This window comes from Phocoena phocoena, chromosome 16 (assembly GCF_963924675.1).
Source record: "Phocoena phocoena chromosome 16, mPhoPho1.1, whole genome shotgun sequence".
In the NCBI taxonomy this organism is placed as follows: Eukaryota; Metazoa; Chordata; class Mammalia; order Artiodactyla; family Phocoenidae; genus Phocoena; species Phocoena phocoena.
This window is the reverse complement of record NC_089234.1, coordinates 61,189,208-61,259,156: the sequence shown is the minus strand read 5'-3', so window position 1 is coordinate 61,259,156 and position 69,949 is coordinate 61,189,208. Positions and strand designations below refer to the sequence as shown.

The window sequence follows — 69,949 nt, the reverse complement described above, 5'->3', positions numbered from 1 at the left end:
GTGTGTGTGAATCAGGGAGAGAGAGACTGAATAGGGAACACTTTGCTGCTAATGATTTTATCTTAGACTAAATTCTTACAAGGCCTCAGCTTCCACAGTTCTACAGGGTCAGATGAGGTTTGAGCTGTGGTCCCATGTTTCTTTCTAAAATCTTAAGCAGATGCTGAATCAGTAAAGCCAAGGAGCCCTGAGATCTGGCTTGGGGTGGGGTCCTGCCTCCCTCTCACAGCCCCAGGCAGGTGCTCCAAGTCTCATCTGGGCTCCCAGGAATCCAGATGAAGAGGCCCTGGGATGGAAAGTGTGGGCGGGCCAGCCCAGCAGTGAGCCAGGGAGAATTTCCAGTACTGTGGTCTGGTGGCTTCTGGAAAGGGGCCATGGCCCAGAAGCGGGACCCTAACAGAGAGAGAGAAGTCAGGGATGAGAATCCCCCATGGACACATCTCTCTCCCGCATCCCAGGGTGGGGCCAGCCAGGACACGCCCACCCAGCAGCCTCTAGACCAGGTGGGCTGGAGCAGGTGGGTGTTCTCTTAATGCCCGGGATCTGCCCTTTCCCAGGCTTGGTTACTTCTGTAAAACAGAAGGGGTGGATAAGAGGGCCTCTCTAGCTGCAGAAGCCTGAACTTCTGGGGTCAGTGTGGCTTTGAGGAGCATGTTAGCAGCCATCCCTGCGGGTGGCATGGGAGGCTGGGAGGTGGCTGCTTGGCTGTGCTTTACACACTGGCCCGTGGTGGAGGAGGCAGGGTGGAGGGCTATTTTCCCAGCTCTGATCTCCACAGGCACCCCCTGTCACCCTCCCTCCACAGTCTGACAGAGTCTGAAGGAAGCTTTGACAGGCAGCATTGCCAGGGTAGAGGGCCTGGCACCCGCTCTCCAGCCTGTTCCAGGATGTTCCAAGGGGCCATCAGGGTCCCTTTTTGGCCATCTGGTGATGGCTGGAACCAGAATCTTGAGCTGGCACAGAGGCCACATCAAAGGCTTCTCCTCCTTGGCACCCAAGCCAAAGCAAGTACCACCTCTGGGCATTGACCCCAGGGCTTGCCCCAGCCGGTCCGTGAGCATCCTGGCCTTTAAAAGTCTGGTCTCCTGGGAGGAAGGCAGGTTTGGGGGTTGTAGTCCCAACCAATGTCCCCAGCCTGGCTTTCCTGCCATGCACCAGGGGGCTTATGGAGATAGTGGGATTCTCACCACCCACCAGCCCCCCTGGGCAATGGGTTGGCTGTGGGCAGTCAAGGGCCTGCTGGGTTTGAGAGAGGGTTCCTTTTTATCAGGGCTGCTGAAGGGGCCAAGCCTGCATCGGGCTTGGGCCCCTGAGGCTGAGACCATGGCTCTTCATTACCCCAGTGCCTGTGTGAACGTTGCCTCAGACAAAGGCAGTGAGCCTTCCCTGCCAAAGGTGCCTGTCCACTACAGGCTCAGCATCCCGGCTCGCTCCTAGTCTGAGCTGTGTGGGCCTGTGTGGTAGCTTGAGGGCAGCCTGGAGTCAGCGTTCAAGCTCCAGCTTTGCCATTAAACCTCTGTGTGACTTAAGGCATATGACTGCCTTCTTGGGGCCTCTGTTCCTTTTTCTACCAAGGCCCCACAGCTGCTGTCTGAGGACTTTGGGGCTCTGATACGTCATTCTAGTCTCCTGATGGGAACGCTAGTGGGTAGAAGTTGACGGTGGTCTGCCATGTCCCTCCTCCGTGCCCCACCCTCAGAAGCGTGCTGCTTCCTCAGTGCCCAGGACGGGAGCTCTTGGTGGATGAGGCCAGGCCAGCCCCCCAGGTGCCATTTCTAATCGGATTCCCAGAAATTGTGTACCAGGGCCTGGAGCACAGAACCAACTGGCTGAAGCCTCCTGGGAGGGTTCAAACTGTCCAGCTTTATAAGAAAAGCCTGGAAAGGATTTGCTGGCTCCAACAATCTGCCACGGCTGCTGTGACTACGTCTGCAGACTGCCCGCCTCAGGGTGCGATGGACGTTCCTCCGCTTATTCAAGCCTGAGAGGCAGCCCCACACAGCCGAGTACCTTGAGAACCGCAGATTAAGTGCCACTGCAGGAATGCAGGGCCCTCGCGCGCTGTTGACGTCTCTCTCATCTCTGTGGTGTGTTTGCGCGTGTGCGCGTGTGTGTGTGGGGGGGGACTTTTGTCCGCGGGCACATTAGCATGCCTCTCCGGGAACGTGACCCCACCTGTGTGTGCATGTGTGCCCTCCTCGCGTCCAGGCTGGGCCATCTGGAGGTTGGTGTGCCTGGTTTTGCCCTCTCTGAGTCCACAGGGTCAGTCGGTGTATCTTCTATGTGCCTCTCCCTCGGCCTTCCCTCGCAGTGCCCTGGGCTCCAGAGGGACCCTCCCCACTCCTGGAAGATCCAGGACCCTCTGGTCCCTTTTCCCCAGCAACCAGGCAGCTGAGCCAGGTCCCTTAGCAGGCCCTCTGAGGAGAGGTGACCAAGAGCCTGGGTGCAGGGAGCAGCTCTCCTGTGGGCCAGGGGCTGGACCACTTGCCTGGGCCATGGACATGGTTCTATGCTCGGGGCTGCAGGGATGGCCCCAATCCCACCTCTGTTTATTCTGTAAACTACAACCTGTAAATAACATTTAGCATTCCTATTGTAACAAAATTAATTTTTATGAAATAAATTATATTTCCTAGTCTAATAAAAAATTCAGGTTGTATTCTGTCTTTTTTCTTTTTTCTTAGATTTTTTTGGTATGGATGGACTTCTTTTTTTTTAATGTCTTTATTGAAGTATAATTGCTTTACAATGTTGTGTTAGTTGATGCTGTATAACAAAGAGAATCAGCTATATGTATATATACATCCCCATTTCTCCTCCCTCTTGTGTCTTCCTCCCTCCCACCCTCCCTATCCCACCCCCTAGGTGGACACAAAGCACCAAGCTGATCTCCCTGTGCTATGTGGCTGCTTCCCACTAGCTATTTTACATTCGGTAGTGTATATATGTCCATGCCACTCTCTCACTTTGTTCCAGCTTACACTTCCCCCTCCCTGTGTCCTCAAGTCCATTCTCTACATCTACGTCTTTATTCCTGTCCTGCCCATAGGTTCTTCATAACCTTTTTATTTTTAACATTCCATATATATGTGTTAGCATACGGTATTTGTCTTTCTCTTTCTGACTTACTTCACTCTGTATGACAGTCTCTAGGTCCATCCACCTCACTACAAATAGCTCGATTTCGTTTCTTTTTATGGCTGAGTAATATTCCATTGTATATATGTGCCACATCTTTATCCATTCATCTGTTGATGGACACTTAGGTTGCTTCCATGTCCTGGCTATTTTATTTTATTTATTTTTTTTTCAGGCTATTTTAAATAGAGCTGCAATGAACATTGTGGTACATTACTCTTTTTTTTTTTAATAAATTTATTTATTTACTTATTTATTTATTTATTTTTGGCTGTGTTGGGTCTTCATTGCTGTGCACGGGCCCCCTCTGGTTGCGGCGAGCGGGGGCCACTCTTTGCTGCGGTGAGCGGGCTTTTCACTGCGGTGGCCTCTCCTGTTGCGGAGCGTGGGCTCTAGGCACACGGGCCTCAGCAGTTGCAGCACGTGGGATCAGTAGTTGCAGCTCATGGGCTCCAGAGCACAGGATCAGGAGCTTTGGCGCACGGGCCTAGTTGCTCTGCAGCACGTAGGATCCTCCTGGACCAGGGCTCAGACCCGTGTCCCCTGCATTGGGAGGTGGATTCTTAACCACTGCACCACCAGGGAAGTCCCACATGAATCTTTTTGAATTATGGTTTTCTAAGGCTATAAGCCCAGTAGTGGGATTGCTGGGTCTATGGTAGTTCTATTTTTAGTTTTTTAAGGAAACTCCATACTGTTCTCCCTAGTGGCTGTATCAATTTAACTTCCCACCAACAGGGCAAGAGGGTTCCCTTTTCTCTACACACTCTCCAGCATTTATTGTTTGTAGATTTTTTGATGATGGCCATTCTGTCCCATGTGAGGTGATACCTCATTGTAGTTTTGATTTGCATTTCTCTAATGATTAGTGATGTTGAACATCCTTTCATGTGTTTGCTGGAAATCTGTATATCTTCTTTGGAGAAATGTCTATTTAGGTCTTCTGCCTATTTCTGGATTGGGTTGTTTGTTTTCTTGATATTAAGCTGCATGAGCTGCTTGTACATTTTGGAGATTAATCCTTTGTCAGTTGCTTCATTTGCAAATATTTTCTCTCATTCTGAGGGTTGTCTTTTCATCTTGTTTATGGTTTCCTTTGCTGTACAAAAGCTTTTAAGTTTCATTAGGTCCCATTTGTTTATTTTTGTTTTTATTTCCATTTCTCTAGGAGGTGGGTCAAAAAGGATCTTGCTGTGATGTATGTCATAAAGTGTTCTGCCTGTGTTTTCCTGTAGGAGTCTTACAGTTTCTGGCCTTACATTTCGGTCTTTAATCCATTTTGAGTTTATTTTTGTGTATGGTGTTAGGGAGTGTTCTAATTTCATTCTTTTACATGTAGCTGTCCAGTTTTCCCAGCGCCACTTATTGAAGAGGCTGTCTTTTCTCCATTGTATATTCTTGCCTCCTTTATCAAAGGTAAGGTGACCATACGTGCATGGGTTTATCTCTGGGCTTTCTGTCCTGTTCCATTAATCTATATTTCTGTTTTTGTGCCAGTACCATACTGTCTTGATTACTGTAGCTTTGTGGTATAGTCTGAATTCAGGGAGCCTGATTCCTCCAGCTCCATTTTTCTTTCTCAAGATTGCTTTAGCTATTCAGGGTCTTTTGTGTTTCCATACAAATTGTGAAATTTTTTGTTCTAGTTCTGTGAAAAATGCCATTGGTAGTTTGATAGGGATTGCATTGAATCTGTAGATTGCTTTGGGTGTATAGTCATTTTCACAATGTTGATTCTTCCAATCCAAGAACATGGTATATCTCTCCATCTGTTTGTATCATCTTTAATTTCTTTCAGCAGTGTTTAATAGTTTTCTGCATACAGGTCTTTTTCTCCTTAGGTAGGTTTATTCCTAGGTATTTTATTCTTTTTGTTGCTGTGGTAAACGGGAGTGTTTCCTTAATTTCTCTTTCAGATTTTTCATCATTAGTGTATAGGAATGCAAGAGATTTCTGTGCTTTAATTTTGTATCCTGCAACCTTACCAACTTCATTGCTTAGTTCTAGTAGTTTCCTGGTAGCATCTTTAGGATTCTCTATGTATTGTATCATGTCATCTGCAAACAGTGACAGTTTTACTTCTTTTCTGATTTGGATTCCTTTTATTTCTTTTTCTCTCTGATTGCTGTGGCTAAAACTTCCAAAACTATGTTGAATAATAGTGGTAAGAGTGGGCAACCTTGTTTTGTTCCTGATCTTAGAGGAAATGGTTACAGTTTTTCACCAGTGAGAATGATGTTGGCTGTGGGTTTGTCATATATGGCTTTATTATGTTGAGGCGAGTTCCCTATATGCCTACTTTCTGGAGGCTTTTTATCATAAATCGGTGTTGAATTTTGTTGAAAGCTTTTTCTGCATCATATGGTTTTTATCCTTCAATTTGTTAATATGGTTTATCACATGGATTGATTTGCATAATTGAAGAATCCTTGCATTCCTGGGATAAACCCCACTTGACCATGGTGTATGATCCTTTTAATGTGCTGTTGGATTCTGTTTGCTAGTATTTTGTTGAGGATTTTTGCATCTATGTTCATCAGTGACATTGGCCTGTAGTTTTATTTTTTTGTGACATCTTTGGCTTTAGTATCAGGGTGATGGTGGCCTCATAGAATGAATTTGGGAGTGTTCCTCCCTCTGCTATATTTGGAAGAGTTTGAGGAGGATAGGTGTTAGCTCTTCTCTAAATGTTTGATAGAATTCACCTGTGAAGCCATCTGGTCCTGGCCTTTTGTTTGTTGGAAGATTTTTAATCACATTTTCAATTTCAGTGCTTGTGATTTGTCTGTTTATATTTTCTACTTCTTCCTGGTTCAGTCTTGGAAGGGTGTGCTTTTCTAAGAATTTGTCTGTTTCTTCCAGGTTGTCCATTTTATTGGCATATAGTTGTTTGTAGTAATCTCTCATGATCCTTTGTATTTCTGCAGTGTCAGTTGTTACTTCTCCTTTTTCATTTCTAATTCTGTTGATTTTGAGTCTTCTCCCTCTTTTTCTTGATGAGTCTGGCTAATGGTTTATCAATTTTATCTTCTCAAAGAACCAGCTGTTAGTTTCATTGATCTTTGCTGTTGTTTCCATCATTTCTTTTTCATTTATTTCTGATCTGATCTTTATGATTTCTTTCCTTCTGCTAACTTTGGGTTTTTCTTGTTCTTCTTTCTCTAATTGCTTTAGGTGTAAGGTTAAGTTGTTTATTTGAGATACTTCTTGTTTCTTGAAGTAGGACTGTATAGCTATAAACTTCCCTCTTAGAACTGCTTTTGCTGCATCCCATAGGTTTTGGGTTGTCGTGTTTTCATTGTCATTTGTTTCTAGGTATTTTTGATTTCCTCTTTGATTTCTTCAGTGATCTCTTGGGTTATTTAGTAGTGTATTGTTTAGCCTCCCTGTGTTTGTATTTTTTACAGGTTTTTTCCTGTAATTGATATCTAGTCTCATAGCATGTGATCAGAAAAGATATTTGATATGATTTCAATTTTCTTAAATTTACCAAGACTTGGCTTGTGACCCAAGATGTGGTCTATCATAGAGAATGTTCCATGAGCACTTGAGAAGAAAGTGTATTCTGTTGTTTTTGAATGGAATGTCCTATAAATATCAATTAAGTCCATCTTGTTTAATGTATCATTTAAAGCTTGTGTTTCCTTATTTATTTTCATTTTGGATGATCTGTCCATTGGTGTAAGTGGGGTGTTAAAGTCCCCTACTATGATTGTGTTACTGTCGATTTCCCCTTTTATGGCTGTTAGCCTTTGCCTTATGTATTGAGGTGCTCCTATGTTGGATGCATAAATATTTACAATTGTTATATCTTCTTCTTGGATTGATCCCTTGATCATTATGTGGTGTCCTTCTTTGTCTCCTGTAATAGTCTTTACTTTAAAGTCTATTTTGTCTGATATGAGAATTGCAACTCCAGCTTTCTTTTGATTTCCATTTGCATGGAATATCTTTTCCCATCCCCTTACTTTCAGTCTATATGTGTCCCTAGGTCTGAAGTGGGTCTCTTGTAGACAACATATATATGAGTCTTGTTTTTGTATCCATTCAGCCAGTCTATGTCTTTTGGTGGGAGCATTTAATCCATTTACATTTAAGGTAATTATTGATGTGTATGTTCCTATTACCATTTTCTTAATTGTTTTGGGTTTGTTTTTGTAGGTCTTTTCCTTCTCTTGTTTCTTGCCTAGAGAAATTCCTTTAGCATTTGTTGTAAAGTTGGTTTTGGTGTTGCTGAATTCTCTTAACTTTTGCTTGTCTGTAAGGTTTTAATTTCTCTGTCGAATCTGAATGAGATCCTTGCTGGGTAGAGTAATCTTCGTTGTAGGTTTTTCCCTTTCATCACTTTAAATATGTCCTGCCACTCCCTTCTGGCTTGCAGAGTTTCTGCTGAAAGATCAGCTGTTAACCTTATGGGAATTTCTTTGTATGTTATTTGTTGCTTTTCCCTTGCTGCTTTTAATATTTTTTCTTTGTATTTAATTTTTTTTTTTTTTTTTTGCAGCACGCAGGCCTCTCACTGTTGTGGCCTCTCCCATTGCGGAGCACAGGCTCCGGACACGCAGGCTCAGTGGCCATGGCTCACGGGCCCAGCCGCTCCGCGGCATGTGGGATCTTCCCGGACCAGGGCATGAACCCGTGTCCCCTGCATCGGCAGGCAGACTCTCAACCACTGCACTACCAGGGAAGCCCTGTATTTAATTTTTGATAGTTTGATTAATATGTGTTTTGGAGTGTTTCTCTTTGGGTTTATCCTGTATGGGACTCTCTGCGCTTCCTAGACTTGATTGACTATTTCCTTTCCCATTGTGGTTTTGATTTGCATTTCTCTAATGATTAGTGATGTTGAGCATCCTCTCATGTGTTTGTTGGCAATCTGTATATCTTTGGAGAAATGTCTATTTAGTGGTTTGGAAAATTTTTAAAGTCTTTATTGAATTTGTTGCAATATTGCTTCTGTTTTATGTTTTGGTTTTTTGGGCTTGAGGCATGTGGGCTCTTAGCTCCCTGACCAGGAATTTAACCCGCACCCACTGCATTGGTAGGCGAAGTCTTACCCACTGGACTGCCAGGGAACTCCCATCAGCTGTCTTCTTGAATGTTTTTCTGTCAGCAATTGGGAATGACCTTCCTGCTTTTCTCAAAATTCCACAAGTTAGGGGCCAGGAGGTCATTGCCAGAGCTCTCTGAGCTCCTGGAAATGATCAAGTTCAACTGCCTAATTTTACAGAAGGGAAAACTGGCCCAGAGATGGATAAGAACTTCCCCATGGTCACACAGCAAGTCAGAGCCCATGCTACCTCTGGATCCCAGTCCCTGCTCCTCAGCCAGTGCTCTCAGTGTATAAGCATTCATGGGACATATTCAGGAGTCAGTCATTTGAGCCTGTCATGGGCTAGGTGATGGGTGGGAGGAACAACAGATGTGAAGCCCTCAGCGTCCCTGTCTGCCTCTGAGTTCAGAAGGGTGTTTCCCAGCTGGGGCTGAGGCTGAGGTCAGTTGAGAGCACTCACCTGAGACATAAGAAAATCATGCCAGCAGAAAGGGAATGATGGGAGGGCTGGGATTGTGTGACTTTAGACCCAAGGCTGTCTTGCATGGTTGGGCTTAATCACTGGACAAGAATGCCATATCTAAGGGGGAGGGTGGTGCTATTCTACACAGATTGTACATTTATGTATTTACTGTGAGATATTTCCAGCAGATGGCAGTAAAAGGTCTTGTTCTAATAACATCAACACACTGGTTTTAATTTTCCTATAGATGGAAATGTCTTTATTTATTATTTATTTTTGGCTGCATTGGGTCTTCACTGCTGCCCATGGGCTTTCTCTAGTTGCAGCGAGCGGGGGCTACTCTTTGTTGTGGTGTGCGGGCTTCTCCTTGTGGTGGATTATCTTGTTGCAGAACACGGGCTCTAGGCATGCAGGCTTCAGTAGCTGTAGCACACAGGTTCAGTAGTTGTGGCTCATGAGCTCTAGAGCGCAGGCTCAGTAGTTGTGGCACTCGGGCTTAGTTGTTCTACAGCATGTGGGATCTTCCTAGACCAGGGCTCAAACCCATGTCCCTTGCATTGGCAGGCGGATTCTTAACCACTGAGCCACCAGGCAAGTCCTGGAAATGTTTTGAGGGGATTTTTTTTTTCTAATTTGCACAAAGGTGTCATACGGCTGGCAGTAGCCCTGGTCCCCTCTACCCTGTAGACCTCAGGTCTCCCTGTGTGAGTTGAGTCTGGTCCCAGCCTTGTCCAGCATTCATTGCCTGCTCTGTGAGTAAATTTTGTGATCTCTAAAGTTTGGGGTAAGAGCACCCTCTGGCTTCTTAGTAGAGAGTCACAGCACATTAAAGGCTCTGAGAAGGCCTGCGTGAAGAAGCTGGTCTCATAATCCAGGGCGTCCCACATGTATTTGGCCATGGGACCCTTTTTTATTTTTAAAATTTTTATTGGAGTATAGTTGATTTACAATGTTGTGTTAGTTTCAGGTGTACAGCAAAGTGAATCAGTTATACATATACATATATCCACTCTTTTTTAGATTCTTTACCATATAGGCCATTACAGATTATTGAGTAGAATTCCCTGAGCTATACAGTAGGTCCTTATTAGTTATCTATTATGGGATCCTTTTTTAAACTTTTCATGCCCTGAAGGGCCCTGCCAGCTCTGACTTCCAGGGACCTGTGGCTCTAGGGTGTATGCCAAGGATGGCCTGGCTGTCCCACTGTGGGTAGGGAGCACCTGTGGGCTGGGTCCTCTGCAAGTTTATGGCCTAGTGGGGGAGGCGGGGGAGGCAAGGCACATACACGTACATGCACACAGACCCACCACTAAGATTGTCATCATTCTCTGGGGACCCAGAGTACCTGAAGCCATCACATTTCATGAATGTGTGTGTGTGTCTGTATGTAGGAAAGGAAAGGGGTAATAGCCTGAGGTGGGGCAGCAGCCCAGGGAGGGGGTGGGCAAGGTCAGGTAGAGGGAAGTTATTTCGTACAGGTAGCCCCCATAGGCAGGTAGATTATCTAGGGTACCCCCAGGAGTCAAGGGTACCCATTTAAAGCTCCTCACCCTCTGCCCACCACCTAAGCAGGAGGGCCTTGTTTACCACCTGCTCCTTGGTGAGGCGCAAAAAGTTCCAGCCTGGGAAGCAGGAGACCTGGGCTCTAGTCCTGATGCTGTGGGGGTCACTATCCCTCGCCAAGCCTCAGTTTCCCCATCCATGAAATGGAGGCCTTCGACCTGCTGCTCTGTAAGTTTTCTCTGGCTGTTGTAGTGCTGTAATTTGAGGCTGGGGGTCCTCGTTCTAGGCAGGGGTGTGACAGCCCGACGCGTTGGACCCTCCTCTGTCCCTGTCCCAGGGTGGATGATGGAAAACCAGGAGCAGGCAGAAGATGGGCTAGTTCCACCCCTGTGACTGGGTAGCTGCCCAGTGAGATGTCCTAGAGCAGAGCAGTGAGGTGACAAGACTGCCACACGTGCCAGCCAGCCTGGCACAGCCTGCAATCATCAGGCCACCCGCTGTTGCCCCTGAAGGGTTGCTGGGTGTGGACGGGCCACGGGCTGCCCCTTCCTCCACTAGGGGCCAGAAGGAGAAAAACTCCATTCCAACCCCAGCCAATGCCTTGAGATCAGACTCAGGAAGACCTCATCCACTGCCGTTTAGCAAATTTTCGAAATTTTGCCCATTTTAATTCAAAATATGATAATGCTTATGGTTTAAAAAAGTACAAAAGAATAGGGGAAAAGTAGATCCTCTTCCTCCTGTCTCACCCCCTCCCCTCCCGCCCTCCCCAGTCCCCAGTCCTCCCCCATGGACGCAATTGCTACTTTGCTTATATATTGCCTCAGGAAGATCTATGCATATACAAGCGTACATTTGTTCATGTAAATATTTAAATAGAATGGGTTTGATTCAGGAGTCTCAAGCCCTTAAGGTATAAACATGAAATAGTTTTATTTTTCCAATAACTGCTCAGATACTCATTTTGTTGACACCATCTTTCCCCGCTGGATAGCAGCCTCCCTTAATGATGTCTCCATGGAGGTCCCTAACTTTTCTCTCCCTTGCTGTTGTTAAGACAGATTCATTTTTGTTGCTAAGGCTCCACCCATCCATCTTGGAACTCCAACCTCATCTTTAACGAAGGCCCTGCTAGCGCCCTCTACAGGCCACTGGGGGCTGTGCTGCCTGTTCTCCATGCCTCCCCCTTGACCTCCCCTTGCACCCCCATTCACTGCCTCAGCCAACAATTCCCTGCTTCCAACAGGGGGATGTCTTTCGCCCTCCCGACCTCCTCCCTCGTCACTTCGTCAGAAAAGCTGCCCTCAAGCAAGCTGTCGCCTCCTGCACCAGGTACAAGCATCTCACACCAAGGCCCTGGCCTTCTCTGAACTGGGCTCTTGGAGCGTTTAGGGACTGTTCTCAACAGGTTGCTGTTTCTAACCATAATCCCTGCCCTGGATCAACATTGCAGGGACAGGAGGCGCTTGAGATTAGGAACCGCCAGGCCCTGATATTTCAAAACAAACTGGCGGGGCAGGGAGCGGCCCCCGTGCTGCTGCCCATCTCACTCGGCACAGTGTCCGTCACTGCTGGGTGCCAGGTCCGAGCAGCACACACTGCTCTCGGAGCCACGGCCTCGGGGGAGACGGGGAAACCGATGGGCAAGGGGACCACGGAAGCTCAGAGAGGCTCCAACTAAGCCTGGGGTCCACAAAGACTTTCTGGAACTAAGATGTTTTAGAATGCTGGGGCTGGTTTCCCTCAGACAGTTTTGCAATTATGCGTTTTGTGGAAGATGCTTTTAGGCAAAAGCAGCAATTTTCTTTCATGAAACTTCTTACAAAGAGAAGATGCTGTTGTCCTTTCAGCAGCTGGTGGGCCAGATATGAAGGCTGCTGTCTGCCGGAGGTGCTGAAGTGGCCTCAGGGCCCTATTTGGGTGCGTGTATGAGTGTGAGGGGTGTGTGCTGGTGTCCTCTTAATGACCCTAACCTGGGAGATGGAGGGGTGGGTGCAGGGACGGGGGTGGCACCAGCAAGTCTGTGCTATTCCAGCAGCCCCCAAGGGGCTGGCCCAGCCCAGGCCTCACTGTGGGTGATTTGAATCTGCCCATTCCAGTTCCTCGGCCTAAGAAGCTTCCTCAAGGAGAGGGTCTGCATAACTGGAAATTCAGTCAGTATTTATTGATCTAATCCATAGACCTGCACAGCACAGGGAGTGCAGCGGGAAGCAAATCAGACCTGGACTCAGTCCTCAAGCCACTCGGCGGAATAAAAAGTGAATTCTCGTAGTGGGTACACCAGGACCGAGCAGCAGCCAGCCTGAGAGGGACACCAACGGAGCACGAGGGAGCTTGAGGAAGGGAGGGGTCCCCCCGCTGGCCCGCCTTGAAATGTGTGGAATCTAGGCAGGTGGAGATGGGGTGGAGTGCTGGATCCAAGGGACCACCAGGTGGCAGGAAAGGCGTGATGACGAGTACGGAGGTGAGAAAGCCCATAGTGGAGCAAAGGGCTCATGGAATCAGAGAAGGGGCAGGGTCAGTCTGGGAAGGACAGAGGGGCTGTGCTGACCCACCTGCCACAGGGGCATGGCTCCCCATAAGGCCACCCACTCGAGGTTCATCCACGGATCTGCTCCCTGAGGCCAGGGGTCAAAAAGAAACGTCTCCAGGATCCATGCTGCCCGGTCACGTGAACAAGAGAAGCGGCCTTATTAACACTTCACAAAGAGATGTGCCCTCTCGGCTGTTTCTTGAAACACAGGCTGTCTCAGCATACTGCCCACTTTCCACTGTTGTTAGCAGCACGGGTCTCAAGGAAACAGGAGGGTAAGTGTTCTGTTAAATGGCCTCTCTCATTTGGCCTCAGCGCAACAGGGAGGTAATGGGGGAAGTGGCGACTGTGGCTCCCCCAAGACCCCACAGCCCACCCGAAAGGGAGGCCCTCACTACTGGCTCAAACGGTGGCTGCCAGGCAGGAGTGAGTACCCAGGGCTGCTCCAAGCTCCTGCTCTTAGAAACCAGAAACCAGGATTAGGATTTGTATGGGAAATCATTCCATTTGTAATTCTGGGCTCAAATTTCTTTAAATACTGGGTAGGCCAAACAAGGCCCACCCAGTCTGTGACCTGCTAGGTAGTGGGAGCTGCGGAGGGGTTTTGAAGCGGAGGAGGGTCAGGCTCAGAACTGCTCTGGTTCAGGGCTCTGCTGCCTGGGACAGGGTCCCGAGCCCCCGGCCCTCTCTGCAGACTGCCGAGAGGCCCCTGTCTGGGCGTTGCTTTCCCCGAGCTGCATCACAAGGACAGTGGCACCTGCCCCAGCCCCCCTCCTGCGTCCCTCCATGGGATGGCAGCCTCGGCTGGTCCTTTTCCCAGGAGCCTCTCCTCTGCCTGATGAAACCCAGGGCAGGGCTAAGCTGCCAGCCCTCAGGTCCCAGCGATTCCCCTATGACCAGGAGCTCAGGGACAGATGCCCTGCACTCACACCGGTAAATGCTGTGGTAACCCAAGGGGGTTACACTGGGCAGGGCAGCCCCTGAGAACTGCAGGGGCTCATTGGGATCCATTTCACAGACTTCTAGGATGGCAGAGGTGGGGGTCCTTGGCCATCATCTAATCCACCCTCACCTGATGCCAGAATTCCCTTCACAACGGCCCACACATGGGCTTGACCAATCTCTGCTTGAATACTTGCAGAGTTAGGGAAATCATCACTTATTAACAGTAATAATAACAGCTGACATTTGAGTGCTTACTTGTTTTCACTGTAGGGGCTGATTTTAGGAACCAACAGGAGTAAGTCTAAGACTTCTAGTCCCTGAAAGCTTATCAAATATTTGAAAACAGCTCTCATGGTCCACCCTGGAGCCATTTCTCCCCCATCCACTACTGCAAAGGTCACAGGTTCCAGCTCGTGTCACTAGTAATGTCCCATTTCTTAATCCGGGTGCTGGTGGCATGGATGCATCCATTGTGTAATCATTCATAAACGCTACACTTATGATTTGTACGCTAGGCGATATGTAGGTTACACTTCCATCAGAAGACATCGAACAAGAAAAACAAAAGAAACAGTGGAAAGAATGCATTAAGGAGTGTGAGGTTGAAGCTGTAAGAAAGAGAAGGATCGATGGATCCTGAAAGGCTCCTGAGCTGGTGGGAGGGGAGGGGTTGGGATCTGGAGCCGGAGGGGGAGCAGACCCAGGACAGAGAGGGCAACTTTCCTGTTGTAACTGGAAAGACAGACAGAAAAGCAGGAGCAGATGGGAGCATATTTGGTGCTGAGAAATGAGGAAGGTCCTCCCTGGTGGCTTCTGTTTTCTCTGCCAAGTAGGAGGCAGGAGGCAAGGCCATCTCAGGATGGGGTGTGTCCAGGTGTTTGAGGTGAGTGGAGAAGGAAGGTTGCAGCCCTCCTGCGGAGAGCAGGAACAAAGACGTGTCATGGGACTGCCGGTATCCTGGAGGCCCATCCCAGGTTGGTGACATGAATTTAGAGTGGAGCCACTGACCTGCTGGGGACTTTCTCCAGCAAGGCTCTTCCGCTCAGATGTAGGTGTGTTCACCTGGGGTTTGACCGGCAGTGCCACTGGGAGACGAGGGGCCTGGGAGTTGAGGGTATTGCCAAGATGTTACCGAAATGATGGACCATGGGATCTAAGCTGGCTCTGGCTGGAAGGAAAATGCCCAATGCAGGGAGGGGAGACAGATGGGGTTGGGGGCTGGAGCCTCCAGGAGGTCCAGAACATTCCCCAGAGGGAGCAGTTGAGCAAAGCAGAGGAGAGGTGGTTTGAGCCAGAGAGGTGGTAAGGACTTGAACCAGTGATGTGGGAGCAGAGAGTTACGGGTCTGCAGTTACGGACGATCCCTTATCTCTCAGGAGCCACGTGCCCTGCTTGGGGGCCCAGGAAATCCTAGAAAGCAGGAAATGCACGGAGCCAGCCCAGCCTGGGAGCATGGCAGTGACGGGGAAAGGCCACGAGATGACAGCACCAGCCTGATGAAGCCTCAGCCTCCCCCTGGTGGCCTTCCTGCTGCGCAGGCTCCTCTTATTGCTTAATCGCCTACAGGTTTTAAGGCTTTGGGTGAAATGAGGAGTTTCTGTGAGCCTCCCCCCGTCCCCACTCCCAACCTCCTTTCATGGAACCCCTGACTGAGTTCTGGAGGCAGAAAGGCGTTGATTTGAATCTTGGCTCTGTCGCTTATCAGCTGCGTGACTCTGAACAAGGTACGAACCTCTCAGTTCCCCGGGTTCTTCATACGGAAAATGAGGCTAACGAGAGTACCGACCTCACGGGGTTGTGTGTTAGGCTCAAGGAGATGGTCGCTAGGGGGAGGGGGAGGGCAGCCAGAGCTTTTTGAGAGCAGTTGTTACTACTTGCAGGGCCCCCCTCTGGGCCTCATAGAAGGCTGTTAGGTTGGGATGATCAGAGGAGGGAACCCAGACTTGTCTTCCTAGGGATGCCTAAACGGCATCCAAGCCCAGGGCCATCTGGCTCCAGTTCTGTCCACCACACCAGGTGGCCTCCCCAGCCAGTCCATAGCATCGCATCCCAGCTCCCTGGGGCCAGGAGCAAGTCCCTTTGTAATAGTGAGATGGCTTCTGTCCAGCACTTGGAACTTTCAGGGTATTTCCAAGCCTAGGAGTGACAGGATGCTTTCTCATAGCGACGAGTTGTAAAGTATCAACCCAGTGGAGAGCACCTTGGATGTTTTGAGTTTTCCTTCCTTCCTTCTCCTTTCTTCCTCCCTCCCTTCTCTTCCCCGGCCCTCCTTCTTCTCCCTCACCTCCTCCTTTCTCTCCCCGCTTCTTTTTCTTCTTCACGTGCATTTCAGAACAATGAGGATGCCCAGTGGCTGTGCAGCAGTGTACCGTTTCCAAATATTTCCCTGACATGCTCTGGCAATGCCTGCAAGCAGGCATCAACTCCGCCCACTTGCAATGCCTCTATGCCTCATCCCCACCCCAGACACAGAGGAGACGGCCCTCCAGGCAGGAAAGTGTTGCTACTCCATTCCTAGGCCTTATCAGAAGAGGCCTCCACAGCCAGCCCACAACAACACGGGCCAAGGGAGCGGATCCCACCAATCACTGGGGCCTACCCACTTGCCCAGCCGTTCCCATCCCCTCCCTGGTCCTGGAATTGGTCTGCTCTATGAGTTGGCTGCAGCCTCAGGGTTTCCTGTATCCTCTGCCCCTGGCAGCCTGTCCCCCAGGGAGAGCACAAGTTCCTCCAAAGCAAGGCCCGAGCCCTTGGCACCTTTGGGTCTTTGCACTGTTTTTACTCTCAACACTTCCGACAACAAATGTGGTGGGTTTCTTTTTTCTGATATACATACCAACAACAAATTCTCCAACTCTCTGGAAACCAGCTAGGTGTCCTACAATTCAATTCAATTCTGACACCAACTCCATGGAGCCTCAGACCCCACAGGTTGAGGGCTCAGTCCCACAAGGTTGCCCCCACTTCAGACTCCAGTCACAAGTATGGGGTACCCAGCGTGCCCAATCTGCTGTCCAACTTGGTGACAAAATCGAGGGTTCCCACACATCCCCTTCACTTCCAATAATTTGCTAGAACAGCCTATGGCACTCAGGGAAAGAGCTAACTTACTATCACTGGTTTATTATAAAGGATACAAATGAACAGGGTACCAGGTCCAGAGCTTCTGTCCCCATGCAGTTGGGGTGTGCCACCTTCCCTGCAGGCGGATGTGTTTGCCAACCCAGCAGCTCTCTGAACCCCCATCATTTAGGGGTTTTTCTGGAGGTTCATCACGTAGGAATGATTAATTAACTCATTGGTCATGGGTGATTATGTCATCTCCAGCCCCACTCCCCTCCCTGGAGGGGGGGTGTGGAGCTGAAAGTTCCAAGCCTCTAATCCCTGGGTGGGTTCCTCTGGTGCCACCAGCCCTCATCCAGAAGCTATCTGGAGCCCACCAAGCCCACCTCATTAGCATAAATTCAGGTAAGGTTGAAAGGGGCTCCTTATGAACAACAAAAGACTCTCCCATCACCCCCATCACTCAGCAAATTCTATGGGTTTTAGACAGTCGAGTCCAGAACAAGGGAACAGACCAAATATATATTCCTGATTCTAACACAATATCATGGGACCCCATTGCAGGGCAGGGCACAGAGTAGGTCTGCTTAATGAAGGAAGTACAGTGTTCTGTGAGCCTCACCATGAAACAAGGCTGCCACCTCCCCCGGCCCCGAGAGCAGCCAGCACTGAGCTCACCCCTGTGGGGTCAGGGGCATCTCCGCAGGGGTTTTAGACCCAGACAGAGCTGGTGTTACATCCCAGCTCCATCTGGGCTTCCCACAAGCCCAGATTTCTCAGGTCCCTCCGTAATAGGGGCACAAGGCAACGCCGGACCCTCAGGGCATGTGACAATAATGAGACAGTGGATGTCAGGGCCACAGCAGAGAGAGGGTAGGATAAAGGTGGCTGCCTTGGCCTGTAATTTAGACAGGAAGGTCTGGCGGCTGGTGGGAGGGCCTCGTGGGGCCGGGATGGTCCTGAGGACTGCGTGCTGCCGGCCCAACTACGCCCCTGCCTCAGCCAGACAACGAGCCTCTGGAAGGTGTTGGCACACAGGAGGGTCCGTCAGGCGGCGCGGGGGTGGGGTGCGGGGAACAGCAGGGGATCAGGGAAGAGCGGGTGAGACTCTGCAGGAGTCTGGGGGCAGGTGGAGAGCTTTTCCGGGTTCTGGGGAGCAGGGCTCTGGGAAATGATGGGGTCGGGTTCCACGGTGGAGAAGCAGCTGCGGCAGCTGCGGCAGCACCGAGAGCCGGCTCACGGAGCGCTCGCACGCCCGCCTGCGCAGGGAACCTGGCGGCCCGGCGCCTCCCTCTCTCCACCTGTGAAACGGGGTAGCAACGCAGGGAGTGCCGGAAGCAGAACGGTTTGCAAACCGGGAAGCGCCGGCGGTGGTGGGCGGGGCGGCGCCTGGAGGCGGAGCCCGGCCTGCGGCCCCGCAGAGCCCCGAGTCGTCGTAGTGGCCGAGGTAAGCGGAGAGGCGGCGGCGGCGGCGACGCGGCGGCGACAGTAAGTGCGGGCCGGCTGTCGGGCGCGGGTCTGGCTCCCGCCCAGCTCTTCAGGCCCTCGGTCGCCCAGTGGGCTCGCGCGGTCAGCGGCCTCCCGCCGCGGCCTTCCTGGGGTGCTCCAGGGAGCCTCAGGACTCCGGCCTCTGCCTTGGCGCCTCTCGCTGTGACCCCGCTCCCCAGCGTCCCTCCCCTTCCTCTCTGCTCTCTCCTCCTCCCCCTACTTTCCTCTCACTTTCTCTCTTTCTGGGTCTCTTCTTTCTCCCCCAGATTCTCTGCCCTCCTCCCCATGGATTTCCTGAGACTGGACCTCACCGCCTGGATATGGGGGGCCTGGGTATGGACAGGTCAGCCCAGAGTATCCAAAAGGTAGCTGACTGTCCAAACTGGGAAGCCTGAGGCTGGGGGTGTCCACAACCCCAAGGCAGATTCTGCCATGGCCTCTGGGCGGCACCGTGTGTTTCCCAGCAGTGCTTTCCCGTCGGTTAGCTTCACCAGCCCCCCTGCCCCCATTTCATAGGTGAGGAAATAGAGACACAGAGGCGAGATTGCCAGAGTCAGTAAGAAACTTCCTGGAAACCAGCACCCAGACCTGGAGGATGGCCTGCAATGACTCCAGGCCCCGCGAGTTTCTGCTGCTTTGTGCAGCGGCTGACCCTTGCCCCAGGTCACCCAGGACGGCAGCAGGGCTGAGCCCAACCGGCTCCTGCAGGTGCCTGAGGAACACACTCCAGGCCACAGCCAGCCCACCAGCCGAGGCTCTTCCTTACCTTTTTTTTTAATCCAAAAGCCAGCAGCTCGTTTTCATCAAGAGTAATAAGACTTTGCTCACTCCAGTGCCTTGGCCTGTGACCTGGGTGAGAGGAAATTCCAGGCTGCTTCAGAAGCTTTGTCAAGGCTGAATGATCCTGGACAAATAGATACCTGGAGCTGAGAATGGACTCTGGCAGACTGTGGCCTGGGTGACCGAGCTGTTGGCCCCTGCACCCACACTTGGAGCTGGAGCATCTGGAAGGAACCACTTGGTCTTTGTCTGTTGTCCTACATGGGTCATAATTTTTACATTTTAAACACTAATTTAGAAATGGTGTGTGTGTGTGCGTGCGTGTGCACGCATGTGCATGTGTGACCACACTGTCTGGTTAGTGCTGAGCTCCCTGTGAGCAAAGCTGGGAAAGAGCTCTGCTCAACCAGAGGAGTTTAAAATAGACTTGCTGACTCGGATGCTCTGGGTATCCGGCATCCTCCTGCCTGCCTGCTGCAGGGTAGATGCTGCCCCAGCAGGGGAAAACATCCTGGCTGCCCCCATTCATTCCATTCATTCAGCAAACATTGATGAGGGTGCCCTGCAGTGCTGCCTTCACCGCTGCTCACAACTCACTGGCCAGGAGCCAGCGGACAAGGGTGCACGTCGCCAGCCACCTGCCTCCCAGGGACGCCATGGAGTCCACATGGGCTCAGACTGCTTGGCTATGTAACCTTACTCTTACTGTGTGACTTTGGGCAAATTACTCAACCTCTTTGAGGCTCACTCTTCACCTGTGAAATGGGTCTTAGAGTACTACCTACTATACTGGGCTGTTGTCAGCCTCAAGTGCTAGGTAGAGACCTTGACATGCATGAGTACTGGATTTAATTTTAACTATCGGGAATTCTTACTGTTTGAATGTGGGACAAATCAAGTGACTTAAGCCCTCATCCTTTGCTTCTGATAAAAAGGAGACAATAATTTCTGTCCTGCCTAATTCCGGGAAATGTTGTGAGGCTCTCCCGAAATAGTAGCAGAGCCTGATAAGGCTCTGTACCTCTGTGACACAGTGTTCCCATCTCACCTGGCCTGGCTTGATGCTCTGAGTTAAGGCTCAGACTCCTACGTGAGCCGAGATGCATTGCTTTGTTTATTGCAGAAGGGACTACAGAGTATCCCATCCTCAGCTTTATGGAAATATTTCCCATTTATCAAGCTGCTGTCATGGTCTATACAGGGCATAGAAGCAGGCGTGCTACCTTGCAGCCAAACTCCGCAGCCAGCCGGCCAGGTGACAAGCCCAGGATGGCAGGGAAGATGCTGACGTTTGTCAGCATTGCCAGCCAGTCGCAGTTTACAAAAACCATTGGAAAAAGGCTTCCCTGAGTTTGTGGATGGGGATGGGGAAGGTGAGGCTCAGAGCATGGTGACTTGCCCAAGGCCATGTACACAATTGTTACTGGCAACCTGGAATCTTCAATTTGTCTTAGCTGCTACCACAAATGGGGAGTTGCTGTCTCATGGTGGGATGTGATGAACAGAGGTGGGGACCCAGGCTGGAGCTGCAGGCTCAGGCTTGGCCATTGGCCTGGTTTGTGACCTGTTCTTTGGACCTCGGTTTCCCCACAAATGAAATGAGAGAGTGGACTATTAGATGTTTCAAACGAGCTTCTGGGGGCAGTGCTAGATACCATGGATTTGTTTGTTTGGGTTTTTTTTTAATATTATTTAATTTGAATGCCTTTATTTTTATTTATAATTTTATTTTTGAACAGATAATACATTCACAAAGTTCAGAATTCGAGAGGCGCAGAAGAGCATGCAGTGAAGTCCCCACCCTCCCCATCCCTAGCCTCCCACCTCAGAGGCAACCACTGTTTGAAATTTTTTGCGTCCTTCCAGAGGATATATGTACATATGTGTGTATTTTCTCCTTCCCATCTACCCCATCCCTGCTTTTTTGCACAAATAGTACCATATTCTGCACACTTTTCCTGCTCCTTACTTTTCTCACATAAAGTCGAAGAGTTTAGAGAGCACTGTGTGCTCATCAGGGGTCCTAATTCCTTTTGTTATGGCTGCTTAGAAAGTTCGATGCCTTGAGACCAGATTTGCCCTTGCAGATTGATTGCCACAGGCCCCACCATGCCGCATTGCCTTACTCCCAGTTGCCCCACAATTATTTGCTACTCTGTTGCCCTTGTATGGACCGGGTGGGGGGAACCTGAGGTCACTTACAGTGTGACATCTTGTCCTTCTCCCTAATCTTTAAACCTGAAGCTCTCGAACCACGCCTTGGTGACCCTGTAGACCTCAGAGTGGGGACATAGTCAGCTCTGTAGGATGGGTGAGTCCCGGCCTCAGCTTCTGATCACCTCCCCCATCTCTGCTTCTCTCTCTGCTCCAACAGTGGCCATCGTCTCAGAGGATGACTTTCATCAAAGCTCCAACTCCACCTACAGAACTGCAAGCAGCTCTCTCCGAGCTGACCAAGAAGCACTGCTTGAGAAGCTGCTGGACCGCCCGCCGTCCGGCCTGCAGAGGCCCAAGGACCGCTTCAGTGGTACCTACATCATCTTCTTCGGCTTGGGCATTGGTGGCCTGCTGCCGTGGAACTTCTTTGTCACGGCCCAGGAGTACTGGATATTCAAACTCAGCAACTGTTCCAGCCCAGCCACAGTGGAGGAGCCTAAGGGCTCGGACATCCTGGTAAGGCGTGTTCCTCCTGGGAGGCGGTGAAGGGCGGCTTCATTTGGGTGCACCCTTCCAGGGAGGCTTGCAGCGTCCTAAGAGTATGGATGCAAATTGGGAAGCTGTGTGGAGTATAGTACGTAGATGGAATTCACTTCAGCCCTAAAACATGCTCTGTGTTGTATATGAGGCCTCATGCTTCAGGTGGCAGGGGAAGATGGAAATGGATAAGACACAGCCCCAGCCTTCACATTGCTTAGTATTTAACTTGGGGAGGAGATGCAAATGATGATTCTGTGCTGTGTGGTATGGTAACCAAGAATTCAGAGTCCATGCCTCCAGGAGTTTGAAAGAGTGGATATAACAGTGCTAAGTTCAGCTGTGAGTTGCAGAAAATTCCATAAGAGCAGTGGCTACCACAAGATAGGTCATTTTTCTCTCACGTGCAAGTCTGGAGGGGGCCAGCCCAATGCTAGTGTGATGTTCCATGTTTGCAGGAACCTAGTTACTCCACCATGTGTAGCTTCCATGTTCAAGATCACTTCATAGTCTAAAATGGCTGTTGGAGTTCTAGCCATTACATCAAATAGGAAGAGGAAAAGGACAGTTATAAGAACATAAACGCTCTGGGAAGTAAAACACATCGCTTTTGCTCATATTGCATTGGTCAGTCATGTGACCACAAGCACCGCAAAGGAGGCTGGGAAGTGTAGTCTTTAAGTGTTGTCTTTATCCCGGAGAACCATGTACCCAGCTCAGATAGGAGTTTGTGTAGTTATGGAAGATGGGGAATTGAAGACTGGGCGTAAGTAGTCTTGTTATTAGGGGAGAGATCTCTGCAACTTAGAAGAATGGGGAGGAGACATTCCAGGTGGAAGGAAAACTCTGAGCTATGGCAGGTTGGGAGGAAAGTTCAGATGTCTATTAGGAACAGTGAAGCATCTGGTTTTGCTATATGTGGGGTGCACGTAAGAGAGAAATAAGGCTTGAGATAATTTCCTGGGCCTTGAAGACTTTGCTTGGGCCTTGAATGTCAAGGTGAGGAGTCTCAGTTTGGTTGGTAGTGGCATCAAGCCCTCTCTCTCCACCTGGGGCTGCTCATTTTGTGGGGTGACTTTTCCCACGGGCAGGGAGAGTGTTAAAGAAAAAATTATTCTGCCACTTGTTAAAGTGGTAAGGAAACCTTTACTCAAGACTGTTGCAGTAAGGGAGAGAGATTGGGCTCAGCTCCAAATACTGCAAGGACAAGTGGAGATGTATAGCTAAGGAGCAAAGTGAGGGGGTCAGTGGTTGGAACGTTACTAAGAGGAATCATCAGGCTAGAACCTAAATTAAGGTTTCATTATAATTTGGTTTAGTATAAAAATTGTCACTAACCTTACTTGGAAAGTAGCCATCACGTTTGAGAATTATTTCTTTTTTTAATGTTGAAGTATAGTTAATTTACAATGAAGGGTAGGGGGATTCTTGCTAAAGGCAGGCCAATGACATAGACACCAAGGGTGGGGGATGAAGAACTTGATCAGATCTCGAGGGTGATAAGATATCAAGGGTGGGGGGATTCTCCATAAACTGACTTCGAAGGATTCTTGCTAAGACTGAGCTGGCAGGTGGAGATAGGACGGGGGCTAAGGTCCAGGTTTAGTGGAGAAGAGGGTTCAGTGTGGTTACTCTGTGTCAGGAGCCTCAGTTTCCACAGCTGATCTAGGGCAAGGTCTGCTCTCTCTTGAAAGCTCATGGATGGGGGAAGCAGGGTGCTCTAAAGGCATCCCAGGCTGGGGGTTGCCAGCTGCCCCTCTCCTCCAGGGGTGCCCCAGGGGACAAGAAGAGGATACCCTAGCAGACCCCAACCATACCCATCAACTGGCCTAGGAGTTGGCTCGCCACCCCTTTTCTGAGAGCACCTTTGAAATCCCTGACCTAACCCCACGGAACTTTCAATGAGTCTGACGCATTGACTGAGGCATCCCTATTGTCTGTCTGGAAGGGCTCTACCATGGCTACGCAGTGGAATCACCCAGGGAGCTTTTTAAAAATTCCAGTCTGGGCCCTACCCCAGAGATTCTGATTGAATAAGGCCGAGGTGAGGTGTGGACATGGGCATTTTAAGACTTAACACTCCCTCCTCCAGCCCCAGCCCCTTGATTCTGACACCCTGTGAGGGCCTCTCCCTGTTAACTGAGGAATTCGCACTCGCCTCCAGAGGCCAGAGCAGTGCGTATAAACTCCTTTCTGCAGTGAAGGGCTGTCACGGAACCTAGTATAGTAATTTAGAGCGCCCTTCTCAAGGCGTGGTCTTGGGACCAGGCATTCCTGGGAGTGTGTTAGTGATGCAGAGTCTCAGGCCCCCAGACTGACTGAGTCAGGAGCTGCCAACACGCCACCCTGGTGACTGGCAGGCATGGTAGAGTTTGGGAAGCACTGGCTAGGGCAGGGCTTTTGGAAACAGACTGCATGGGTTCAAACCCTGCCTCTGTGCTTAGCTCCCTGGCCTCTCGGTGCTGCCTCACCTTGCAGGCATATAACAGGAGGATAATACACCCACCAACTTCTCAGCGTTGTGGTGAGGGGTAAGTAAATTAATAGGCATACAAAGCACTTAGAACAGGGTCTGGCACCACTACTGCGAGTTCTGTATAAACATCATTATTGTTACTGTCCTTCGAGGAATGGGGCCACACTGTGAGCTGCATGTGGCCCTGGTGTATTTCCAGACGTCTGGCTTAGCCAGGGTGCTTTATGATCCACTCTCATTTACCAGCGACTCAAGGGCCCCAGCTTTCTGCCAGCCTCCGTAAATCAGCCAGCTCACTTGGGCTTCATCCAGAAGATCCCTGTCTGTCTGGGCCAGCACCCGGGCTTGGGTGGCCCCCGGGGCTACATTCCATGTGCACCTGTCCTGCCTCCTCTTCTGCCCGCTGCCCTGGCCCCAGCAGCGGGCTGCCCAGGGCAGGCGACGATGTGCGGTCCAGTCCCTGGGAGTGGCCCTCGCCCAGTGGAGGTGTGCCGTGAGCGGCTCTTGCTGCAAGGCAGTCCCTTCCCAGCTGCAGGCACTTAGCATTCCAGGCCCTGCTGCTATGCTTTATTGCCTCTTTCCAAGTGCTGGCAGGTGCAGATGTAGTACCTGTGGCTGCCCGGAGCTCCTGGCTCCTGGCATCGGAGATGAGAGACCCGTCACCCCTCGATTCATGGGCCAGGTTTGGGAAGCAAGCATGCTGGGGTGTTTCTGCATTTTGTGCGCCATTTTTCTTTGCCTAACTCCTCATTCCTGCCACCCGCCTCCCCAGTTCTTTCCCCCTCTCTTCCTGATTTCCCTGCGAGAGGCGGCTGGTCTGTGCTGTCACCTGAGGGCTACTCTGCGGGGAGCGAGCGGGGGAGAGTCAAATGGGTCTGTCTCCAGCCACCACCTGCAGCTCAGTTAGCTGTGGGTCTGGATGTTGGTTGTTCTCCATACTTCCTTTTTATATTTCCCAGGGACGGATACCATTGGGTGGGGAATTTGGCTCCGTAGGGGTGTTTGCACAGACCCCCTCCCCGGTTATGTCACTTTTAAGGTCACCCCCCTTCTCAAGATCATTTTCTTCTGCCTGGAACACCCTTGGGGTGGTTTAGAAAGCATTCTCAGGCTCGCCTGCCCCCTTGTCTCCGTTCTCTGGAATAAGAACTTTGAATAAACTCACCACAAGACTGTGGGCCCAGAGCCAAAAAAATGAGAGCATAAAAGAGGAAGAATTGATAGGAAAAGATGGAGCTTTGGGGAGCCATCTTCTGAGCCTGACTCTGGGCCACCATGCTGGCAAGGGTGTTAAACACACTGTCTCTCATTAACCCTGTTTTTGGGGGGTTTTTTCAGGCAAAAAGCCAGAGGCTCAGAGAGGTTCGATAGCCTGCCCCTAATCACATAGCTAGGAAGGGCTGTAAACAGTTTTACGGAGAATTTAGGTGGATAGATGACTGCAGGATTTGTCCTGCTCGGAGGGTAGTGCAGAGGGGACTGTCCTGGAGACAGAGGCCACCCCACACCCTGATGTGGCCAAACCCTATTATCTTTCTTCCTGTGGAGAGCCTGACCCTGGTCTGGCCTCCTTTTCCACCCTGGAAGCCCAGGTGCCTTAGCTGTACCCTTGGATTCTGGACCCAGCTTCCAAGCTGTCAGCACCCCTGATCCCTTCCCCACACCACCTCTACCACATCCCCCTGCCCCCAACCCCAGTCCTCCCCTGGCTCTGGGGTTCGTAAACCATCCCTGATCCTGTTGGGGGCCTCCTTGGCCTCTCCTGCAAGCCTGTAGCGCTGCCGCTGGGCCAGGGACTATAAGGCGGACACACACCCCCTTTCTGCCCCAGAGAAGGTGGTGATGACACCTTCTCCCGGTCATCCCCTGCCACGAGGCCTCCACGGCCCCTGCCCACGCATTCTTCCCATTCACCTTGGCCTGCCCAGGGCTCCTCTCTGAGGGGGCTGCGGGACATGGCCAGGTCGTGGGTGGGACCCACAGTCCGACTTGGTGTCAGCGGGGCCAGGACCCACGCCTGGCCATCTGTTGCCATCCTGTCCATCCCCTGACCAGAGGCGCTCCAGGGGCTCAGACCAGGGAGTGCGGCAGGAGGTAGGTGTGTCTGTTACTCCTGGGAACCTCCCCTGCCTCCACCCTTCTGAACTACAGGCTCCTCATCTGGGTCCCCAGAGCCTGGCGTACTTCCCCATCAGGTCCTCACCCCACAGCTCAGGGTCCTGAGGGCTTACTTTGGGGTAGCAACACTCTCAGCACTTCGCCTGCATTAACTAATTTAACCCCCAGCACCCTGTGAGGTAGGAACTGCTGTTATCCGTGGTGACGGTACCCTTTTCAAAGATGAGAATGCCTCCCCCGCCAAACCGTTTGCTCTTTGGGAATAGTGAATACAGTTCTCTTACTCTACATCCCTGTGCCCCCAGCACAGAGTTGCACATGATAAATATTTGTTGCTTTAGTTATTATATGGCTGGGGAAGAAAGCCCCATCACCCCAATCCAAGATAGAGATGGCATGGTTTTACAAGGGAGCAGAAGATCTGGGGGTCACAGTGGCCACCACCAAAGGAGTTCTGACGTTTCAGGTGGGTTAGCAGAGACATGAAATGGGATTCCTGCATAGGGAAGGGATCCAGGTTGATCTGGTTCAGAAGGTCTCTGAGCATCTTCTCATTTATGGCACCTTTGTCCTGGCCTAACCCCTCAGCCCCGCAAAGAAACAGGATAGCATGACTTGGGAGCTATTCTTACGACTAAGGGCAGACATCCCAATTCAAGGAGAAGGGCTAAAAGCAACCAGGATGAACTAGTTTTGAGAAGGACAGATTATCAGAGGTCTTGGTAACGACCTGTTGATTTTACAAAGTCCCCGCCACACAGCCTGTACCTGCCGCCATTGGACCTACCATCTTACTTCATCTGCAGGATGACCTGGTGAGTTAGGTGCTGTAGCCCCAGTTTTCAGATGGAGAAACTGAGCCTCACAGATTTGGAGACAGTGACCCAAGGTCACTGACTAGCAAGTGACAGAACTGGGCTGTGGACCAGTCTGGAGGTCAGCGGAGCCTGTGCTGGTAACCGACGTACTCTGGCCTCTCCTCTCTGGCTAGCATCCTCCGCTCTGGCTGTACGGTAGAATCACCTGGGAGAGTTGTGAAAACCTACCCGCCTGCCCCACCCACCTGATTCTGGTGACATTGAAGGAGGGGCCTGGGCAGAAGCATTTTTAAGCTCTGGGAAGAAGCATTCTTAAGCCTTAAGGTGAGGCTAACATGCAGCCCCATGATCGAAGAGAAAGGTTAGCAGGTGGGGGTAATGAATAGCTGTCCTCTGCCTCTACCAGAGCGTCCATTGAATGGGCTTAGGCTACATCATGAGAGACTTAGGTGAGCCCTCTAGAAGGACTTCCTGCAGTGCAAGTGGTCAAAGCTGGCAGTGGAGGGGAGAATGAGAGCAGGCTCCCTACTGGAAGTCCGAGGAATGGTTTTCCTTAACCTGGTCTTCAGAGAGCGTGGGGTGCACTCTGGGACCCTTACAGATGGAGGTGGTGATGCCAAAAGCTCAGCCTTTTTTGCACCGGTGCCAAATCAAATCTCAGAGACAGAGTTTTGGGTAATGTAGAAAAGAAGAGCTTTATTGCTTTGCCAGGCAAAGGGGGACACAGCGGGCTCCTGCCCTGAAAAGCTGTGTGTCCCAACCTGGAGGATTTGGTGAGGAGTTTTATAGCAACAATTCAAGGGTAGGGTTGCTGATAAGATCAGGGTGTGTGCAGGGCCTGCACTCCTCTAATCCGGTCTCAGGTAATCCTCTTTTTTTTTTTTTTCCTGGTACGCGGGCCTCTCCCGTTGCGGAGCGCAGGCTCCGACGCGCAGGCTCAGTGGCCATGGCTCACAGACCCAGCCGCTCCGCGGCATGTGGGATCTTCCCGGACCGGGGCACGAACCCGTGTCCCCTTCATCAGCAGGCGGACTCCCAACCACTGCGCCACCAGGGAAGCCCTCAGGTAGTCTTCTTGATGAGCTTCTATGGTATGAAGAATGCTGACATGTTCCATTTGTTGGGTTTTAATTCTATAAAGAGCTTAAAAACACTGTTGTGTGTATCCCTTGAGGCCAGGACCCTGCCCCTCCCTTGTCTTTGCCTCTCCTGCCTTCCCTGATTAGCAACTGCCCTTTGGAACTCAGGGAAGGTCATGGAGGCTGGAGTCTGTTCCCTACAAAAAAGGGGGTACAGAAGGGCTTCTGTGCCCAGGAGCCCCATAGGGTCCTGCTCTGTTTGACTGGATGGAGGGTCTGGTGCTCACTTGACCTAAATGCTTTGGGCTTAATTCCTCGACGTGGCTCTGCTGTCCCCTGATGCCTGACAGCCTGGAAAGAGACTTCAGCTCTTCCTCTGGGCACACGCTCAGTGTGAGCTGAGGGGTTCCATAGCCACCTTCCTCTTCCTTCTTGTTTGCCAGCTTCCTGAAAAAGGAGCAGTAGGGCCGACTGGGCCCCGAAGTGGATGCCCTAGCACCTAGGGTAGCACAGGCCAGAGCAAGTGAAGCCATGAGAACGGAGGACAGGGAAATGGAGACAGTCCTGGCCTCTGCTCTCCTGGGCTGCTGTCACTGCCAGGACCAGCCAGTACCCTCTCTGTGCTAGATCAGGGGGTGGACTGTGACCTGCTCCTGGAGTTTTAAGAGCCCTGGGTAGTTGATTTTGTAAAAGCTCTGTACCTGGGAGGAAGCTGGGTCTGTCTGTCTCGTGGGACTGCAGGGTAGCTGGGAGCAGCCCAGAGGGTGACAGAAGGACTTCCTTTAGCCCCAGTCCCAGCGGTGCCCTCCCCCACTGCGTGGCTTGGGGCCAGGCTTTGTGGCCCCTGGGTGCTCTGAACACAGACCCGCCGTGGAGCGTCCGCAGCATGTACAGAGCGCCCCAGATGTCACCGGGAGGGAAGTCTGGTATTTACTGCGCATCTCCTACACGGTAGCTGTGGTGTGAGGGATGGGCCGAATCCTCCTAACGTTCACCGCCTTGACCAAACCCTCGCCCTGTGCCAGCACTGTACTGAGGGCTCTGATTTGTGTATTAATTCCACGATATTTATTAAGCAACCTACTGTGTGCCAGAAGCTTTCTTTTCCTTATCTCTTTTGCTCCTTACTTGAGCCCTCAGGGATAGGTATTATTATACCCATTTTACAGAGAAGGGAACCAAAGCTCAAAAAATACAGGTTATTTGTTCCCAGGCACAAAGTCAGTGACTCAGGCTGGGCCATCTGAACCCACATTGTCCATGCCCTTAACCCTGGGCTCCATATCAGCCTTTCCAGATGTTTTCAGACTACACATTTCATCTGGCAGAACGTACATGTCTGTCATGGAAACAGCAGTTTCACGAAGCAGCATCTACACTTTAAAAAAATCTGATTGTAGGTTTTCAAGGAGGAGCAAGTGATCATCTGTGCTGATCTTATAAATGGCTTATAAGCCACCCAGGCTGAGGAGGATGGAGAGTTTGCCTTTGGATTTAACCTCGTGTGGGCCCTTGGTGTCCTTGGGGAGCAGCGACATGGGGGTAGGGGCAGAAGCTGGACCCGAGGCCGTGAGGGAGAGGATGGGGGAGGGACTGGGGAGACCGCAAACCTGGGAAATACCTCTAGGAGTTTTGCTCTGCGACTCTTTCCTTCTGGAGGATTGGAGCGGGAGTTACAGGGGATGTGTGGTCAAGAGGGTATGGATTTTTTGGGTTGTATTTTTTTTTTTTTTTTTGCGGTATGCGGGCCTCTCACTGCTGTGGCCTCTCCCGTTGCGGAGCACAGGCTCTGGACGCGCAGGCTCAGCGGCCACGGCTCACGGGCCTAGCCGCTCCGTGGCATGTGGGATCCTCCCAGACCGGGGCACAAACCCATGTCCCCTGCATCTGCAGGCGGACTCTCAACCACTGCGCCACCAGGGAAGCCCAGTTTGTTGTATTTTTAACACAGGAGAAATAGCAGGTAGTTTGTGTACTCATGTGAATGGTCCAGTGGAGAGGGGACTGTGGGTGCTGAGGAAGAGGAAGAAACATAGCTGAGTGCAGTCTGCGAGCAGACGGCCTGGGCTCAGGGCACAGTGGAGGGGGTCCTGGAAAAGCACGCAGATGATTCATCCTGAGGAACAGGAAAGAAGGCAGCAAAAGAGAAAACGAAATAAAATTCTGGTTGTGACCCATTAAGTAAATTTCATATCCTTTATGAACAGGGTTGCAACCTGTCATTTGAAAAGCCCTGCTCCACCCATTTGCCTGTCACCTCACATCCAGCCATAAGGATGCATTTTGCCCACAGAGGAGGAAAGTGAAGCAATTAGTGACTTGCTGATGCCACAGGGCTATGAAGACAAGAGTGGGGGCCGTAACCCAGGGGTATCTGAGTCTGTATCAGGTTTCCTGGGGCACTTGGCAGACACCCAGATTCCCAGGCTCCGCTGTGCTGGCTCCTCCTCCCTGGGGTGGGCCTGGGCACTGTTGCCAGGTGCTTCCAACATGGCCAGCTGGCAGGGTAGCAGGTATCCAGGTCTCCTCTGTCCACATGCTGTTCCTTGAGAAGCACCATTCTGGATGTAGATGGATCGTGACGCTCCTGCAGTCCACTCCTAGTGCAACTCAGACCTCTCCAAATGGAAAAGGTGCCTAGATTCCATTTGGCAATCTACTTCTTAAGAGCAGAATTCTGAAGAATAGTGCTAAGTGAAGGAAACACCCTTCCTTACACCATGAAAGCATTTTAAGGCGGGATTTTGCCTGAGCCCTGTCATCCCAGGAAAGGAGAAGTTGGGGGCGGTCTGGGGGTCAGGCAGGTTAGGATGGGGCTGTAGGCTTCCTGAGCAGGGCATGGGTGAGTGGCCACCAGGCAGAGAGTGCAGGTCCCTCCTCCCAGCTGCCCAGTGGCCTGGGCTAGCATGGATGGCTGCTCTAAACCATTTTTAAAAATTAGAACTAAAGTGAGTCATTTTTTAAAAAATTCCTTTGTCCACCCTCTGATTCTAACTGCAGACCCAGCCAGCATGCTATTCCCAGTAAATACACCTGTGATGGCTTTTTCTTCTGTTTTTAGCTCTTGCTGTGTCCTGCAGAGGGAGAGAAAAAGCCCGACCTGAAACGCTGTCAGTCATGCCTTCAGTGGCCTCGACTTCTCTTTTTATTTTCTCCCTGTGTGCTCAGGGCCCCTGTCCACAGCTGCACCCTGCTCCCTGGCCCTCCCAGGCTCTCGATCGCTCCCCCTCTGCCTTCGGTTTTATTTCTTTCTGCACACATCCTTAGAATCTAGAGGTGATTTCCTCGACAAATTAGAACGCGGCCTGGGCCTTACGTGCTCCAGTGTCTCCTTGACGTGATTGATCATCTCGAGTACCTGGAGAGCAGAACCAAACTGTAGTCTTTGCCAGGTGCCTTCATTACAGGGCCATCTTCTGGGAGGGATCCGTGGTGGCAGCAGCGACCTGGGAGGCCATCTTGGGAGTCCCATGTGTGTGCACACACGCACGCACGCATGCATCTGAGGCCTGTAGCAGCCTGTGGTTTCTGCCCACATGAACCCCCAAAGAAAAACAGCCTCCCTGTAGAGGAGAGGGCATGTTGGGTGAGGAAGTGCAGCTGGGTCTGCTCAGGACTGCCTCTTCCTGGTTGTTCTCCTGGGTTTCCTTCTACAGAGAGCAGCTGGAGCACCGCCAGGCCACCTCATTTTTTTTGTTTTTGTTTTTTGTCTACCGCTTCCTCTTTAGGCACATGCCACAGGGCCTGGTCCCTGTCCCTAGCCATCAGCCCTGGGTTGCTGATGTGTGTCGGCCCTCAGGGGGCTGCAGAAGCTGAGGGGAGGTGGGGAATTTCCTTGGAAGGCCTCTTCCTCCTTGCCCTGGCCACATGATCAGGCTGCAGAAGAGGAAGGACAGGCTGGCCGAGCGTCAGCAGGGACCGAGCCCTGAATCAGCTCTCACCCCTCAGAGGTTGTGTGTGGACTTACAGGCTCCCTGTTTCTCTGACCTTTCCCTCTACCTGTTTCTGAGCCATCTCTCTGCCTACTAAGGTTCCAGCCTGAGGGTGCGTAGGGGGCACATAAAGATGCAGATCCAAGGCCTGCTTGCCCCTCAGGGACCTGGCGAGGGTGGGGTGGAAAGTCGACAGGAGTGATGCTGCCATTTTCCGTGCTTACCCTGCGTGGTGGAAAAACCTGGGGCTCAGGAGAGCTGGATTGTTTCTGACTCTTTGTCAAATTTGCGGGCAACTTAGGGCTCCATTACCTTATTTAAGAAACTAGATCGAGGCTGGCAGACTTTTTCTAAAGGGCCAGAGGGTAAATGCTTTAGGTTTTGCGGGCCACAGGATCCCTGTTTAACAGGTGCTCAGCTCTGCCCTTGTAGAGTGAAAGCCACTGTGGATAATTCGTAAACAAAGGGGTGCAACTATTGTCCAGTATTTACAAAAAAAGAGGGTGGGCAGATTTGTCCCCAGGCCAGCCTTTTGCCAGGACTAGCCGCTCCCTTGTGGTTCTCCTCCTACGAGCGTTGTGAGATCCGTCATAGAGGTGCCCACCTGGCTTAATTTCTCTTCATAACACTTACCACTGCCTGACATATTGTCTGTTTGCTTATGCATTAGCCAGCTGTCTGCTTGACCAGAGCATCAGTTCCACGAAAGCAGGAACTTGGACTGAATCCCCTGTGAATAGCTATGGGGCTCAGCAAGTATGAGCAGAGTGATGAGTTAATCAATAAGCATTCGCAGAGGGCCAGTCACGTGTCAGGGCTGGACTGCTGGCAGGGAGGGGCACGGGAGGAAGACCGTCGTCCCAGGATTAGACGCCGTGGCCCCATATTCAGGGGGGTGGAATCTCACTGTGGGGTCATTACTTTACCCGCACGCTCAGACTACACCGGGGCAGACTTCCTTCCCTGCCCCCGCCCAGTCGAGTTGCTCAAGCCCGAAACTGAGGCGTTACCTTTATTTCCCTCTGTCTTTCCACCCCCACCTTCAACCCATCAGCAAGTCTTGTCAATTCTACCTCTGAAACGTCTCAATCCCTCCAGTTCTCCCCTCCACGGTCTCAGCCTCGCTGGCCCCCAGGGCGCCCCCTTCAGTCGATTCTCCATGGAGGCTGCAAAAGCGGTCTTGAAGACAAAACAGAGAAGCTGTCCACTGCGCCAAGTAAGGGGACAGAGGACTGGGTCTGAGCTATGTGACTTTGGGCAAGTACCCGACCTCTCTGAGCCTCAGCGTCCTCCTCTGCAACATAGAGGGAGCAAAGACGTGATGAACACGCGGAACGGCACCGTGTGGTGGGGGCTTAGTGAATGGGTGCTGGTACCACGTTTCTCAGCTGTTTAGAATCCCACATCCAAACTCCAACCTCAGCCTGGACACCCAGGCCCTGCCCATGCCCCCAGCCTGGTCCCCTCCTCTCTCCCTCACTCCCAGGATTCCAAAATCACCCTGGTTTTTCAGTTGCTTGAACACACCAAGCTCCTTCATGCCGCAGAGCCAGCTGTCTGCTGTTCGCTCTGTCCAGAAAGCTTTTCTCCTCACCCGTCACACAGCTTATCCTTGGGTCTCTGTTCACACATTACCATCTCACTACCCTCTCTAACATCAATCCCCCACGAGGCTCTATTTTACCCCCTTATTTGGTTTTCCTTTTTATCCCATTTGTTATAACTTTTTTTAAAGTCTTTTTTTAAAACTTGTTGCTGCCTCATTTTTTGCCTCCCTCACTAGAGCACCCCAGCTCCAGCACACGTTGGGCAGATAGCAGGGGCTCGGGCATTACTTGTTGAGTAAGTGAGTGAGCTTTGGGGATCGACTACCTTTAACATTTCTTGAATGAATGAATGAGTGGATAAATGCATAGCCCCTGCCACCCGCTCCTCCCCTTCTGTTCATCCCATCCCCTCCTGCCAGGTGACCTGCTAGACCTGGCACTGGTCATATGGTTTTGCTGCTCAGAGGCCTTCCATAGCTCCCTAGTACCGTCTGGAATAAACACCCTTCTTCAGCCTGCTACATGGGAGCACCCGTTAGCCTCCCTCACCCCCACGTGCCCCATCAGTTAACCAAACTGGAGCTTGAGAAAGGGCCAAAAGAGAGGGGACAGTGCATGAGGAGCTCCAAGGAGGGGCCAGGAGGCCAGGCTACTGGCAGAGGGGGTGTCGCTGCTGGGCCCTTCGAGGCAGACAAGCACAGGACAAATGGGCTTGGCCTGTGGGTGAGGGGCTGTGGGCGGAGGAGGGAGCTGAGCAAAGGCGAGGGGAGAGCTGGGACCCGGGGGAGTGGACATGAGCTGCAGTCAGGTGATGGGGACGCGGTGGGGGAGGGTGGCGGCAAATCATGGAGCTGGGGTGAGGGTGAAAGGGAAACCGAGGAAACTTTGAAGGGAGGACACTGAGAAAAGGAGGGAGGAACCATGCGGCCTCGGGTCGTGGGGGTTCTCTTGAAGGCTTCTGATTTGGGAGCTGGGAGCTTGGAGCTTGGGCTCAGCAGGCCACCCAGGCGGGATGGCCCGCCGGCAGCGGAAAGCGTTCTGGAGTCAGGGAGTGAGGCAGGCAGGCGTGGGGCGCCGTCAGAGCCGGGGGATGAACTCCCAGGGCAGGGCTGTAGCACAGGAAGGAGGGAGCTAATGAGGCCCCTCCGATAGCAGAGAGCGCAGGGGACTGAGCCGCTGAGGAGGGGGCCTGGAGGTGGCCCGTGAGTCCAGGAGGGGGCGCTGGAGGGAAGGTGCAGCTGTTTCCCGTGGCTGCTCCATTAACAAGCTACCACAACCCACGTGGTGTAGAGCAGCAGAAATTTTATTCTCACAGTTCTGGAGGCTAGAAGTCCAAAAGCAAGGCTCCAGCAGGACCGTGCTCCCTCTCTACCCCCTACAAAGACTCTGGGAAGAATCTTGCCTCCTCCAGGTTCCAGGGGCTCCCAGCGAGCCTTGGCTTCCCTTGGCCTGCGGCAGCACTACTCCAGTCTCGGCCTCTGCGTTCACTGGGCGCCCTCCCTGTGTGTCTGTCTCTGTGCCCTCTCCTTCTTGGAAGGACACTGGTCCTTAGATTTAGGGCTCACTCTGATCCAGTGTGACCTTGTCTTAACTAATTATATCCGCAAAGACCCTATTTCCAAATCAGGCCGCATTTGAGATTCTGTATTGACGTGAATTTGGGGGGGACACAGTTCAGCCCATTATAGTGGGTGGCATGTGGTGACAGGAGCCTGAGGGCACAGACCAGGCGGTGGTTATGGGTTGGCTGCAAAGAGGACCCCTTGAAGGAGTCTTTCCCCGGAGCCACCCAGGAGCGGGTAAGGCATTCACAGTGAGGGCAGAGGCTGCATTTTTAGGGAGTTTGGAGTGAAAGGATGGACGGGCCTGGTGACCAAAGACTGTGAAGTCAAAGAGGTTTTTTTCTTAGCCCAAGGGAGACCTGAGTGAGCCGCTTAGGCAGAAGAGTAGGAGGGAGCAGCAGTGAGGGAGAGAGAGAGGAAATGCGGGTGGGGAAGGTGAGGATTTGTGGTGGAGGAAGAGCACCTTCTTGCCCTGGAAAGCTTTACACAGAGGGGAGGGAGGTCAGGGGAGCTCATTCCAGAAAACCTCAGGAACTTTGCTTATCCTCTGGCAGGAGTTCCAAAGGAGGTGTGAAAGGAGATCACAGGCTGAGGAGGGCTTCCAAGCTACTGAAGAGCAAGATTTACAGTGGCCCCGGCGAGTCTGGGCCTGGAGAAGGCCTGAGAGTCCATGCTCAGGCCAAGCATCAGGGCTGATGTTAGAACAGCATGCAAAGGTCTCATGGGGCCTTCTCTCCTTGGAGTGGCTGGGTCATCTTTCCGGGCCTTTCCTGTCTGGCTCTGACCCCAGCTTTGCTGTGCCCTTGGGCCCTTGGCTACCCCGTCACACCTCGGTGGATCTGAGCTCCTGTTTCCCTCAACTCTCTGAGCCCTGGAACAGGCATTGCCCCTCCCTGCTCATCCAGGCCCCCAGCCACAAACCCCTTAGTTTTCTGAGGCCGGTGCCCCAAACAGGGGGCCTTAGAAGCCACAGACAGGACGCCACCTGCACCCCTCGCAGGGACACCGGCCCTCTGCTCGCTGCTTGGCCTGCCCAGGAGTGACTGTGACCAGTGCCAGGGTGGAGGCGCTTCCCCCGCAGCATCCCAGGCACAGAACTCAGCTCTGGGCTGTCCGAAGGCAGCAAGTTTGCAATGGCAAAAGCTAGTCTTGGCTCCAGCCTGCTCGCTGCTGCTAATTTCATGCTCCTGTGATCCAGGTAACGCTTTGCTGCCTCGAGCTGCCACTCCCCAGGCTTGAATCGCGTTTTCTCGCCCCGCAGGAGCCCAGCTGCCTCCGCTGTGCTCCTGAGGTGGGGGCCGCGCAAAGCTGCCTCTCAGAAGCCGCTGGGCAGCCGGCCCCAAGCTAGGTGGCCGCGGCTCCTGACTAATTTGCTGCACTTATTTCAAAGTGCGCAAATGGCATTCGGGGCAGAGGAAGCTTACCCGGGGCCTGCCAGAGATAAACGGGCTCATTTCGGGGCCTCCCTGCCTGAAGAAACCTCCTTCCCTGGACTCTGAGCTCAGAATTAAATTCTTCCAGAAGAGATGCTTAGCACGGAGGCTCTCAGCGTGGGGGAGAGGAAATGCTCCCCGACGTAAAATGCGCCTCGCATCTGGCCAGCTGGCTCGGCTGGGTTTTTAGATTGTGTTTGAAGAGCATTTCTCCCCCTTCCTGGTGTTCACAAGCTAGGCTAGAGGGTCACGGACGGAAATGGTTCCTTCCTCTCCGCTGCAAGTGGATCAATGCCCTGTGTCGCAGCCACAGGGCTGCTCCGCACCGACCTGCCGCCTGGGGGCCGCTGGCACCTAGCGCCCCCCGGCGGGCTCTGTCCACACTCTGGGTTTTGATCCCCGCCCCCACCCATCCTGGGGCGTTCTGCTGGGGTTTGCGTGGTCAGGAGAGAAGCTGGAAGCCTGCCCAGTGCTTCCCAACTACAATGTCCTCCTTCACATGGCGTGTGCTTATCAGCAGACCGTGTCCATCCATTTCGGTGGCTGACAGGAGTGAGGGCTTTTCTCTCAATCTTTATTTTTTTGTGTGTGATTTTTACTGCTACTCCGATCTACAGGCCTGAGGAAATGCACAAGGGAATGGACGGTGCGGTTTAAGGAAAAGAGAGAGTTAACGGGCAGAGGCGAGAACTCAAGCCCCATCATTTCTGGCTGGGGCAGAGGGAAGACGCCACCCTGATGGACCCTTTGATCCCGCGGGCTGGTCCCAGCTCACTGCTGGGAAGGCATGTGGGCTGCCAGTCCCGGCCTCTGGGGCAGCCAGTGACATGCTGTAATCCCAGTGATGGTGTTTGGGTTTGTGTGACTGTGAGGCAGGCGGCCTCAGCTACAGCGGCTCTTACGTTTGTGGAGCGATGATAACGATCTCCCCATCCCACCCCTGCCCTGCATCAGAAAATCCTGCCACCAGCACTCTCCAGGTGTGCACCTCTGTGCATTTCATCCACCTCTGTTAACGTCAAGCTTCTTGTCTGTGAAATGGGAGCAATCCCAGTTCTGACTTGCTCTTATGCGCTGAGTTAAGAGCAAATGGACTGGGGTCTGTGCAGGCCACATGTGAGCAGTTTTGTTCAAATGTCAATAACCTGGTACTGTGCAGGGCTTCCGTGTCCATTGGATTACCTGGCAAGTGCCGAAGAGGACCTTTGATGTTACCTTTGCCAGATGCCGAGCCCTAGGTAATTGCAGAGTGCAGGGGAGATACTGGAGGGCAGGGGGATTAGACTAGACATTCAAGGAGCAGAAGTTTCCCTCTTTGTTCCTCAGAGCTGGGCTCGCCTCACATTGAGTTGGAGAATTCCGAATGGTGGGGCCACGCTTTCTCCTCAGCACCCCCGAGGGGCAGGGGCAGGTGCTGGGGCTACATTCCTGCCTCTCTGCCCTGTGTTTGGATTGAATGGATCACAGGGTGCCTTTCTGTCTCAGTGCAGTAGATTCCTGTGGGTGCTGAGGAAAGCCTCAGGGTGGTCTGTTCCGACAAATGGTCTGTTCTAACAAATGGGGTTAGAGTCCTGAGTGGCAAAGAAGCATCCATCGCTGCCTTCGCATGTGCTCTTCCCGCCTCTTGGAATGCCATTTCTCTCTCCACTAGCAACACCTCCCCATATCTGTCTGGCAAACTTCCCCCAGTCTTTCAGGCTACAGTCCAAGATGGCCTCCTATGGGAAGCCCCCCCCACCCCCGCAAACTCCCTCCTTCCCTCCCCTCCCCTCCCTTGTATCCATTGTTCTACAGCTGTAGGATTGCACCAGACTACGTGCTGCCTAAGGGCATCAGGCACCCTTTCCTGTCTATTTTATACGCCAAACCACCAGCACGATGTTGGGCACACAGTGAACAGAGGAGTGGGTAGAACAGGAAGGGATGCTGATGTGGATGGACAGTGGCCACTCAGCCAGGCTGAGGGCTGTGGGATTACCAGCCTCTGGGTCTCCCGCCTCCTGGGGCAGGCAGACCTGCTTGGGGACCTTTCATCATCTCATAAAGTCCTGCCCTGCTACACCCACCCACCTGCCAGCCCTGCCTTCTTCCTGAATCAGATACGGTCTCCCACCTGCAATCATGTCAGGCCCAAACTGACCCCCATGAGCTGTGTAAGCAGGGCTGCCGTGCTGCACCGCTCTGCGGAGCTCCATTCATGTCGCCGTCCACGTGACTGGTCCCCCTGGGCTTGTGCACAGCACGGCCTCCACTGTCACAGGAGGGGGCCCAGTGCCACTGCCCTCCTCCACTCCTCCGAGACCGGAGTCCTTGGTGTCCTTGGGTTTACCTCTGGAGGTAGAGGCTGCAGACTTGTTGCAGGGTGCCTGGCGGGATAAATAACAACAGAGCCCTCTGAGGGAACTCTCAGGAATCGGTCCCAAGTGGAGGTGAACCATGGTGTGAATTATCCCCAAACATTGCATTACGTAAAATCACCCTGTGGGATGGAGATTTCAGATTTCTTCAGAGGGGGCAGCACTGTTACCATTCTGACTGCGATGCGTTTGAACCAGTATTCCGACGTCTTCACATTTCCTTGAGTAAACTGGGAGAAGGTAACCTCAACAGGCCTTGGAAGCAAATGAGACGAACCCAGGAAGTGAGTACCAGCTGCACGTCTGCAATGTGTGGGATCGAGAGTTGAACGTAGGGCCTTTGCTGTTGGATGTTTTTAGAAAGGAGCCTGAGGCAGCACCTTACCTGTGATACTCCGTGGGGAGTGCAGTCCTAGGGAAGTAAGAGTGAGGGAAAGGGAAGTGAGGCAGGGATGGAAGAGAACAGATAGAGGCTGTGGTATCCCTGTGCTGGCCACAGCTTTGCAACTAAACACAGCTGCTTGCTCAGGCACACGGGATGTCTCCTGAGGAGCCACGTGGAGCCACCACATTTTAGAACACATGTGGTGGAGGGGGGTGAGGAAGGAAAGACAAGCAATGTGTCTCTAGTCTCCTTCCCGTCTCCTCTCAATGGTTGAAGCCTACCTTGTGGGTGGGGCTTTGCCTCCCCCACCCTTCAGAGAGGGTCACCCGGCCCCTCCCAGAGCCACCCAGGGAGCAGGAGCCTCTGCGAGCACAGCCCAAGCAGTACGCAGGCTCAGGGGTCTCTCCTTGGCAGCTGGCCCCCCTGCTGGTGGCGGCAGTGGCTTTATGACCACGTGGGACCAAGTAGCAAGGCAAATGGCCTAAGGGGCGGGTGAGGTGAGCAGATCTGGGGTGGCACGTAAACTAAGTCCAGTTTCTTGAAATCAGTGCATGCTGCTTGCAAAAATGATCCTAATTTTAGCCAAGGATTTGGAGAGGAAAGGCTAGGGGGACTGATGTGGTCGGCAAGCATAACCTTCCTTCCCCTCGTGGGCAGGCACGTCGGTCCTCATGTCAGGCAAGAAGTTGAATAACATCATGGTCAGCTCTCTCTGCCTTCATCAAGGAACTGAATTTAAATTGCAACAGGAAGGCTGCGATATTCAGAAAAAACCCATTACTAGGAACTCAGCTATCCCAAACCCTCACTAAATAGGAATCTACTGCTGCAGAACAGAATACCACCAACTTAGCAGCTTACAACAACACACATTTGTTATCTCACAGTATCTGTAGGCCAGGAGTCTGGGTACAGCCTAACCCAGGCTTCTGCTCAGGGTCTCACTGGCTGCAGTAAGGGGTTAGCCAAGGCTGCAGTCTCACTGGAGGCTCAGCTGGAGAAGGATCACTTCCAGGCTTACTTGGGTTGTTGGCAGAACTCAGTTCCTTGTGGTTGTAGGACTGAGAGCTTCAGTTTCTTGCTGGGTATTGGCCAGAAACCACTCTCAGCGACTAGGGGTCACCTGCAGTCGTTGCCACGTGGGTTTCCTTAGCCTGGCCCCCTGCCTTCTCCAAGCCATCAAGGGAGGAAAAAAAGAGTCCAGCAAGATGGGTACCACCATCTCATGTAACATAATCCCATCCACATAATTGTGTATACCCATCACCTTTGCCATGTTCTGTCAGTTAGAAGCAAGTCCAGGCAGGTCCCAGCCACACTCAGCAGAGGGGATGATACAAGGGCATGAACACAGGAGGCTGGGATCATGGGGGCCACCCTAAGAGCCTGCCCACCACACCTCATTTTGCTAGAACTCTGCTTATAAGCAAAAGCAGCAAATAAGTAAAAACCACCACATGTTTGTATCAGGAATTAAGTTTAAAAAAAAAAAAGCTCTGTGGTATGTGCTGAGTCCACCTGTGTCACTAACCACAGCTCCCGGATCTGAACCAGTAGAAAGATGACCCAGGGTCAAGTCCATTCTTCCCCTGCCTCTGCGCCCCACCCTGCCCCCCGACCACGTGCCCTTTGTAAAGCAGAGAAATGGGCTCAATCAACAGAAAGGGGGGTCCTAGCCTTACCCAGTTGTCAATATTTAAAAAGCTTTTCCAACATTAAAAGGAACTTCTTCTGCTTAAATATCAACAAACCAGAACATTCAATTACCTAGAAAATCCCCATTCCTAAAATGTTCAAGTAACCTGAGCCTGCTTGAAAAAACAAAGACAGAGCTTCTGCATCCCACGTGATGACCGTTCATAGAGTTGCCACAAAATGAACAGCCACTGAAGGAAGGCTGTCATGAGGAACTCAGATTTGCGGCAGTCCTGGCCCCCACCTGCAGCTGTCTCTTCCTTGGGGCCCTTTTCCTTTGCTTCCAGCCGCCCATCGCCTGCCTGGCCTCACCTATGCCCAGCCACTATGTCAAGGAGTAATTGAGTGCCTCGGACCAGTCCAGGCTCCGCTGAACCCATCAGGCTAGGACAATGCAGTGGCCCCTCAAAGGAGGAAGGCTATTTCTAAGGCTCATGGTTGATGGACCACAGTAGCTGTGATTATCATTTTAATTGCAAGGCCATCACAATCTTATATTCAGGGTGTGGATATCAGAGACCACAAAGCACTCTGCAGCCTTAAAAACAGACTGTGGAAGCGGTCTGTGCTTCAGACTAGACGTGGCCCGTTATGACATCTTTCTTTCTTGGCCTCCACATTGCAGTCAGACTCTCCCAGAAAGGAAAGATCTTACCCTCCCTGTTAAGGTCTGACGCAAATCCCACCTCCTCTGGGATCTTTTCCCCAAACCATATTCATTGCCATTCTCTCCAGGTCTCAGCCCCCTCGTCCTACTTCCCTACCCAGAACTCCCTTAGAACTCACTGCTCCTACCACTGATTTGACAACAACCCCCCACAGAATTCTGACAGCTCTTCCTGCGGTGTTTTGAGACATTAAAAAACCTCACACTCTATCTTACACTCCCAATAGGACACCCCGTTCTTAACAGGGAAGAAGCATGTCTTAAACTCTGCAGAGATCCTACAATTGCCCGAGCTGTTTGCACATCGGCAAGATTTTTGCACACATTGTTCTTGGTACTTGGCACATTTGTACTCAAAATAGTTCCCCAGTTAAGTTCAATTTTGTAAACTTTCCAGAGTACTCACAGCTCTTTTATTTTTTAGGGTAAAGAATATCATTCGTATAAAGCCCTTGTACTTGCACACGGTATGCTTAATACATGGAAGCTGTTTTCACTGCTTAGAACCCATTGTCATGACTGACCTGGGATTCATGGTTTGACATAAAAGGACCAAAGCCAAGATGTGTCAGCCTTTCCAGTGTTTTGGCTTTTTGTTTGACACGTTATATTGAGGGATGAGGTACACTCAGTAAAATCTACCCTAGTGAGTGGACAATTCCCTGAGCTTTGAAAAATGCATAAAGTTGCCACTCAGCTTCCTCAGCTGAAAGTTGCAGCACATTATAATCAGGAATCTTCGTCTTTTCTGTGGTCTCATGCACTCTTTGTCTATAATACTGTCGAGCTACTTCCAGGAAAATGCCCTTTTTCCTCATCTTGGCCAGACTAAGAGCCACTTCCCAAAGTGGCTTTGACCTTGGGTAGCAGCTCTATTGAAGGAGCAAATCCAGAGTCGGAACAGAGTTTCTCTGCAAGGATCAGGGCCCCATGTATTTCTAACAGGCCTCACTTGGTTGCGAGAATGTGAGAATGGGGATGAGTCATAACAAAACCCATCTGGATAGCTCTGAAATTTGACAATGGGCTAAGATGACTGATGGGATAAAATTTTTCTTTAAACATACGTACATACAAGTCCTGTCTCCATTGCCTCAGACGTGGGTGGAACAGGTAGGATGGATGGGAGCATGGGCTGCAGAGCGTTAGTGCAGGGACAAAGTCCTACCCTTCCTTATGTCCCCAGCACTTAGCATAGCTCATTGATGGTATCTGTTGTGTGACCGAGTGAGCGGTCTTAGGTTAGAGATGGGGCAAGAGCATGCCATCTCGGGGTGGACTTACCCATCACTCGTAGGTGTCTAAAGACAGTGAGGAGAAGACCCACCAAGAGGGGCCCTGTCCATGCTCTCAGGTGGGGCCCCTCCCCTCCATCCTGAGTGACCTCAGCGGACTCCTCACTTCTGTGATTGCAGAACTACTTTGAGAGCTACCTGGCCGTTGCCTCCACTGTACCCTCCGTGCTGTGCCTCCTGGTGAATTTCCTGCTTGTCAACAGGTAGGCCACTTTCCTCCCTCTCCGAGGCCCCTGACCTTCACCTCCAGCCTCATCCACTCCCCTTTGGACCACAGTTGCTTCTCTTCTGCTGGCTTACGTGTGTCCACTAAAGTAGGAAGCAGGCAGTTCAGACTCCTCCATGAAGACTGAGAGTCAGATCGGTTACCTGGGGCCCTGCCTATGGAATGCCCGGTCAGGGAGCCACACGCTGCCACATGGGGTCAGAGCTGACTGTCAACAGCTGCCTGGGCCGCAGGGACACCACAGATGGTGGGTGGGGCCCGGGGAGCAAGGTTTGTGGAGGCTGGTCTTCCAAGCCTTTCTGAGAGCCATCGAAAGTTAAGAGCCTGGGGACTTCCCTGGTGGTCCAATGGTTAGGACTCTGTGCTTCCAACGCAGGGGCCACGGATTCGATCCCCGGTCTGTCAGGGAACTAAGATCCCACGTGCCACGTGGAGCAGTCAAAAAAAAGAAAAAAAAACATCAGAGCTAGAAGTTAAGAGGCTGGCACCCCACCACCCTGGCTCTCACTATATGGGAACGGGTCACTCAGTGCTCAGTGCCAAGCTGGTAACAGCAGCTCATGAGTCGACCGCCTATGGGGGAGGTCAGTGGGCGACTTCTGACACAGCATTTGTGAAGGGTGGGATGCACTGTGGAAGAAGGAATGATTTAGGAGATAGCCTGTGGCCCTTTCACCCCACTGGGCGACTGGTGCCATCCATTCTCCATTTAGGTTTACAGGGGTAACAGCCTGAGCTACTTTGCCTGCATTTCCCCTAAGCTATCATTAGCTGATAAAGGTAGCTACGTTGTGATTCAGAAACTTGGGCATCTCTTGGGCACGGCCTACTGCAACCTTAGGTTGCTGGTGGCAAGCCTGTTTTACCCAACTCTGCTCAGTTTGTAGTGACTACCTGGATCTCTGCTTGAACAGGATTCTGCGGCAGGTCTGACCTCAGGGAGTGTGCTGTGATTGATTATTGATGTCTGTTCTGAGTCCAGGAGGAGAGAAGGCAGCGCATGTGCCTCAGGTGTGCTAAGCCTGAATAGACCAGTCTTTCCAAACATATTACGTTGTGGGGTTATTCCAATGATCTGTTGTTGCAGAAAAATGATCCCAGAGCATGGTGGCTGAAAACACTGCCACTGTCTCTCATGGTTCTGGGAGTCAGCAGGCTCACCTGGCAGCTCTGGTTGGCCCTCTCTCATGTGGCTGTAGGCAGCTGGGGCCTCTGCGGGGCACCTCTCTCTCTGTCTGTCTCTGTCCCTCCCCTCGGTCTCTCGCAGGTAGCAGGACTTTTCATGTTGTGGCTGAAGAGCAGGCGCCCCAAGAGAGCAAGGCAGACGCTGCATGGTTTTGGTAACCTAGTCTCTGCAGTCACATACTGTCCCTTCTGCCCACTCAGTTTTAAGGGACCAGGGACCTCACCTTTCAATGGAAGGAATGTCAAAGAATTTTGCACGCCTCTTAAAACCAAAGTGAAGGCTGGACGAGCAAGAGGGAGGATGGTCTGAGACAGCCTGGGGGCCGAAAGCCAGCTGGCCCCTAACCTGCCTGCTCTTGCCTGTCCCTGGCACATGGGGCTACGGTCAGTGTCCTGGCAGGAGGAACACAGCCTCCAGAGATCACGCCCAGAAGGAGGCAGGGGATGGAGTTACGAGCAGGGTAGAGCTGGGTCCCTGGCAGTGACTCAGAAGAGAAGGTATGAGGAAAGGAAGGGCATGCAAGAAGAGGACGACAAGGAAGAGGTGACAGAGCCATGGCGGTGGGCAGTCCCTCGGCCTCTCACCGCCCTGTCTCCTTTCCAGGCCCCTATCATGATCCTCTGTCCAAAGTGGAGGTCAGGAGATGTGCGCAGGACCACAGTGCCAGGAAGGGCTGGCCTGAGCTGGCGTCTTACCTGGCACTGCCCCCTCTATGGTCGTGAGGTCCAGCAGGCCAGAAGCCAGCCGGGACCGGGGATCAGCGGCAGCGGGGAAGGCCCAGCCTCTGGGCCCTGGGCGAATAACCTCTGATCATCGCAGTTAGCATTCCCAGCACTCAGAGCCCTCGGAGGCATTCTCTGCTTTAATCTGCAGTGGCCAAGAGCAGCAAATTTATTCCCCTGTTTTACAGATGGGCAAACAGGCTGACAGAGGTGACCTGCCCAAGGTCATGTGGCCATTAAGAGGTTGGAGGCAGGACTGAACTGGGACCCTTCTCCCCCCACATCTGTGCGTGGAACCCCTGGGCCCCCTGCCGCCTAGTTCTCCAGCTTCGCGGGACCCCTCCCTGCAGCCAGAGCTGCATCTCAGGCTTTATAAGCGGGAGCCCGTTTCTGCCCTGGCTTCAGGCTACTGGAGGGAAAGAGGTGATGAAGAAGGTCTGGGTCTGTCTGCAGTGGGCACTGCCCTCCGGAGCATGGCTGGGAGCTGGCTCTGAGGGCTCAGTGTTACAGGGCGTCCTCCAGAAGGGTCCTGCCCACGCCAGGGCCTGCCTGTGCCCTTTCCCGGCTCCAGGAGAGGGGTGAGGGCCATGTGGAAAACGCTCCCAGCCTCTGTCTGTTTCTGGATTGTGGGAAGATGGTTTGGAGCTAAGCTGTTTTCTATTTAATGTGCGAGATTGAAATGTCCCCTTTTCTCCCCTCCTGGAGAACCCTGGCTTTATCTAAGCGGCTCATCCATAATCGCCAAGTGTTTTATTATGTTAAATCTGTAGCATCATAAATACTTATGAGGAGGATTTACATTTTGGAGACTTATGAAGAAATCAGTCCCCTGGGGTCCTGAGCCCTCGTGAGCAAGGGAGGGAAGCTGGCAGCCTGGGTACATCTGGCAGCCCTCTCCAAGAATCTCATATCACTATGACCTGCCCCAGGGTCCCAGGGCTGGAGCTGTCACTTCAGACGTCCCCTGTGCCAGAGCAGAGCCACCAAGCCTAGGGCAGCACTTGTCTAGACTTTCCCTAAAATCCCAACAGTGTTGCCACCCCCTGGGCCGCTGTCCAGGTGGAAGAAGCAGAGAGTAAGGCAGTGTGCCCCCGCTAGTGGATATGGGGTGGACTTGCACGGGCACATTTTATAAAGCTTTACAAGCATTGACAATAGCCCTAGGCAAGACCCCTGAGGGCTTGGAGCCTCTGCAGGGAAGCTCCAGCTGAGGTTCTGCAGCTGGCAACTAGCTGGCGAGGAGACCTGTGCAGGTCAGGGATGTGAGCCGGGGCGGAGAGGGGGGCATAGCTGGGAGCTGCGTTGCTTTTGTGATGCACTTGGTGTTTACCTCCTCCTCTCTCACTCTGCCCTCCTCTCCCTGCCCTGGGGGTGCCTGGGTAAGAAGTCCCCCAGCTCTCTCCAAAGCAACTTTCCTGTTCAGGCAACTACTTAACCTTGTTTTGACAGGCACAGAGAGCTTCTGGGGTGCCAGCAGCATTCCTGGGGGGAACCTTTCCTGCGTTGCATCTGGGAGGAGGTGGTTGGAGACAGAGGCCATTCCCAAAGCTGGCTGGGATCGCTGCTGCTGTTTCCAGCTGTCTCCCTGCCATGCTGAGGGGGTCAAAAAGCAGAGCGTGAAGGGGAGCTTGAGGCCCAGCGTGCACTGCTGGGACCCCTTAGTTATCAATCTGTGCATCCAGTAGGTGTTTACCAGGTGCCTGCCAGGCCCTATGCCAGCCCTGGGGGTGAGAACGAGACGGGGCCCTGTCCCTGTGCCGCTTCTCACGTCTCCTAGTCTGTCCTTCGCCTTCTTCTTGCCCCAAGGAACTGCTAAAACTTTGGGGCATTAGTCCCCAGCCTTTCTCTCCACTTGAATTTTTTCAGATTTAGAAGCATAAACTGGAAGAAACCTGAACTTTTTCTTGTCCCACCTCTTCTTTTTCAAGGAAACTGAGGCCCAGAAAGGTTGAATATTTGCCTGGGGTCACACAGTGAATTGGTGGCAGAGTTGGCAGGGTTTCTGTCTCTGGACTCAGGCTCTGTGCCCCTGTGGCTCTTATCTTTGGGGTGGGTGGGGAAGCTGCAGCTCCTGGGAGAGAATTGGGCGGGGGGGTCTGTGTGACAGGGTTGAGTGTGTAGCATCACCCTGAGCATCAGAGTAAGGCCTGACCACCAGCCTTCAGGGCACCTGGTATGCATTTAAAATAGATACTCAGGGGCCCCTGGGGTGCTGGTGCTCACCTGACTGCCCACCAGCTCCTGCCCAGGCCAAGTCCCCTGCAGACCCTGGGAAGATGTGTCTTGATGTGGAGTTTCTCAGAAGCAGACCCTGGAAAAACGATTCAAGTGCAGGTAGTTTATTTGGGGGGCCACGATAGGAGAAGGGGGGAGACTGGGAAGGGCTGGCAGCCAGTAAAGGAAGCCTTATCAAGCCAGCTCCCATAGAAGGTGACCGAGCTTCGGCTGCTCAAAACTCTGGCAGCCAGTGTGGAACACACCTGAGGGGGTGGGAGCTGGGGTATTTACCCACCCACTTCCCCATCATTGGCTGAAGGCTGTTCTTGGGAGGTGTTAGTCAATCACCTGTCACTTGCAACCTGCGTCCTGGTAAGAGGGGAGGGCAGGAGGGCAGGGCACCCGTTGCTCAGGGCTGGAGTCTCTCTGTCGCTCCCCAACTGGAAACCCTGATGTGCCTCTGCGTGTTGGTTGGCACTCTTGGTAACAAAGGAAAGAGACACAAAAAGGATTTTCTCATTCTTTCCTTAGGAAATTAAAGTCAGGGCTGCCTCCATTGCTGGATCTAGGGGAGTATAAACGCCCTTCTCATCCGCCGGCCCTGAGCTCTGTGTGTGCCTACTTGGCTTCATCTCAGATGTGGCCTCTCCCCATGCAGCTGGCCAGATAGGAACCAGCAGCCCCCGACACAGTCCTGGCAGAGACCCAGCTTCTACCTTTGAGTCCCAGCGATGACTGACTGGCCCTGCCTAGGTCACATGCTAACCCCTAACCCAATCCAGTGGCCAGAGGTATGGGTGGGACACCCTGATCACCCCAGACCAGGTCGTGTGCCCTCATTTGTGGATGGGTTGGTGTGGACAGTTTGACCGTCCACCTCCGCAGGACAACTTGGCATGGAAGGAGTGCTCTTGGTGGGAGGGATGCTGGCAGACAAAGCCTGCGTGCCCACTCCACGCCCCACTCTGAGGAGCAAGTCTTGGCACTTATCAGTTGGACCAGGCCCTCCAGGGTGGGGCTTCATGTCTGTCTGGTATCCTCTGCTCCCAGTGTCACCTGCAGCCAGAGTCCATTTTAATTCCCTGAGTGTGCTACGCTCTCTCTTACAAGATATGTGCACTCACATCCAGACGTACCTTACGCTGCAGCTTAGGTATCGCCTCCAAAAAACCTATGAGATGCTCAGAGTGGGTGTTGTGCCCCTCAGACGTGCCCAGGATGCCCTATGGCCCTGCTGATGGAGCACTTTGCACACTGGAGCAAAATGCCTGTCCCTCGTCTGTCCTGTGTCCCGGGCATCCAGCCCAGCGCTGGACACACAGTAGTTGGCCAGTGTTATCTGTGGAATGAACACACCAGAGAGGACACGACTTAGCAAGACAGCCATGGGCTGGGGCTCAGCAGACCTGGATCCTCATCCCAGCTCCTCACACCACAACCTTGAACTGTCCCTTCACTTCCTCAGGCTTCCTTCTGCCCCTGACACAGCCCAGGCAGCACCTGCTCTCCCTTCAGCCAAGGATAGGAAGGAAACTCAAATTAGCCTGGGGCCACAAAAGCACCTTGAAAAAATCCTTTCTTGCTTTTCATGCTCATCATTTCACACCTCTTTATGTATGTATATATTTTTTTCTACCTTTCATGTCTTTCTTTTTTTATCCAAAAGAAATTTGTATATAACTAATCTGGATTTTCTCCCAGCCGCCACCCACTGGTTAGCAGGAAAATTAACTAAACATCCAATCTGGTTTAAAGCTTAGTCTAATCTGATGATTTAAACAGCCTCTTTAGATGATATTCTCTCTCCCTGCAATAAAAATGCAGTTTCACAGAGAGCTAGGCTTCCCTGCTTCTCCCTGCAGGACGGTGTCTGGGCAGATTGGAGTCTGGGAGAGGCGTAAGGCTTACATGCAGGAGTGGGGTTGGATGGGGGTAGCTGGCTCTAGCTTGGCGTCAGCTGCTGCCCATGACAACTGAGCCCACCACAGGAGCCTCCCTCTGCCCTGGCCACCTGTTCTGGGCCACCCATATTCCCTTCATTCCCAGGGAGGCAGTAGAGTGTCGTTCTGAGAGCACAGGTGGGAGCAGCTGACTGACCTTGGGCAAGTTGCTTAGCCTCTGTGACCTCGGTTTCCTTATCTGTATATGTGGGGTAGGTAAGAATACCTGTTTTGTGGAGCTGGTGTGAGAAGTCAACAAGTTAGCATTTAGAAACCACTTAGAAGAGCACCTAGCACAAATGAAGTACTATCTCAGTGTTTGCTTTGATGACGACAGTGATGGTGATGATTTTCTTCTCTTCTCCCTTCTCTCCCTGCCACGGCTAAGTTTTGGGGGAAGGAATCCAGTGGGAGGTTGTTCTGTTTAAGCACTAGACAAAGCCAGTGGGAGTTCATCCCCGTGGCAGGAGGAACGGGGGTCTCGCCTCAAGAGCCCTCATCTCCTGTCCTTGAACCTCACAGCAAGATGAAAAGAAGCAGCATTTGAGAACATTTGCCCTGAGCCGGGTACTGCTGCCTGGCTCTATACACTCCCCGCCAGAGATCCTCACAACCACACCTTCAGGTAGATTGATTCTCCTTTCTTTTGTACAGACGCAGAAGCTGAAACCGGAATGATAGAGTCACTAATCCAAGTCCACACAGGACTGTGAGCCAGGAAGGCAGGATTCAGACCCAGAGTGCACAGTCCCAGCCACTGAGCACACCTGCTTCCCTTAAGAATGTTCACCAAGCCCAGCCTGGCATGGGAGGCCCGAGGGGGTCTCTAACCGCTTCTGGTATCCTCACCTTAGGGTTCCGATTCATGTCCGCGTGCTGGCCTCGCTGACTGTCATGCTGGCCATCTTTGTGGTGATGACCGTGCTGGTAAAGGTGGACACCTCCTCCTGGACTCACAGCTTCTTCGCCATCACCATCGTCTGCATGGCGATCCTCAGCGGCACCTCCACCATCTTCAATAGCAGCGTCTTCGGCATGACTGGTTCCTTCCCCATGAGGAATTCCCAGGCGCTGATATCAGGTGAGAGCGGGGGTCCAGACAGCTGAGCGGGTCAGTCTACTTGGGGGTTATTTGAAGGAGCCAGAGGTGAGCATGTGGTAGCCCTTCCAGAAAAAGAAATGAGTGTTAGTTGTATTTCCATGATCTATTATTGTGTTAACAAAGCACGCGAAAACTTCTTAGTGCCTTAGCACAATAAGAATCATTTCTTTGGCCCGTGTGTCTGCAGTTTGGGTAGAAGTTCGCAGGGACAGCTTTCCTCCTCTGCTCCACGTGGCATCAGCCAGGATAGCTCGCCTGGAGCTGGAGGATCCACTTTCAAGATGGTGTGCTCACCCAGCTGGTGTGGTGGTGCTGGCTGTTAGCTGGAAGCTCAGCTGGGGCTGGGGCTGGGGCCAGGGTTTCTCTCCATGTGGTCCTCACCACGGCTGCCTGGGCTTCCCCGTAGCATGGCCTCTGGGTTGCAAGAACAAGCATCCCAAGAGGCCCAGGCAGAAGCATTATTTCCTTTTATGACTTAGCCTTGAAAGACATTTAGGGGCACTTCCACTATAGCCATAAGCCTACCTGGATTCACGGGGAGAAAACACAGACCCACATATCTCAGTGGGTGAGTATGAAAATCATACTGTAATGGGAGGGGAGACATAGTTGCAGCTCCTTTTGGAAAATACAGTCTGCCTACCAAGTGCATTTCCCGAACCAGGGTTCCTTTCTTTCCCTCCCTCCTCTCCTCCTTTCCCTTCTCCTGTCCCCTTTCCTTCTCATTATTTTTCCTTTCCCCTACCTTTTCCCCCTTCTTTTCTCCATCTTTTCCCCCCCTCTATCTGTATTTCCTTCCTCTGTAATTTTGTAGAAGACCTACTATGTGCCAGGGATTCAAAGATGAACAGGACTCAGCCTCCCAGGAGCTGATAGCCTAGTAATAAACTCCTCTGTTACCCTGAACTTTGGCATTTTATGGGGCTGCTGACATGACTTGGGCTGACCCCTTTAACTAAAATTTTAATCCTAACCTAAGCCTGTTGCCTAGACCTTAGCAGTTCTGTTCTCTCACCCAAATGTCTCAACAAGATAAAAAGGAGCTGGGTCAGGAAGAATCTGTGCTTTCCCAGGAGACCACCATCCCTTAAAGCAAGATTGGGAGCTCAGCTGCCCTGTTCAGTGTCTCTGCATGTCCATGTTGTGTGAAGGGGTGCAGTAAGCATTTGCCCACTTGAGAAGCATTTTGCGAAGAATCTTCTCTGTGCCCATTAATTGATAATGCCAAGTAGTATGTGACAGGGATGACAAATACCTGGCCACGTGTATATCTCCTCCCTGTTCCCACACCAGTGCCAGACATCACTAATCGATCTGTATCTTTCCTCCGAAGTGTCTAAATCCTTCTCAGCATAGCACTGGAGACACTTACTGTCAACAGATCAGAGCTCAGATGTGAGCTCAAGTCTGTTTGCCATTTTTGATGTAAGATTAGGCTTCTGGCTGTATCCTCAGAGAAACCCTTGGGTGTAAAGTAAAATAAAAGTGGACCCATTGCTAAGTTTCCTGAGTACAATCAATATGCCCCTAGCAGTGCTTCAAGAAGGGCATGCCTAAGCTGAGGGAAGTGGCCACTGAACACTGGATTTAATCCCTTCTGTCATCCTGGTCTCTTGTCCCCTCATCTCCCTCCATACGGCTAGAGGATTTTTCAGTATAACAACCTTGCTGGCTCTCTCTCCAGGAGCCAGTGACCAAACACACCGATATGTTGGCAAGGCGCCCTTCAGGTTCATCTGGCCACCTGCAAACCTTCCAGAGAAGGAGACTCTCCCGTGCATTTTTAAGAAAGTCCATTTTTGAAAAAGTAGAGAAATCTAGTACTCACACTTCAGTATTAATTACCCTGGGCCCTAAGCCGTTGTCACCACGGTGTGCAGTTCCCAGTGGGCACCCATCACCCTGGAAGATGTGAGGTGTCCCGATCTTCCAGAGGCCTCAGTGCCACTCACCAGCCCCCGTTGTTTTTTGTCCAGAGGAGCCCATCTGTGAATTCTGTGTGTGTTGGCATCTGAGGAACAATTCATTTGTTTTGTACTGGTGTTTTTTTAAGTCCCTCGTTTGCATGTATTTCCATAACTGATGAGATAAAAGTAGGGAGTCATGAAGGATGAGCTCCCGGAAGCCTGGTTTGTTGTTGATGATAATATTATAAATTCTCTACAAGTTGGGAAGAGAGAGAGGAAAATCAATAGGCAGTGATGTTAAGATCTCTTCCTCAGGGCAGCTAGGGAATGTCTTACGGAGTTTAACTCCAGTTCTTACAAATCACCCAGGTGGGGATTACAGCTTCTCAGAAGTTGGCACCCTCTTGGCAAAGAGTTTACCCTGTTGTTGCTGTTTTGATGTAGGAGGGACAGAAATAACGAAACACCTAATTGGGAATCTGAAAGGATTTATATGGCACCTCTCAGTACCAGACACTGTCCTGCTTTACATGTAATGATCCTCTTAATCTTCGTAACAGCCCTAAGAGATGGGTTTTAACATCCCCATTTTACAGATAAGGAAACGGAGGCACAGAGAAGTTAAGTGACTTGCTGAAGGTCACACACGTAGAAGTGGTAGAGCCAGGGTTGGACTCAGATGTTTTGATTCTAGAGTCTGTGCTAGAATTAAAACATCACTATGCTAACTTTCATTTCTTTGCCCTCCTCTCAGATCCCAACCTCTGGCCCCACCCAGGCTAATAGAACTCATATTGAGAAGGTTGGGGAGAAAAAGAGCCACAGAGGTGTCAGTCAGAGCGTGGGTGAGGCAGCGAGGATGGGCATCGTGGTGGACGAGGGCCCAGCTGTCGCTCTCCCACCTCTGCTCTGTGCAACAATGGGCAGTGAAGTGGTGCCTGGTCAGACCTGCCAAGTAATGACAAAGCAGCTCGTGCCCACACGGACCAGTTGGCTGTTTGCAGTCAGTGGCCCTCTTGCCTCCTTGAGACTCAGGATCCTGATCCTCTAACGCAGGCAAATCCATCCGTGCAGCCAGGCAGTCCTGTATTCACAGGCACTTACTGTGTTGATCCTATTGGGCGCGCCCATGTATTCATTGTTTTTTCCCATTCACTGTTTCCATTTCCATCCCACTGTAGTCTCATGGGAGGGACAGGACAAGTGTGAGTCCCATCTTCCAGGCAAATAAACAGGCTGAGAGGAGTAATGACCTGCTCACATGTACCATGTATAAGCTCTGACTCGTGGCCAGCACCAGTTGACCACCCACGGTTGTGAGGGTTCAACAGAGAAGAAAGACACATGGCCTGCCTCCCAGAAGTGACTGTGTGATTGTGGTGAGGAAGGGGACTGACATTTGTAGAAAGCCTGCTGTGTGCTGGGCTCTTTCTAAACATCATCTGATTCAGGCCTTGCTCTGCAAGGCAGGTGTCATTGTCCCCATTTTACAGATGAGCAAACTCTGGTCCCAAGAAGTCATGTTGCCCCCAGGTCACAGCGAGCAAGTGGCAGAGTCAAGGGTCAGATGTACATCTGTTTGGCTCCTGGACCCATGAGTCCCCTCGGCTAGGTTGTGCTGCCTCTTCTGTTAGGTAGCAGAGAAAGATGTGGTGCCACGCGGTCACCTGGGCCACGTGCCGAAGCCCTCGGCAGGAGAGCACATTCCATGTGGTGGGGCAGTTGCGTGCATGCGAGTGTGTGTATGAGTTTGGGGTGGCATGGTGTGTGAGTATATAGGAGTGTGTTACTGAGTGTGTGTGTGACAGTGTGGTTTGAGACTGTGTGTCGGTGTGTGTGTGTGAGAGCTTGTGGTAGCCTAGGTATGTGTATGTGATTGTGTGTGTGTTAGCGAGCGTGCATGCGTGTTCACGCGTGTATGGTGCACAGCTGCCGTGGGGTATAAGGTAAGCTCCATGAGCTCCTGGGTGGCTTTCTAACCGGTAAGGACTCCCCAGATCGGCTGGCCTCGCTCGAGGCAGCGGGGAGCCTGTGCTCGGACAGGCCGGAGCCTCTTCCATGCCCCTTGGAGAAGAGCTGGGCTGGGGATACCCTCCCAGAGTCAGAAAGCTCACGGCTGCAGGACCCTCCAGGTCTGCCAAGCCTCGCCGTACTGTGAGAACAGCAGCGTTCTTCTCAGCAGGGACAGCGTGGGGCTGGAGTGGAGCACGGGTGGGCCGAGAGGCAGGGAGGACGGGCCCGCCCTGACCATCCGTGGGGGGTCCCACGCTCTCTGCAGGAGGAGCCATGGGGGGCACCCTCAGTGCCGTGGCCTCGCTGGTGGACCTGGCGGGGGCCAGTGACGTGACGGACAGCACCCTGGCCTTCTTCCTGACGGCGGACGTCTTCCTGGCGCTCTGCATCGGGCTCTACCTGCTGCTGCCGCGGCTGGACTACGCCAGGTGAGGCCCGCGCTAGCTCTCTGCGGCATCCTTCTCTCATGTATGCTTATACCTTTATCCTGTCTGCTTGAGTTCTTCTGTCCTCTAGCTAGAGCCCATGTTCGTTTCCTGGTTTACTGCCTGTCTCCCCGCTGGAGTGTGACCTCCCCTGAGGGCAGAAATAGAGTAGGTTTTGCTCTCTGCTGTATCCCATGCCTCGAGCTGTGCCTGGCTCGTAGTCGTTGCTCAGTAAATTGGCTGGGCCGTTGGACATGAGAAGTTGGCTTTGCATAGCAACCCCAAGCAGCTGAGCCCCCGGAGTCTGCGTGGTTTCCATCAGAGAGGGCAGGGGGCGGAAGTGGGACCTGAGGAAGGATAAAGATGAAGAGTAGCTCCTTGGGCTCCGCACCTCCCCTGCTCCTGCTCTGTGCTCAGCCCGGCCTCACGGGGCTTCTTAAAGCTCACACACCCGCTTCTCATGGGGGCAGCACTGTGACTTATCGTAATTGCGCCCGTTCACACATGAGAAAACCAGGCTCAGAGAGGCTGAATTACTTGCCTGAGTCCCACAGCCCGTCGGCAGCAAAACCAGCATTGGAGCCCAACTCCAAACCTCTGATTCTAACCCCCGTCTCTCGGGGCCTCTCGACCCTGCGGGACCGCTTTCCTCGCCTTAGTCTCTCTCGCTCTCTCCTTCCTCCTTTTCCTTTTTTGCTCCCTGCTGCTCTTTAAAAAATGACCCGTGACTTTTTCTTGCTTTTTATTCTTTTCAATGCATTTTCATAACCATTGTCGTATTTGATATAGGAATGGCAGGAATTATAGTCCCCATTATACAGGTGACTAGACGGAGACAGAGAAGGCCAGGTGCTTGGCCTGTGGTCCCACAGCGTGCGAGCCGCAGAGCCGGGCAAGAGCGCAGGTCCTGGCCCTGCCGGATCCACGGGAACCGATTTGGTGTGGGGGGCACTGAGCTAAGCAGTCCATTTTTCCCCTTAGGGTATATGACAGCCTCGCGCAGTTTTTACTGCATTTTCCCACTTTACCAATGAGGAAACTGAGGCTTTGGAGAGTTAACAGACATGCCCGGGTTTCTTACCTGGTGAGTCGTAGGTGGGCGTTGGAACCTGGAGCCGTTTCCCGGCTGCACCATTACCACTGCATCCTGCTGCACCCCTGGCTTGTGACGGCGAGGTCCTTCCTCACCACTGACTCCTCCTGTCCCTGTGAGAGTCGCCTCGTTAATCCCCAGAGCCCCCTGCCTTCACCAGAATCCTGAATCTGCTGGGGCAGGTTGCTCTCCCCAGTTAGAGGATTGTTGTAACTTCAGCTGGCCTCCGTGGCCTCAGGAGGATAAAAGGGGACTGAGTGATGACACCATGTACCCCAGGTGGCTACAGACCTGAGTCTGCCCACCCCCTCCCTGCCCCTTCAGGGCTGTCATCAAAAGTTATCCAGCTGTGCTCCACGATGATGCCCCTGTGATTCCTGGGGTCTGACTGGCTCGCTGTCCCCCAGCCCCTCATATACTGCCTGACACCTTGTTGCTGCTGACTAAATTATTTTGAGTCAATGAACAGAAGGCAGGAGGTTCCCACTACTCCTGCTGTTTCCCTGTGTCCTGTTTCAGGGAGCCTCGTGTGGGCTGTTTACACCGGGGTGGCCAACCTTCCTTGTTTGCCTGGGACTGAAGTCCCAGGGGTTCCCAGGACCGGGAGCTTCCAGTGCTAAAACCAGGATAGTCTCGGGCAAACCAGGACAGGTGGTCACCCTAGTTTTCAGTCTCACTTGAGCAAGCCAAAATCCTTTCCAGCTGAGCACGTGAGACAAGAGAACAACCCAGGGCTATGCCAGCCCATGGAAGTTTCTATTTCTTTGCATACTAACACTTGGGTCAAGGCTTCTGGGTTTACAGAAACCCATCTGAGGATGGAGCTTTAGAGCTGTGCTCCCAGGGCTGCTCAAACTAAATCTTACTCAAAAGGGAGCCCATAGGTGCTGCACCCAGGAGGGCTGGGCTAGGCTGCCCCATCCCACTCAGGAGGAACTGAGCCTCACGCAGTGGTGGAAGCTGCTGACTGCGGTAGGGTGCAGTTAGATTTGGACGAACTTATGAAGAAGAGCTTTGACCAGAAGAACTTGGTGGGCAGCTTCCTCAGAGCAGACTAAGGCAAGGACTTGATGCTGAGTAGAAGCAGAAGTAAGAATAGTCCTTTCTCTAAATAGTGATTGGGAAACAAGACAAGGTTTAAGACCGAAGCGCTCAGCTCAGCATTACATGGAAAAGTGATTCTGGGGAGGAGTCCTCCCAGTGACTCGCTTATGGACAGTGTGTAGGCTCTTAGGATGGGAAGGCTGGCAGGGATCTCAGAAACTACAGCTACAGAGCCCCTCCATTTTACAGAGGAGGAAACTGAGGCCCCGAGAGGGGAGTACCTGGCCTAAGGTCACAGTGGGGAGGCAGAAGTAGTGCTGAAACCAGAACCCCGCTATCACCAACCTGCTGTTCTCCCCGGCACCACACCAGTTCTTCTGTTTGAGATATATTAATACAATCAGCCCATGTCTCCTGGTTTTTAGGCGCCCATGTCTCCTGGTTTTTAGGCACCCAAGGCCCAGAGAGGTTGAGTGACTCAGGAAAGGTCACACAGCAATGCAAAGAGACCCAAGCCTTTTCTACTCTGGTCAGAGTAGCAGAAATTGAAAAAATTGATCATATTCAGTGTTGAGTATATGCGGGAAAAGATACTTTTATAGGCTTTTCAGTTCTTTCAACAATTATGTTTTGAAGGGTTATTGGGTGCCCAGAGATTTAGCTGGGAACAGCCAAATGTGTCTTTGCCCCAGAGAGCTGTCTTCTACTGAAGGAGACAGATGATAAACCAGTAAACCAACACAATGATTATAAATTGTGGTCAGTTCTTTTTAGAGAAACAGGTGCTCTCATGGAGATTGAAGGGTTAGGTTACTTTAGTTAGGGTAGGTAGGTGGTACAAAGCAGAGATAAATTGGTTCTCCCTATCTGGAGAGCAGTTTATCAATATCTATCAAAATTTTAAAGATACAAACCTTGTGATCCAGCAGTTCTTCTTCTAGAAATTTGCTCTACTGAAATACTAGTATATATGTGCAAGGATTTATGTATAGGGACATTCATTGCACCATTATTTGTAGTAGAGAAAAACTAGAGCTAACCTAAATGTCCAGCATTAGGGGAGCAGTTAAATTGTCTATCCATACAGTGAAATACTCTGCAGCAACAGAGACAGAGCCGTCTGTCCCTGTGTGAAGGGATGGCCACAAGATACTCTTCTTTAGGCAATTGTGTGTATACATTTATGTATAATAGTTATGCATGTAGACAGTTATATAATGTATTTATATTATGTTAGTTATACTGTTGCAAAAAGTTTTACAATATGTATAGTTTGATCCCACTTTTGCTTAAGAAACATAGCTGTGTGTGTGTGGTGTTTGCATGTGCATGGAACAATATACACCAGACTTTTAATGATCTGTATCTCTAAGGAGTGAGAACAGAGGTGGGAGGTGAGAGTTCTTGTTCTACTGTATCATTCCTCTTAGGTATTATTTGGGTGTATTGCATCAAGCATGTGTTACTTTTATAATTTAAGATTTTAAATTACTTTTACATTTGAAGAATAAATGCTACTTTAGCTCCACCTCTCCCCACCCCCAAAACCAAACAAAAATAAGTGAGTGAAGACTGGATCCCAGGCTCACCATGCAGCGGTCAGTGCTGGTTTCCTCTCTCCCTGCTCATGGCACGGCCGGCACCACAGAACAATGGACTGGAGTCCAGCCTTACAGGCAGCTCCAGGACAGGAAGGCTGGGGATTGTGCAGGTCTCCCTCTGGCCACCCCGCAGCACACGTGTCATGTGAGGGCATCCTGGGGCTTAGGCTTTACATGCTGGACCTAAAGACCGTCCCCGGCCTTGTCTCTGAAAATCCCGAGTGACCCTGCTTTCCAGCCCCTCTTACCACTAGCCTCTCTCCTGTAGGTACTATATGAGGCCTGTCTGGCCGGCTGTGTTTTCTGGTGAAGAGCAGCTGCCCCAGGACTTCCCCAATCCCCCTTTGGTGGCCCCTGGATCCAGCGACTCCCAGACACCACCCCTCCTCCCCATCTTGAAGAAGACTGCCGGCCTGGGCTTCTGCATCATCTACCTCCTCTTCATCACCAGCCTCGTCTTCCCCGCCATCCTCAGCAACATCGAGTCCCTCAGCAAGGGCTCGGGCTCGCCGTGGAGCACCAAGTTCTTTGTCCCCCTCACCACCTTCCTCCTGTACAACTTTGCTGACCTGTGCGGCCGGCAGATCACAGCCTGGATCCAGGTGCCAGGGCCCAGGAGCAAGGTGCTCCCCGGGCTTGTGCTCCTCCGGACCTGTCTCGTCCCCCTCTTTGTGTTCTGCAACTACCAGCCCCGTGTCCACCTGCACACGGTGGTCTTCCAGTCTGACGTGTACCCGGTGCTCTTCACCTCTCTGCTGGGGCTCAGCAACGGCTACCTCAGCACCCTGGCTCTCATCTATGGGCCCAAGATCGTGCCCAGGGAGCTGGCCGAGGCCACTGGGGTGGTGATGTCCTTTTACATGTGCTTGGGCCTGGTGCTTGGCTCAGCGTGCTCTGCCCTGCTCGTGCACCTCATCTAGGAGGGGTGGTGGCTAGACCTCGGTGCTGTGCGATGCCTGGGAGCCTCAGCAAGATGGGCAGGAAGTGCCAGGAGGGCCCAGGCGGCGAGCAGGAAGGGCTGGGGTTGGGCTCTGCAGAGCACAGATCACACCCGGGCCTCATTGCTGCCAGGGAGCTGGGACCAGTGCTGTCGCCGGGACCAGGTAGACATTCCAGATACTTTGACAGATGTCCTGAGATGTTTTGAGGACCAAAGACACCTGAATAAGACACAGTTACAAGTTACACAGAAAGCTCCTGGCCGATGGGTACTTTCTGCCTGTAGTTATTCCCTCTTGGGGAAGGTGTTGCCAGTGTTCGGCTCTTGAGTTGTTACAGGGTGAGTGCCAAGACCGTCTACAGGCCCTTTGCCTTCTCCCAGCCTTGCTCCTTCCAGCTGATGGCAAGATGCGAGACTCCTTAGCCCTCCCTACCCGGAGGAGGTCCCCCTGGGGTGCCCAGTCCTCAGGCCTAAGACCCAAGCCTGTGCAGACCTCCACTTTCCACCAACCAGACTGGGAACCCCGGGAAGACAGGCCTTCCAGGAGCCCTTCCTTCCCTGGACATGGGCTCCAGAGGGCCTCCCTGCTGTACCCAGGACCAAGCATGTCAGGCCTGGATTTCAAGCAGGGATGCTTAAAGTGGTCTATGGCCTGGGTCAGGGCAGGGTTTAGTGTCCATGTTTACAGTATGTCAAGGCCATTGGTTCAAGGGCCTAATAAATACCTGGGTATTTAATGAAAGCCTTATTGGTGGCTGTTTTAGGGTCTTGGCAGGAAACAGCATACTCAAATTGAGTAATTTAAGGATATTTGAAGAGTGGGTGTAGGAACCCTAAGGGGTTATGCATTATATCCCAGAAGTACTGGACTGGCCAAAAAGTGCTTTCGGGTTTCTCCGTAAGACGTTGGCCAACCCAGTAGTAAGGCTGCTCTACCCCAGGCCTGGAGGGAGGGACACGTTCAGCCTGCTGTGACCCACAGGAGGCGTGTTCCCTCCTCCCGTCCATCTCCTCCGTGCCCCTGTGGACTGAGTGACAGCCAAGGAGCAGGCGGAAGATGGAGACTGGACTGGAGGGGCAGAGGGTGTCCAGAGGGGGCCAGTAGCCCCTTCACCTTCCTAGTTTGGTTTATTATGAACATCAGCTGAGCTCTGAAGCTTTACTCAACAGAATTAGGTGTTGCTTTGTCCTGGTTTTTTCTGGACACAGTCGTATATTTTGTAGCTGTTGTTTCAAAAGGCAACCCCTCAGGTTCTGAGGCCTGCACACACTTGTGATTGCCTGACATGAGTAGTAATCTATATTTTTTCAGGTTCCTTGAAGGCTCCCGCAAGGCTGTTCCTTGGGGGAGCAGGCTGACATGGGAATCCGAGAGAGGAAGGAACTAGATCAGACCAGGAGTTTTCTCAAGAGCTGTGCAGGAAGCACAGAGCTTGCCCCGAGAAGTGGCAAAACCCTGAGAGCCGTGAATCGGCCGCTCCTGCTCTGAAGCGCACCGGGTCCGAGGTGTCCTGTGGACACAGCTGACAGAGCCAGAAGCAGCCAGCGACCCACCCATTGTCAGCAGTTGATGTTCCCCACCGACTCGGCTGGTACACGCTCCCTCTCTGGCCAGAGGATTGAAAAGGACACCCTTGAAAGGTTTTCTGAAACTTGATACTTGGAAAAAAAATTTTTTTTTATTTTAAAAATAAATTCTCCCCTCCCCTTGCAGGAAGTTGAAATCTCCCCCTTGGTTTTTTCCCACTGACTTCAATGCTGTTGATCACTTGGGGCATCTGTCTGGGAGGTGAGGCGACGCATCTCAACCTCAGGTATCTTATCAATGGGGAGCATGTCTGTTTTAAGGTACAACAGCAGTCTGAGCTCAGGGGTAGGGACCACCCTGGAGCTAACAGAGGAGGAGGGGTGGGGACCTCACATGCTGTGTTGAAGGGGGGTAGCTTTCCCGTTAGTGAGTTGATTTGGAATCAGCGTGGAGTGAATGGGGAAGAGGGCGGCCAGCGTGATGATGCAGTGTTGAGGGGAGCTGAGGAGATGACGGGCTTGCTGTGCCAGCTGTGCTGCCGCGGCCTCTGCCGGAAGAGGGGCCGGCTGCTTGGCTGGTGGGAGGGTTATCCGGGCTTTTGCCCACTTTTCTTTGTTGCTCACTTTAGTGGGCATTTTGCAAAGGATCATTCCTTCTCAGGGAGGAAGGTAAATAAAAATACACCTCCAAGGAGAGGGGCAGACAGTGGAGTTCAGTCACCCTTGTCGCCCATTTATTGTAATAGCAGCTCATGGGGCTTGTCTGCTCTGGGTCTCAAGTCTCATGTGACCCCAGGAGGCTTGTGGAACTAGCTCACGTGTTTTGGGGCGTGAACAAAACTTGCTAAAGAGAAGGGGATTTTTCAGTGAAAGAGGTGGAGGAGAATCCCTGAGAGGTTGCCTTTGTCTGGTAGTACTCTGATTTAATCCCAAGTGGCAGTTTTTAGTGCATGCCCTTGTGTATTTCCACGCCATACACATCTTCATTTTCCTCCTTTCATTCAACAAAGAAAGCTAGAGGCAGCCAATTGACTCTTTAACTAGTGGGTTCCTACATGCATGGGGACATGAGGAGGCTTGAGCCAGGTGTGGGTATTATTAGCAAAGCCCATTCATTCTGCTGTCTTCAGCCCAGTGCTCCTGAGAACATTCGGGACCCTCTAATCAGCTTGGACGTGATGTGAGAGGGGGGTTACTGCAGGGTCCTGGCTTCTGAGACCATGGCATGCTTTACTACAGAACTTCAGATAGAAGAGAGAAAGCCAAAAGTCAGTTGAAAGATTTTATTCTACTGGAGGTTAAATTTAAAGCCCATGCTCATCTTTTTTTTTTAAATTGAATTATAGTTGATTTACAATGTGATAATTGCTGTATAGCAAAGTGATTCCGTTATACATATATATATATATTCATTTTTTATATTCTTTTCTATTATGGTTTATCATAGAATATTGAATATAGTTCTCTGTGCTAGACAGTAGGACCTTGTTGTTTATCCATTCTAGATATAAAAGCTTACATCTGCTCACCCCAACCTCCCGCTCCATCCCTCCCCCAACTGCTTCCCCTTGGCAACTGCCAGTCTATTCTCAAGGTCCATGGTTCTGTTTCTGTTTCATAGATAGGTTCATTTTTTTGTTTGTTTTTGTTTTTTGCGGTACGTGGGCCTCTCACCATTGCGGCCTTTCCCGTTGCGGAGCACAGGCTCCGGATGCGCAGGCCCAGCGGCCATGGTTCACGGGCCCACCCGCTCTGCGGCACGTGGGATCCTCCCAGACCGGGGCACGAACCCGTGTCCCCTGCATCGGAAGGTGGACCCTCAACCACTGCGCCACCAGGGAAGCCCATAGATAGGTTCATTTGTGTCATACTTTAGATTCCACATATAAGTGATATCATATGGTATTTGTCTTTCTCTTTCTGACTTACTTCACTTAGTATGATAATCTCTAGTTGTACCCGTGTTGCTACAAATGGCATTATTCTGTGCTGTTTTATGACTGAGTAGTATTCCATTGTATATATGTACAACATCCTCTTTTTTTCTTTTTTATAGATTTATTTATTTTTGGCTGAGTTGGGTCTTCGTTGCTGCATGCAGTCTTTCTCTAGTTGGCGGTGAGCGGGGGCTACTCTTCGTTGCGGTGCACGGGCTTCTCATTGCAGTGGCCTCTCTTGTTGTGCAGTACGGGCTCTAGGCGTGTGGGCTTCAGTAGTTGTGGCGCATGGGCTCTAGAGCGCAGGCTCAGTAGTTGTGGCGCACAGGCTTAGTTGCTCCGCGGCATGTGGGATCTTCCCGGACCAGGGCTCAAACCCGTGTCCCCTCGCACTGGCAGGCAGATTCTTAACCACTGCGCCACCAGGGAAGTCCAGTACCACATCTTCTTTATCCATTCATCTGTCAACAGACGTTTAGGTTGTTTCCGTGTCTTAGCTACTGTGAATAGTGCTGCTATGAACATAGTGGTGCACGTATCTTTTTGGATTATAGTTTTGTCTGGATATATGCCCAGGAGTGGGATTGCTGGATCATATGGTAGTTCTGTTTTTAGTTTTCTGCGGAACCTCCATATTGTTTCCCACAGTGGCTGCACCAACTTACATTCCCACCAACAGTGTAGGAGGGTTCCTTTTTCTCCACACCCTCTCCAGCATTTGTGACTTGTCGACTTTTTAATGATGGCCATTCTGACTGGTGTGAGTGGTACCTCATTGTAGTTGTGATTTGCATTTCTCTGATAATTAGCGATGTTGAGCATCTTTTCATGTGCCTATTAAGCCCAAGCTCATCTTAACCCTGTGTGCTTTCTGAATGAAAGTATCTAGTTTCTACTTTACCAGCATCACTTCCTTGGTGGCAGCTTTGTCAGTGCCGGTTACGCCTGCGGTCTCAGTCACTGCTGCTCTCCACCCGTTGGCTGGGGTCAGCCCAGTTTCCAATCCAGCTTTGACCCAGGCAGGATCCCACAAGGAATTTCAGCCCCACTAGCCGGCGGAGGCAGGGACTAGCCACCTGGCCACAGACCCAGGGTACTGGGCAACCTTTCCATCAGCTGCTCAGACTCCTGGCCCAATGCTCCCTGTGCCAGATGCTTTATCTGCATTATTCCCCCATCTGTAGATGAACACAGTGAGGCTCAGAGAGGTTAAGTAACTTACCCAAGATCACTCAGCTACTAAGTGCCCTAGACAAGAAACCTAGGTCTTCCTGAACTCAGAGGTCCTCACCCACCCTGCCCTCATATTCCCATATTGAACCTTCACCTTCTCCTTGGTTCTGTCACCCCTTTTACTCACTCACGGATTGCTGGAGTGTTCTTCTGAGTAGATACAGTGCCCAGAACCCTGGCCTAGTTGATCTGACTACTGCAGCTGGCCAGACCCCGTACTGGACTGGGCCCCCATGGATGCAGACCCTGGGCCACGTCAGGCTCACCACTCTGACCACTCCTTGTCAGGCACGGCATCTTGGGCTGCTTCCAGGCCTGCTCTATCCAGTCCATTTCAGTCCCCAGCCCCTGCCCTCCTGGTCCCATGTCCCCATCTCCCCCACGCAAGCCCCTGGTGCTGAGGTCACCCCAGCGTGACTGCTGCTGATGGACCCACCAGGCACTGACTGTGTGAGTTACGAAGCCACCCTGAGCCAGTTTCCTCATCTGCAAAGTGGGTGAAAAGTCCAGGAGTTGTGACTACCCGCGGTGCCAATGAACTACCCCAGGCAAACCTCATGGCCAGGCAGAGCTGCATCAGCTCACAGCATTTGTAACAAGGTGACTCGAGGGCACAGTGCAAACCCTCTGCTCCCGCCCAGGAGCTGGCCATGCGGGAGTTAGAAAGGCAGCATCAGCCTGAGAGGACAACCTCAACGTCAGGCTGCTGTGGGCTTGACTCCAAAGGAGAGCAATGACGACGGCCGTGCTCTGTGCCCCACAAGAGTCCAGTCAGCTGACCCTGTGCACCCCACTGAGATGTTCCTGCCCTTGACTGCAAGTTAAAGGGAGATCGGGGTCTGCAGCTTGGGATGGGGGAGTCAGTCATAGCTCCTGATGCCTGGCAGAGGCTGGGATTCTGGTTCTGCCACCTCCTAGCTGGGTCACTTTGGCCCAGTCTCGCTGACACCTTCTCACATCTAAAATGAAAAGTCTCTCAAGGCTGTTGGAAGGATTAAATATGCCCCAGTATTGTAGGTCAGAGTACCTAGCATATAGCAGATCCTCAACAAATGTGTTTTCTTCACACTCTTTGCTGCTGCCTGGACAGTCTGTTGCGATGCCCAACGCCTCCCCCGTGGCGGGCACCCTGTACCCAGTGCTCAGTGCCCACCCTTTGTCTGGTCCCCAGGCCCAGCATTTGTCTGGGCCAGCACCTCCAATTCTGATGCTTGCTGTTTGATGCCCAGGCCCCTGCCTGGGTCATGCCTGACCTGGGGCAGGCAGTGTGCACGAGGCAGAAAGCTGGGAATCCAAGACCCCAGACCAAGCTCTGCCCCTCGCTCTGATCTCTGGGCAAAAGCCACTTCACTTTTTTCTAAGCCTCAGCTGGAAAAAATAGACACCCCAACACTTACCCTGCCTTCCTCGTGGACATATGGCCAGGTACCCAGATGCCCTTTAGAAAGGGCCATCTGGTTGTGTCCAAAATGGTTCCGAGAGTCTGCGCCCTGGAGCCAGGACTGTCTAGGTTTGAGCCCGCACCACTTCCTAGCTGCACGACCACGGGAAAGTTCAACCTGACTCTGTTCTCTCAAACGACTACGTGGTGATTGTAGTCCCGGCCTCGCCTCTGGTGGTTGTATACACTGGATGGTAACTAGGAATGCACATAAAACATTTAGAGTTGAGCCTGGTGCATAATCAGTGCTAATCACCTCCTCCCAGAAGGCTGTGTCTTCAGACCTTCCTGTTCACCTGACGCCACACTGTCAGTACTAACCCACTGCCCTCGTTTCTCCTCCTCACTGGATGCTGGGCTGGCCTCCGCATCCCAGCTCCTGGCCCCTCCCCTGCACCGAGTGCTGCCCATAGTTGGGGCCAATAGTCTGCTTGGAGGAGCTTCCCCAGGAATGTGGCTTTATGGTGCTGCTCACCCAGTGATGTTTTTAAAAAGGGAAAAAGAAGAGAAAGGAAGGGAGGAGGAAGGAAGAGAAAAGAGGAGATGAGGATGGGCTGGGAGTCTGGGGTCTGCTCTAGGATGCAGGCAGGTTTGTGAATGAGAGTAAGAGGGCATCATTTAAGTCTCTTAAGTGCAGAGTTCGGGGAAGATTCCAGCTGTGTCCACTGGCTCTGTCTGGAAAGTACAGATGCTTTCTTTTCCTTTTCTCGTCGCCTACTTGTTTCACCTGCCCACCTTTTTGGTGGAGGCATCTGGAAAGGCATTTCTGGCCCATGGGATGACACTCTGCTTTGTTATCCCCAGGCGGGGTTTGGTGCCTTTAACCTTGGAAGAGCACTCGTTGGATAAGGTGTTTCTCTGATGGGCGATGTCACAGACCACGGCTCTAAGGGAGACTCTGTGAGGCACTGGCCTGGCTGAGAGCCTCTGAGCAAGCCTGGCTTCTGTAGCACGGCAGGGCACGGCCTGCATCACAGTAAAGGAGGTGCTGATTACTGAGCACCTACAATGGCTAGGCTGTGCCATGTATAAGAACCCTGCCAGGTGGGGCTGGCATCCCATTTCACAGAGAGGGAAACTGGGACTCAGAGGGGTTAGGTCGGCGAGAGGCTGAACTGGAATTCAGACCAGGGCTGTGAGGCTCTGAAGCCTGTCTTCTCTCCTCTCCACTCTGCTGCCTTAGAAGATTGAGAGGGCACTGCCAATTTAAATGGTTTGCAGATCTGAGGAGCCCCGGGCCGCATGCTGGGTGGGCGGAATGGGGTTCCAGGAGGCTGGATTAACCTGTCCAGTGTGAGTGACAACAGGCACCCAGCCTGCCCTCCGTGCCTCTCTGGGATTTGGTGCGGAGTCACTGGTCTTCAGTAACCAAGGCTACAGTCTTCATGGGCACTTGAACCACGAGCTCACCAAGCTGAAGGCAAGGTTTACAGAGGTGTGATAGAGGCAGGAGCCTCACTGTGTGGACCTGATATGTCAGACGCCTTGCGTGTATCCGCTCCAGGGTACCAAGGAACCAGGGGGCCCATCTTCCCAGACACAGAGCAAAGTGTGACGTCCTGGGATCACCACACCTCCTATCCCTGACTTAAACACACACCCAGAGCTGGGAGGGGCCCTGCGGTCACCGAGTCCACACCCTGCCTCTTGGCAGGGCGATACTTGGGTTGCTCTAGACCGGCTGGCACCAGGCCTGTGCTGTCCTGCAGATTCTTCCAGATGGAGTCCCGGAGCCCCAAGGAGACTGAGCATCCTCAGTCCTGCTCTTATTCTGGAAACAGCCTCATGTTCCCAGCACACCTCTCACACACTTCACTCTGGACAGAGAAGGACATGGGATCTTTTCCCCAGCAGTCTCACCCGACAGCATCCATCCCTGCTGCTCTGGCCCCAGTCCTGCTCTCTGGAGTTTAATGAGGGCGGAACGTCTAATGCGCCTGGACTTCTAAGTCCTTCCTACTTCCTTCTAAGACTCTTACCCAGGTCTCGACTGGAGACCTCTGGATGGAATGCTAGGCTCACGGAACCCTGAGATCATATTCGGAAGTTGGCGTGCTTGCCGTGGACCAAGGAGCCATAGCTTTCATCAGATTGTCAAAGGGGCCATGTTCCAAGGCTTCAGAGCCCCTGGGTGCCTGGCTACAATGACCTGTCCCATCCGATGGTGTCCCTGTACTGGGCACAGTGCTGAAGGGCAGGACTCTGGAGCCAGGCTGCCTGACTTTGAATCATGACTCTATCTCTTATTGGTGATTTTGGGCAGGTTTCGTACCTCTCTCAGTTTCCTTATCTATAAAACAGGGTACCTGCCCTCATGGGGGTGTTGTGAAGATTAAATGAGTTAATCCACATAAAACTCTTCATCTGTGCTAAAAGTATTCCTTCTCCCCATCACCCTGTGAAATCGGCAAGTCAAGGGTGATCCTCACCCCTCTTCTGATGAAGAACAGTGGAGACTGTAACTGAGGAACAGAGCCTCTGCCTGCAAATGCAGCAGGTCCCGCCGACTAGCCAGTGAGGTCACTGCAGAGAGGAAGTTGGCCTGTGACGCTCTCAGGGGTGGGAGGGCTCCATTTAGGGAAGCTGGGAAATAAACTGGATCTGCCAACAGTTTCAGTCACAGGACACAGGAGGCTGGAGGGGGCTTTAGGTATGGGTCAGAAGCCACACAGCTGAATGGGCCTGACACCCTGGCCTGTGAGCATCTCCATGATGGCCTCCTTGAGGCCACCCTGTCTAATCTGATTTCCAGAGAAACAGAAGAGCCACCGTTTATCCAGCACTAGGAGCTGAGCATGTTAACACGTGATCTTAATCCATTCGATCCCACTATGAGGAAGTAGCATTATCCCCAATTCATCGGTGCCAAAACTAAGATTCAGACATAGCTGCTAAGTGGCAGAACTGCGATTCAAAGCCAGGTCTGTCTGACTCCAGGACTCCAGCTCCTAAAGATTTTGACAGCAGCAATTCGCCTCAGAATCGCCAGAGCACTTGAGAGACTGCAGACTGCTGCACCCACCTGCAGGGATTCCGATTTCACAGGTCTGGGGTGGGGCACGAGAATGTGCATTTTTTAACAAGTTCCCAGGCGGTGCTGATGCTGCCGGTCTAGGAACCCCACTTGGAGAACCAAAGGTGCTGGGCCACCAGAGACGGATGAGGGGCTGTCAGGAGCTGATGACCTGGCCTGAGCAAAGAGAGAGCAAGGGCTCCGTCTGCTCCCGTTCCAGTCGGGGGCTCAGGACTGGAAGGTCTTTCAAGTAGCAAACGCATTGTGGATGCTCGCACATCGTTCCTTAAGCTGATCACGGATCGGGGCAGAGACTGTGTTTAAGTGCCAAGCTCATCTTCTCCACCAGCCCCCAAGGTTGGTGCCCCGTGGCTTTACTCCTCAGTTGCATCTTTCCCACCTGCTCCTTTCACCATCAGTATTCAGGAGGGAGGAGGGAGCGAGAAAGGGTAGGGCCTGAGGGCTGAGTCAGCCCCAGCCCACTGCTTGGAGTTGCAAGTGTGGGGGGGGGGGTGCAGGGCCGCCTCCTGCTAGGGGTGCGGTCACGCCTCCTACCTGTTCTCGGGCACCCATTAGCTGCTGAGGTGGTATTAACTGTTTTTCATTTTGCTGAGTCTTTGCTGAGACTCAAAAAGGGAAATGAGCCATTACCAGACAGCAGCCCTTTTTGAAACAGAAACTGAATTGACTGCATTTTCTAATAACATTGTGTGAGCTAAGAACGCAGAAGTCTGGCCTGGCTTTATCAAAGTCGTCTTTCAGAAGTAGTTGTCTCTGGCTTGCCTTCTGCTCACACAGTTCTGTGAGAAGGGGTGGGAAGGGTCACATGCCAAAATGTGCCAGCCTGTTAGTGCCACACCAGCTGGTATTTAATGGCTGATCCATAGCCTACTGTGAGGATGTCAGGAAATTCCCCTTTCCTTGCTTTTTGCTGCTCCAGACCTTTGGGCTCTGCCCTGACGGGTAAGGACTAACCGGCTCAATTCTTGAAATAGAGAGCCAGTGTGCAGAGCTCACAATCAGAGGACTTTGGGCAAGTCACTAACCTCCCTGAGCCTTACTGTGCTTACCTGCAAAATGGGGATATTAATCTTGCATATCTCAAAATCCTCATCGGGGCAGAGCGCCCTGTAAACTGCAAAGGTATACAAGATATTAGCTCTTGTTGTTATTATTAAACTACCTGTAGGTCCATTTGTAACCCCATTCCATGGGGCAAGGAATCTAAGGGGACACGACAGCCTGGAGGTCACACCTCTTCCCCCTTCTGGACCATCCTCTGGGTACCCAGGATCCCTTGCCTAAATGGGCTCAAACTGCAACCAGGACCTGGGCAGGCTCTTTCCTAGGTCCAT

The 69,949-nt window shown here is 52.0% G+C and overlaps 1 protein-coding gene across 1 annotated transcript; it reads left to right on the top strand.

The window, feature by feature from the left end:
* Positions 1 to 18,166: 18,166 nt before the first annotated feature.
* SLC29A3 (solute carrier family 29 member 3) lies at positions 18,167 to 60,180 on the top strand. The gene is made up of 6 exons (XM_065894477.1): positions 18,167 to 18,189; positions 21,344 to 21,642; positions 43,148 to 43,230; positions 50,173 to 50,399; positions 54,606 to 54,768; positions 58,772 to 60,180. Coding segments are annotated over exons 1-6 (1,425 nt in total). The 5' UTR covers positions 18,167 to 18,188; the 3' UTR covers positions 59,424 to 60,180.
* The last annotated feature ends 9,769 nt before the right edge of the window (positions 60,181 to 69,949 follow it).

Excerpts from the sequence above, each read along its gene's own strand:
- SLC29A3 (XM_065894477.1), top strand. Across the intron at positions 21,643-43,147 it reads CTAAGGGCTCGGACATCCTG|AACTACTTTGAGAGCTACCT; the intron begins GTAAGGCGTGTT and ends CTGTGATTGCAG. Across the intron at positions 43,231-50,172 it reads AATTTCCTGCTTGTCAACAG|GGTTCCGATTCATGTCCGCG; the intron begins GTAGGCCACTTT and ends TCCTCACCTTAG.